Source organism: Peromyscus eremicus, chromosome 16_21 (assembly GCF_949786415.1).
Source record: "Peromyscus eremicus chromosome 16_21, PerEre_H2_v1, whole genome shotgun sequence".
Taxonomy (NCBI): domain Eukaryota; kingdom Metazoa; phylum Chordata; class Mammalia; order Rodentia; family Cricetidae; genus Peromyscus; species Peromyscus eremicus.
In genome coordinates, this window is record NC_081432.1 from 894,150 (window position 1) to 965,499 (window position 71,350).

The 71,350-nt window shown below is 42.4% G+C and overlaps 4 protein-coding genes and 1 pseudogene across 4 annotated transcripts; 4 read left to right on the plus strand and 1 right to left on the minus strand.

Annotated features, from left to right (window-relative positions):
* Positions 1-20,436: 20,436 nt before the first annotated feature.
* LOC131893753 (patr class I histocompatibility antigen, A-2 alpha chain-like) lies at positions 20,437-24,615 on the minus strand. The gene is made up of 6 exons (XM_059243849.1): positions 24,531-24,615; positions 24,059-24,328; positions 23,579-23,809; positions 21,945-22,220; positions 21,712-21,822; positions 20,437-20,480 (listed from the first exon to the last, which is right to left on the minus strand). The coding sequence occupies exons 1-6, from the start codon at positions 24,613-24,615 to the stop codon at positions 20,437-20,439; spliced, it is 1,017 nt and encodes a 338-aa protein (XP_059099832.1).
* Positions 24,616-26,311: 1,696 nt separating this feature from the next.
* Positions 26,312-26,639, plus strand: LOC131893754 (protein BEX3-like; annotated as a pseudogene).
* A 21,225-nt stretch (positions 26,640-47,864) lies between these two features.
* Positions 47,865-48,678, plus strand: Swi5 (SWI5 homologous recombination repair protein). Its single transcript, XM_059243851.1, has 2 exons — positions 47,865-47,891; positions 48,083-48,678. Exons 1-2 carry the CDS (start codon positions 47,865-47,867, stop codon positions 48,494-48,496), a joined length of 441 nt encoding a protein of 146 aa, XP_059099834.1. The 3' UTR covers positions 48,497-48,678.
* An 8,834-nt stretch (positions 48,679-57,512) lies between these two features.
* Positions 57,513-59,024, plus strand: LOC131893889 (probable ribosome biogenesis protein RLP24). Its single transcript, XM_059243998.1, has one exon. It carries the CDS (start codon positions 57,567-57,569, stop codon positions 58,056-58,058), a length of 492 nt encoding a protein of 163 aa, XP_059099981.1. The 5' UTR covers positions 57,513-57,566; the 3' UTR covers positions 58,059-59,024.
* A 4,902-nt stretch (positions 59,025-63,926) lies between these two features.
* LOC131893756 (H-2 class I histocompatibility antigen, Q10 alpha chain-like) lies at positions 63,927-66,502 on the plus strand. Its single transcript, XM_059243852.1, has 5 exons — positions 63,927-64,119; positions 64,780-65,043; positions 65,271-65,546; positions 65,974-66,249; positions 66,369-66,502. Exons 1-5 carry the CDS (start codon positions 63,927-63,929, stop codon positions 66,500-66,502), a joined length of 1,143 nt encoding a protein of 380 aa, XP_059099835.1.
* Positions 66,503-71,350: the final 4,848 nt, after the last annotated feature.

The following is a 71,350-nucleotide window of genomic DNA, read 5'->3' on the forward strand; positions in this document are numbered from 1 at the left end:
TTATTTATGTAACGTGCCACAAGTGAGGTTGATGGATCTAGGATGCCTAGGAGCTCCTTGTCGACATTCCCTGCAGCTCCATGATCTGAATAACAGCTGCCTCTGCACCACTTTGTTATAAATAGAGATTCTTTGCTCTTCACAGATTTCCCAAGTCTTTTGTTTTGTTTCTGTTTCATTTTGTTTGTTTGTTGAAACAGTCTCACTATGTAGCCTTGACTGACCTGGAACTAGCTGTACATGTAGACCATGCTGGCCTTGAACTCAGAGAGGTCCTATGAGAGGAGGCATCTGTCTCTGCCCAGAGTGCTGGGATTAAAAGCCTGTGTCATCAAGCCTGACTTTTTCTGAATCTTGCTGAGATGTCCAGGGGATTCCTGTCCACAGGAAAGTCTGGAACTCCTTGGTCTACCAGCCTTCTAGACACATGCTCAGAGCTGCACAGTCTGTGTTCTAGGTATGTTCTCTAATGAGATCACTGAGCACTGGAGGGGCCAGGATCAGTCCTGTTCTCTTTCTCGTCTACAATTAATTATTTCTTTGGTGGTTTTACTCACTTCCAAGGTTTTAAGTGCCATTTAAGACCACCTCCCAAATAAATTTCTCCAGCCCAGACAAGTCTCATCTCCAGGTTTATCTGTCCCCTGTCAATCTGGTTGCTTTATGTGCAATTCCCTATCTGCAAACAGCAAATCTATTCTGCTACTTGTACAGTCCTAAATTTTTGGTATCATCTTTACTTCGTTTTGTAGGCCAGATAACCCAGTAGAAAATATTGCAATGTCCATGTTTTAAATGAATTTAATTTCAATTCTTTGTTCTCTTTTTTCTGCTTACACCTTAAGGAAAAGCAGCCTGTGCCCCTTTCCTAAACTACTAAATGAATTTCCAATGCTTCCTCCATTGTCTTGCTTGATTTCACAAATTCATCCAGTTCTCAACCAGAGTGATTTTTTTGTTTGTTTGTTTGTTTGTTTGTTTGTTTTTGAAATACAGCCTGTGAAGCTGAACTTGTAGTCTCCTGTGTCTGCTTCCCAGTTCCTGGGCTTCCAGTTATGCACCACAACACCTGGTTCTGGTTTTGTTGTTTTTGAATTATTTATATATTGTAGACATTAATCCTCTTTCAGATTTATAGCTGGTAAAGATTTTCTCCCATTCCTTAGATTATCTTTTCACTCTCTAATTGTTTCTTTGCAGGGCAGAAGCTTTTTAATTTCATACAATAACATTTGTCAACTCTTGCTATTACTTCTTCTGCCATAAATCCTTTTCCAAACATGCTGGTCTATGCCTATATCAAAAGCGTTTTCCTATAGCAGATTTCAGAGTTTCATGTTACATGAAAGGTGTTTGATATTATTTTTCTACAGGGTGAGAGATGGGGATGTAGTTTTGTTGTTCTACATGGGGATATGAAGTTTTCCCAACAATATTTGTTGAATGGGTTTTTCTTTTTTCACCAATGTACGTTTTATGCATTGTGGTTAAAAGTAAAATAACTGTATGTAAGGGTTTTTGCAGTATTGGAAGGCCAAGGAATGCCACAAAAATCACACCATGCAACAGACCTCACACAAGGGATTTATTTGGAGGGGAGAAAAAATGACTGCCTATGAGTAGGGATGTGTGTGAAAAAGAGGCAGGGAAGGAGGAGGAGAAGGATGCTGACAGTGAGTCCTTGAAGTCTGGGTAAGGGATGAAGGAGCACCTGGTTCTGGAATGTTGATGGTTCTAACACTGTAGCTATAGATTACATCTGAGTCCTCTCTTCTATTCCGTTGGTCTGTGTCTATTTCTGTGCCAGTACCACACCTTTTTATTTCTTTTTTTAAACCATGTCTCTGTAATAGAGTTTGAGGTCAGGATTTTTATACTTCTAGTATTGTTTTTCCTGTTAGGAACTACTTTGCTTCTTAGTTTTTTCTACATTCATATAAATTTAGAATTTTTTTCTAGTTCTTTAAAGAATGTCATTGGGAATTGCACTGAATTTCTGAATTGTTTCAGGACTACAGTTCTATTTGCAATATTAATTTTGCCTATTCATGAGGATAGGGGGCTTTTTTACATCTTCTAGTGTCTTCTATTTCTTTTTTGTTTGGTTGGTTCGTTTTGGTTTTTGAGACAAAGTCTCCCTAGGTAAACCAGGCTGGCCCGAAAGTTGCAACAATACTCTTTCTGCCTATTGAGCTTTGGAATACAGATGTAATGTATGCCCAGCCCTATTTAGTGTTTTAAAGCTTTGTGGTAGATGCCTTTAATCTCCTTATCTATATTCCTAGGTATTTAGTTGTTTTATTTGTTTTTGAAGCAATTATTTGTTGTATTGTTTTCCTGATATTTCTCCCATGTTTTTTGTTGGTATATTGAAAAGCTGCTGGCTTTTGTATGGGCTTTATATCCTGCTACTTTGCTGAAATTATTTTAGATTTCAAACAAAGGATCATATCACTTACAAATAAAGATCATTTAACTTCTTGCTTTACATCTGGCTTCCCTTTTCTTTCTTTCTCTTGCTTTTTTCCTTTTAAGACATCAAGAACTACATTAAATAGGAGTGGAGAAAATAGACATCCTTTGTCTCATCAATTTTAGAGGAAATACTATTTTCTCCATTTAGTATAGTGCTGGATAGAATTTTCTTGTATAGAGCATTTATTATGTTGAAATACATGCCTTTCATCTCTAGTTACATCAGGATTTAAATTTATCATAAAAGATGTTGAACTTTGTCAAAGACCTTTTCTGCATACATTGAGGTGACCCTGTGATTCCTGTCCTTGCATCTATGTGCCATATCACATTTATTGACTGAATATGTTGAGCCATCCCTGTATCATCCCTGGAATGATGCCAATTTGGTCCTGGTATATGACATTTTAATGTGTTGTTGTATTTCACTTGCAAGTATTGTATTGAAAATGTTCACATCCCTGTTCATCATGAAAATTTGCTTATAGTTTTCTATAAATAGAAATTGAATCTTTACTCAGTTTTGATATCAGGATTATGGTGGTCTTATAAAATGCTTTTGGTAGTATTGTTTCCCTTTCTCTTTTATGAGATGATTTGAGGTACATTGATGTTAGTTCATCTTTAGATGTAGAGTTCAACATTGAGTTCATATGTTCTTGTATTTTTACATGGTTCTTATTTTTAGCATTATCAGGTATGAAATTGCCCCACATTTATACTAGACTTGGAGAATGGTGGGAAATGAACACACTAATTCTCCATTAAAAAAAATACTCTACCTCTTTTTCGAGACATAGTTTTGAAATAGCCAAAGGTTCACCAATTGAACTAAGTTGGATGGTATTGAGTCTGAGGGATCCACCTGTCTCTATTGCCACAGTCCTCCAATTCCAAAGCTATGTCACCTTAGCCAGCATTTTTACATGATCTCTTGGGATTGAACTCAGGATCTCATGCTTGCAAGATAAGCACATCACCAATTTCCAGCCCCATAGTAAACAACAGAGTCTCACTATGTAGCTCTAGCTGACCTACAACTCACTATGTAGACCAGGTTGCCCTTGAACTCACAGAGATCCTCTGCCTCTGCCTCCTGAGTGTTGGGATTAAAGGTGTGTGCCATCACAGCCATCTTATAGTAAAAAACTATTAACAGACATGTATTAGGTTGCTTTCAGGATTTCTTCAATTTGAAAGCTTTGTTACTATCTTTATTGAACTGAATTTCTACGTCCTCTGCTTCTTGAATTCTCATTATGCTCTGTGCCTTCATCTCCCCTTCCTTCCTTTCTCCCTTCCTTCTTTCCTCCTTTCCTTCCTTTTTTCTTCCCTTCCTTCTTCCTTCAATTCATTTCTGCCTTCATCCTTCCTTTTTGTGTATTGTTTTGAGCTCTGGGGATTGAAGCTAGGACTTTGCACATGCTAGGCATGAACTTTACCACTCAACTATATCACTAACTTATTATTTTCTATTTTCCTGCTTTTTGTTTTATTTATGTTTCAGACAAGTGCTCATTATGTAGACCAGGCTGAGCTAGAGCCCACTACATAGCAAAGATTAGCTTTAAGCTTGCAATTTGCCTCAGGCTCCTGGGAACTGGGTTTATAAGTATGTGCCACCACACCGACTATAATTACCACAATATTCTAATTATATTTACTTACAACTGAAAGTGACATTGTGACAGCTTAAAGGGAAAAAATTAGGAAGCCAGCCATACTGGTTCACATTGGTAATCTCATCTACTTGGGAGGCTGATGTAGGGAGATTATAAATTTGAGATCAAGTAGGCAAGTTAGTGAGACTATCTCAAAAAGTAAAGAATATTAAGGATGAGGCTCAGTGGTAGAGCACTTCCTGTCATGGACCAGGTCCTATATTTAATCCTCAATATGGAGAAACCAAAAAGGAAGAATGTTCAGCAAGATTTTTTATCAGGTAAGGGTGTTTGTTCTGAATGAAAGCCTGGTGACACCCCCCCACACACACACACACACAAACCCAGGTATGTTACCTTACATCTGTAAACCCAGCATTCCCATGATGAGAAGAGAGATACACAGAAGACTCTCCTGGCAGCTATGAGTCAACTATCCAGGAGAGACAGAATAGTACATACAAAAAGGAGAGCTTGTCTTAACAATGTGGAAGGAGAGAAGTTGTTAGAAGACCTCTGAGGGAGGATCCTCCCTTCAGAGGAAGGAGCTAGCTCGAACATCTCCCTGGCTCTTGTATCCACCAGAGAGTACTTCAACCAGACTCTGATTTTGAAACCTGTAAGAGACAGTATCTGAAGCTCTCTCTCATAAGACAGTAACAGGCAAAAGGTGAAATTATGGACCCAGAAGAAAGAAGAAAACCCAAGTCTCTTGTTGAAAGATTTATACAAGTTTTTCAGAGATCTGAAGCACAAAATATAGAAACCTCATTTCTGCTCTGGTCAGGAATTGCTTCTTGATATAAATATATTTATGCAGAACAGCGTAGCTGGTTGAGATGCTCCATGTCTAAGAATTATAAGTATCTGCACAAGTCTTTGAAAATTATTCTGGGAAACAAATAGAAAGACAAAATCCCTGAATCTTGTCTCACAGATAGAATCTTTGCAGACACGAAGGCATAACTCTTTTATTTCTTGAGTTGTGCTGTTGTTGTCCTTGTTGTTTATAACAGGGTCTGGTGTAGCCAGGTTTACTTTGAACTCATTGTATATTCAAAGATGACCCTGTGTAGTCATTTTTTTCTGTCCCAACAGCCAGCTCCCAAATAACAACACAGAAACTTATTATTAATTAAAAAACCTGGTTTAGGCTTGTTGCTACCTAGCTTTTACTACTTAAATTAACCCATTTTTATCAATCTACATTTTTGTCTTGTGGCTTTATTATCTTAACTCTATGCTGCTCATGCTGCTTCCCTACCATCTGGCTGGAAACTCCTTGAATTTCCCTTCTTCTCAGCATCCTCTTTGCTTTTTGGAAGGTATCATCCTTCCATCATGACAGAGAAAGTATGATTGAATACATGGCAGCTGGGGCATGTGGCTGGGATGCCTCAAATCTCAGAGGATAGTTAAGCAGAAAGTGGGGATGCTTGTAGCTGAAGTTATCTTATTCCTGCCCGGCTCCTGAGGCCCTGCGGTGCCTTGGACTCAAGTAAATACACACAGGCTTATATTAATTAAAACTTTTTAGCCATTACCTCAGGCTAACTATTGACTAGCTCTTATACTTAAATTAACCCATAATTCTTATTTATGTTTATCCACATGGCTTGGTACTGAAAGGGAAAAATCAGTAACCATCTTGAGAGACGCTTCCCCCTCCCCTCCTCCAAAGGTATTTGCTGACCATCAGTTTTAGAAGTGATCAGAAATTGAACTTATAAGGCTGAGACAATAAATCTATGTATCCTGGACTTGGCAAAACAAGATATGGGGAGTAATGGACTCAACTGACCAGAAGTTGACCTTAGAGGAGTGTAGGACTGCAACAACAAATCTGAATGTGTCAATAAAAGAACAACATAGGGAATAAAAATTTATGTCTCTATAGATACCCTGAATCCTGTTAGCAATTAGTAAACTTATACTTACCTCACCCCTAACCCCCTCATCCAATCTCAAGCTGCATGTAATCTTTTCCTATATAAACCCCTTAAAGTGAGTGGCAGTTCTCCACCCGCTCTGTCAGATTTAGGATTCGGACCAAGCTTGCTTGTTTTGTTAATAAAAACACCTCTGTGTGCTTGCATCGGATAATGGCTCTGTGGTGGTCTTGCTTGGGAGTCTTGCAACCTGGGTACAATAGTACCTTTTCCCAGTTCTGCCTTCACATCTTGATTTCTCTGTGTCTGGCTGGCAACTCCTGACTCAGCCTTCCTGTTCCCAGAATTCTCCTCTCTCTTTGTCCTGCCTATACTTCCTGCCTGGCTACTGGCCAATCAACATTTATTTATTAATCACTCAGCAACACATTCACAGCATACAGAGCAATATCCACAGCAGATGTGCTTCTCATCTGGCTTTCTCCTTTCCCCCACCTCAAAGGATGATGCCATCTACACTCAGGGTGGGTCTTCCCACCTCAGGTAATCCTCACAAGAAAGATCCTCACAGACACCCAGAATTGCATCTCCTAAGGGATTCTAAATCTAGTCAAGCTGACAAGAATAACCATCACAGCTACATAGTAGGTTCAAAGCCAGCATGGGGGCAGGGGGAGCTAGGCATAGTGGTGCACGCCTTTAATCCCAGCACTCAGGAGTCAGAGGCAGGTGGATCTTTGTGAGTTAGAGGCCAGCCTGATCTACACACTGAGTCCCAGGACAGTCAGAGCTACCTAGTAAGACCCTGTCTTAGAAAACAAAACAAAACAAAACAAAAAATAAAAGGGCAGGGAGTAAATCTTGGGCCGCATGATTAGTAATATAAATGATGGATCTAGAAAGAGGCCTCAGTATTTTTGAACAAGATTTGTGGCTCTGATGTTAGTAGTAAATACAGCCAATATAATAGGAAAAGGTCATCTATGGGTATATATGGTTTTTTAAAATTATTTATTTGTTTGTTTGTTTTTGTCTGAGAAAGAAAGGGAAAACAAATATCATTAGTCCTGAGTTGTGATGTTGAGGGAAACATACTGTTTTCTCTTCCATTGTGTTTAGCTTCAGACGAAAGATACTGCAAGCAATTTACACAAGGAAGTTCCCTCAACAGTTGCTATCTAAAAATTCCCTAGACTGATTTCTCCTTGATGCAAATGATGTGATGGGGAAGGGGAATCTCAGTTTACCAAGGAGGAATAAATGTATAATTGGATATAAAGTGACACAAGATGATGGGAGAATTTGTCACAGGCTTTGTTGACAGTGGCCTACTGACATACAGATGCTGCGTCTTATGGAGTTACAAGGAATCAGACAATCATGAAGAACATCAGAATGAATGTAGATTCTAGTGTAAGTAAGAGGCTTTGTCAGTTAGGGTGGTGTGGTGGTTTGAATAAAAATGGCCTCCATAGGCCCAGAGAGAGTGTGTGGCCTATTAGGAGGTGTGGCTTTGTTGGAGTAGATGTGGCCTTGCTGGAGGAAGTATGTCACTGTGGGGACAGACTTTGAGGTCTCAGACTCTCAAGAAAGGCCTAGTGGCTCAGTCTTTTCCCGCTGCCTGTGGATCAAAATATAGAACTCTCAGCTCACATCTGCCTACATGTCACCATGCTTCCTGTCATGAAGATAATGGACTAAACCTCTGGAACTGTAAGTCAGCCCTGGTAAATATTTCCTTTAGAAGAGTTGCCTTGGTCATGGTGTCTCTTCACAGCAATAGAAACCCTAACTAAGGCAGGTGGCAGCTGACACCACTGCACTGGAGCATTGGGGCATGCCTGCTCTAAGAGGGTCTAATCAGCATGAAACATGCACTGCATAGATCTGAGAGGAAAAGGGCTGCTTGACTTCTGAAGCCTAGAGCTTGGTGAAACTTCTGTGAGATGTCATTCTCCTTAGAGAGTTTGGAATCTAGATAGAAAGTAGGAAATATGGGATTGAAGAGATGGCTCCATAGTTAAGAGTGCACGCTACTTTTACAGAAGCCCAGAGTTCTGTTCTCAACCCCCACATTGGGTGCCTCATACCCACATGGAACCCATTTCCAGGGATCCAACTCCTTGGACTTCATGGGCATCTGCACTCATGTTCAAAAACCCCGCAAAGAATAACACATGATTAAGAATAAAAATAAATACAAATCTTTAAAAAAAATAAAGTAGGAAGTTTGAGGTTTGGCCTGGGGTTATTGAACAGAAGCACTTCCTTATTACATTACATAGTGACATTAAACAGATTTGCTTGTGATTCAGAAACTCAAAGGGCCTGGTGGATATTCAGTGGGCCTGATGAAGGGGTTTTTTTTTTTTTTTTTTAAACAGCCCCAGCTATCCTGGAACTCACTATGTAGACCAGGCAGACCTGCCTCTGGCTCATGAGTTCTGGGATTAAAGGCATAAGCCACCACACCGACATGTGTGAACATCACAATTAAATTAAAGAGAAAGTACACATATTTATTTTGGTAAATGCTAACTGTTCACATTCACAGTGTAATCTCTTAGCCCACTATGCAGAAAGTAGGAAAAAGCTAGAATTCCATGCAGTACTTTACAGGGACAGAGCAACCCTCCAGCATCCAGCATAGTGAAAGGAATTGATGGTTTTTATTTCCCCCACAGAGCACAGTGGAGGTGTTGATTCCACAGTCTGGGACAAGAAGGGATAAAAATGAACTTAGAACAGAAATGTGGAGATTATTTTCCCATGTTATTTTGCTCAAGATATTTAAAACAAAATAAGTTGAAAGCCATGGTCTTGAGAAAAGCAATCTCAAAAATAGCCAAGTGAACACAAGAGGGACAGGGGAGAAATGACTACAACTCACTCCCAGGGATTGGAGAAAATAATAAAATATTAAAAGAAAGAATTTTAAAAAGATTGGAATCAATTGGTGGTTTTTTGTATTTTCCACCTCCTTCATCCTCCTCTCCTCTGTCTTCATCACCTTCATCCCAATCCCCTCTTCAGTATCTTCCCATCCTCCTCTTTCTCCTCCTCCTCCTTCTTCCCATTCTCCTTCTTCATCTGTCCTCCGTTTTCTAAGCTATTGATTATGAGGGAAGGGGTCCTCCTAACATATAACTAGCTACATGTCAGTCTGGCACATAAGAAGAGAAATAGGGTCAGTAGAGACATAGTCATAATTTCTCTAACCAGAGAGTGGAAAAAGTCACACCATTAAAGTCATTAAAACTTCCAGTTCCTAATCTGCTTCAGCTGTGAGTACTCTTGGGGTGTAATTGAGATTGTTTTCCCACATGGCATATTCAACCCACATGAGGCAGGAAGACTGGGGAATTTGAGACCAGCTGCACAACACAGTGAGAAGCTGGAGCAGGAGTTATAACTCTGCAGAGTGCTTGCCTGGCACAGAGGACATTAGCTTGATCATCATCCCATAAACTTGGTGTGGTGGTGCACACTCAGCAATCAAGAAGTGGATGCAGGGGCTTTAGAAATGAATCAGTAGTTAAGAGCATTTGCAGAGGACCTGAGTTTACATACCCACCTACCCATTTTGGGTGGCTCATAACCCTCCTAGAGAATCTGAGGACCCAAGAATCTGGCCATCAAGGGCACCTGTAGGGATGTACAGAGAGAGAGAGAGAGAGAGAGAGAGAGAGAGAGAGAGAGAGAGAGAGAGAGAAAATAAATAAATTTAAAAATGTATTTTTAAAATAAATAGAAGCAGGAGGATCAGATGTTCAAGGTTGTTGTGGAATAATCGTTTTGTAAACTGTGAAGATTTGTCACTTGGATTGGTTTAATAAAAAGCTGAATGGCTAATAGCTAGGCAGGATGTTTGGGGCAGAGAGGATGCTGAGAAGAAGGGGTAGACTCAGGGAGTTTCCAGCCAGATGCAAAGGAAGCAGATGGAAAGAAAGCAGCATGGGCAGTATAAAGGTAATAAAGCTATAAGACAAAAAGTAGATTGATAAAAATGGGTAAATTTAAGTTGTAAGAGCTAGTTAGTAACAATTCTGAACTATTGACCAAGCTTTTATAATTAATAATAAGTCTCTGTGTGGTTATTTGGGAGCTGGCCAGTGGGACAGAAAAATCCATCTACACAAGGTCATCTTTGAATATACAATGAATTCAAAGTAAGCCTGGCTACACCAGACCCTGTTATAATCAACAAGGACAACAACAACACAACTCAAGAAATAAAAGATTTCTATCTATGCAAAGATTCTATCTATGAGACAAAATTCAGGGATTTTTGTCTTTCTACTTGTTTCCCAGAGTAATTTTCAAAGACTTGTGCAGCTTTATAATTCTTTATAATTCTCAGTCAACTATGCTGTTCTGGATTTACATATTTATATTAAGAAGCAATTTCTGGGGCTGGAGAGATGGCTCAGAGGTTAAGAGCACTGGCTGCTCTTCCAGAGGTCCTGAGTTCAATTCCCAGCGACCACATGGTGGCTCACAACCACCTGTAATGAGATTTGGTGCCCTCTTCTGGCCTGCAGTTATACATGCTGTATACATAATAAATAAATAAATCTTAAAAAAAAAAAAAAAAGAAGAAGAAGAAGCAATTTCTGGCGGGCAGCAGTGGCACACGCCTTTAATCCCAGCACTCAGGATGCAGAGCCAGACATATCTCTGTGAGTTTGAGGCAAGCCTGGTCTATAGAGCAAGATCCAAGACAGGCACCAAAACTACATGGAGAAACCCTGTCTCAAATTAAAAACAAAAAACAAAAACAACAACAAAAAAACCCAACCAAATAAACAAACAAAAAACAAAGGAGTAATTCCTGACCAGAGCAGAAATGAGGTTTCTATATTTTGTGCTTCAGGATCTACCGCACCAGATCTCTGAAAAACTTGTATAAATCTTTCAACAAGAGACTTGGGTTTTCTTCTTTCTTCTGGGTCCATAATTTTACCTTTTGAGAGAGAGCTTATGAGAGAGAGCTTATGATACTATCTCCTACAGGTTTCAAAATCAGAGTCTGGTTGAAGTACTCTCTGGTGGATACAAGAGCCAGGGAGATGTTCGAGCTAGCTCCTTCCTCTGAAGGGAGGATCCTCCCTCAGAGTGTGTGTGTGTGTATGTGTGTGTGTGTGTGTGTGTCATCAGGCTTTCATTCAGAACAAACACTCTTACCTGCTAAGAAGGGACTGAGGGAATAAAGAAGGGAAGGAAGAGGAATGAAAGGAGGAAAGAAGGAAGGTAGAAAGGAAGGGAGGAAGAGAGAGATGGCGGCACAGAGCATAATGAGAATTCAAGAAACAGAGGACTTAGAAATTCAGTTCAGAGCGGGCAGCAGTGGCGCACGCCTTTACTCCCAGCACTCAGGAGGCAGAGCCAGCTGGATCTCTGTGAGCTCGAGGCCAGCCTGGTCTACAGAGTGAGATCCAGGACAGGCACCAAAACTACACAGAGAAACCCTGTCTCAAAAGAAAAAGAAAGAAAGAAAGAAGAAAAGGAAGGAAGGAAGGAAGGAAGGAAGGAAGGAAGGAAGGAAGAAAGGAAGGAAGGAAGAAAGGAAGGAAGAGAAAAGAAATTCAATTCAGTAAAGGTAATGCCAAAACTTCCAGGCTGAATGAATCCTGAAAGCAACCTAATACATGTCTGTTAATAGTTTTTTACTATAAGATGGCTGTGATGGCACACACCTTTAATCCCAACACTCAGGAGGCAGAGGCAGAGGATCTCTGTGAGTTCAAGGGCAGCCTGGTCTATATAGTGAGTTGTAGGACAGCTAGAGCTACATAGTGAGACTCTGTTGTTTACTATGGGGCTGGGAATTGGTGATGTGCTTATCTTGCAAGCATGAGATCCTGAGTTCAATCCCAAGAGATCATGTAAAAATGCTGGCTAAGGTGACATAGCTTTGGAATTGGAGGACTGTGGAAATAGAGACAGGTGGATCCCTTAGACTCACTGCCAGTCAACTTAGTCTAAGTGGTGAACTTCTAACTATTTAGAGACTATTGTAGCAAGAATCTTAAAAGTTCTTATTAATAAAATCAAACCTGAAGCCAAGTATTGGGGTGAACACTGGAAGACCAGAGAGACAGAACAAGCCACAGCTAACCTCACCTGGCCAACTTCTCAGCTGGTCTTGTTTCCTCAGACTGGAGGCCTCTGTGTCCTCATCCCAACGGTTCTCAGCTGAACTGTGCTGCTAGAAGGCCTGAATGCTTAATCAGCCAAATGCTTCTAGTTTCTGGTCCTCACGCCTTATACACCTTTCTGCTTTCTACCACCACTCCCTGGGATTAAAGGCTGGCTTTCTGGGATTAAAGGCTGTGTCACCATGCCTGGCCGTTTCCAATGTGGCCTTGAACTCACAGAGATCCAGAGGGATTTCTGTCTCTGGAATGCTAGGATTAAAGGTGTGAGTGCCACCATTTTCTAGCCTCTGTATCTAGTGGCTGTTCTGTCTCTGACCTCAGATAAGTTTATTAGGGTGCACAATATTTTGGGGAACACAATACCACCACAGACTATGTCTCAAAAAAGAGGTAGAGTTTTTTGTTGTTGCTGTTATTGTTTGTTTTTTTTTAATGAAGAATTGGTGTGTTCATTTCCCACCATTCTCCAAATTTAGTATAAATGTAACTGATGGCTCTGGAGCAATTTCACACCTGATAATGCTAAAAAATAAGAACCACATAAAAATAAAAGTACATATGGACTCACTGTTGAATTCTAAAGATGAACTAACATCAATATATCTCAAATCATCTCATAAAATAGAAAGGGAAACAATACTACCGAAAGCATTTTATAAGACAACCATTATCCTGATATCAAAACTGGGTAAAGACACAAAACAGAAAATTATAGGCCAATTTCTTTGATGAACATGGATGTGAACATTTTCAATACAATACTTGCAAGTGAAATACAACAACCCATTAAAATGTCATATACCATAACCAAATTGGCATCATTCCAGGGATGATACAAGGATGGCTCAACATATTCAGCTAATGTGATATGGCACATAGATGCAAGGACAGAAATCACAAGGTCACCTCAATGTACGCAGAGAAGGTCTTTGACAAAGTTCACCATCTTTTGTGATAAACTAAAACACTGAAGAAACTAGAGATAAAAGACATGTATTTCAACATAATAAATGCTCTATACATGAAAATTCTATCCAGCATTATACTAAATGGGGTAAATAGCATTTCCTCTAAAATTAAGATGGGACAAAGTGTGTCTTTTTTTCCACTCCTATTTAATATAGTTCCTGATGTCTTAAGAGCAAAAAAGCAAGAGAAAGAAATAAAAGGTAAACCAGACATAAAGGAAGAAGTTAAATGATCTTTAGTTCTAAGTGATATGATCCTATGTTTGATATCAAACATAATTTCAGCAAAGTAGCAGGATATAAAGCCCATATAAGAGCCAGCAGCTTTTCAATATAACAACAACTAACATGGTGAGAAGTATCAGGAAAAGAATCTCATACATAATTGTTTCAAAAACAAAATAAAACAACTAAATACCTAGGAATATACATAAGGAGATTAAAAACATCTACCATTGCAGTTGCAAGTTTTCCTGTGTCCCACCCGGCCGAAGGTTGGGACAAATCTCTCCCACACAGTCCCGCAGCCTTTTATAAAGTAATCGCACAGAGGCTTAATATTATTTATAATTGCTCAGCCATTAGCTCAGGCTTATTACTGACTAGCTCTTACACTCAAATTAACCCATAATCCTTATCTATATTTAGCCAAGTGACTTGGTACCTTTTCTCAGTTCTGCCTTGCCATCTTGCTTTCTATGTGTATGGCTGTGACTCCTGAGTCTTTTCCTCTTCCCAGCCTTCTTCTCATCTGTTTGCCCCACCTATACGTCCTGTTTGGCTACTGGCCAATCAGCATTTTATTTTTTTTTTTTTTTTTTTTTTTTTTGGTTTTTCGAGACAGGGTTTCTCTGTATATCTTTGCACCTTTCCTGGGACTCACTTGGTAGTCCAGGCTGGCCTTGAACTCACAGAGATCCGCCTGGCTCTGCCTCCCGAGTGCTGGGATTAAAGGCGTGCGCCACCACCGCCCGGCCAGCATTTTATTTATCAACCAATCAGAGCAACACATATTCACAGCATACAGAAAGACATCCCATAGCACTTCCCCTTTTCTGTCTAGTCAAAAAGGAATATTTTAACTTTAATATAGTAAAATTACATATAACAAAACAGTTATCAAGCAAGAGTTATAAGTACCATATCTAGTCCATTTGTATTTGGCAAAATTAAAGAAAATATTTTATCTATCCTATATTTGTGAGTCTAAAGTTTCATATCTAATTTATCTTTTATCATAACTAAGGAAAGCTATAATTATAACTATCTAGTCCTCAACTATATCAAAGACCCCAGAAGGATATAATATTAGCTAAATAAACAGGAAGTGCATTTTAAGCAACTCCCCCAAAATCTAGAATGACAGAGATAGCTGCCTGCCTGGACAGTTATCCAAAGTTCCTCTGCAACGTTGGGGCACCTTTCTTCAGCCTATAGGCCTAGAGTCTCTTAGTCACTTCTCTTTGTGTCCTGTAGAATGTCTGGCAGTTTCTTCTGTGAAGCAGGAACCTGAAGGACCATCTCGCCTTGCAAAGTTCAGTATTCACCTTCCTATGGGTCCTGCATATCCAGTTTATGCAACATACTGTCAATCAGTCGACGCAAGGGCACTTTTTTTGCCCAGTGGCTAACTTTTGCCACAAAGAAAGCAAATTCCATAATGATTTTCTTCAATGTCCATCATCCTCCTGAAGTAATTGGTGCTGCCAAGAGTAGACGTGTCTCATTGTCCAGAAAAGTCTAAGTTTTTAAAACATTTTAAATGCCATATTCTGTATGTCTTTGAAGTGTTTGAAGATTACCCACCTAATTGAATTATATCTTTATATACCTAAAAAGCTTAACTAACATGACTATAAATTTGATTACCATAGATGACTAATAATCTGCATTTCTTAATTATACATTACAATTTTAAATGAGCTGCACAAACATAATACTTTAAACAGGAGTAGAAATATACATTCTATATTTAAATAAAATAATATACAGTATAACAAAGTTAACTTTATATTTGTATCAATAAACTAAATCCATTGCAATGTAAAATATTTTATGCAAGTTGTTGCTCTTTAAAAGTAGATTCAGGGGGCTGGAGAGATGGCTCAGAGGTTAAGAGCACTGACTGCTCTCCCAGAGGTCCTGAGTTCAATTCCCAGCAACCACATGGTGACTCACAACCATCTGTAATGAGATCTGGTGCCCTCTTCTGGCCTGCAGTCATACATGCTGTATACCTAATAAATAAATAAATAAATAAATAAATAAATAAATAAACCTTTTAAAAAGTAGATTCAGTAATCTACCCTTTTATCCTATGTATAGCCTATATGTAGCTAGAGTTTTCCTGACTGGCCCACGGTCAGGGCAAATCTCTGTCATCTGCCAGTCCCACAGCCGCTCAGACCCGACCAAGTAAACACAGAGACTTATATTGGTTACAAACTGTATGGCCGTGGCAGGCTTCTTGCTAACTGTTCTTACAGCTTAAATTAATCCATTTCTATAAATCTATACCTTGCCACATGGCTCGTGGCTTACCGGCATCTTCACATGCTGTTTCTCATCGTGACGGCTGGCAGTGTCTCCCACTCAGCCTTTCACTTCCCAGCTTTATTCTCCTCCTTGTCCCGCCTACACTTCCTGCCTAGCCAATGGCCAATCAGTGTTTTATTTATTGACTAATCAGCAACACATTTGCCATACAGAACATCCCACAGCACCTATATAGCTATATCATACCCCCCTTTCCTCCTTTAGAAAGAGATTGACCATGACCAATAACAATTTGTAACCAACAACCTACACAAAGACAAACATCCATAATTCATTTTTTTTTTTGGAATGTGGGTGTAGTTTTCTAGGCTACTTCCCACTGATTGTGGGCACTGGTAGTGTTATGGGGATCCTGAGAAAATTCGAGACAATGGTCAAGTCCTGGGAAGACCGGCTATAACCTTTGTTGATAGGTACCATCTATTAAGGTTCAGCAAGTCTGGCTTAATCAAACCTGATGTATCTTAATCTGTAACAAATCCATAGCCTCTTGCTTCCTGTGGAAACAAAAACAGAGCCTCTTTTCCAAAGAAACATATCCTGAGATCCAAATTTTGAAGTCAAGATACCTTTAAAATATATATAGGTTTAACTGAGCAGCCTTTACAATCAAATGTCTTTTTGCAGTTAAAAATCCAAAGACAATATAATCCAGACTCTCCATATGATTTCCATCTTTACGTGACTTATTTTTTATATTACTTTACTTTTATTGTCTCTTTAAAGACTTTATTTTTCAAAACTCTTTCTTTCTTTCTTTCTTTCTTTCTTTCTTTTGGTTTTTTGAGACAGGGTTTCTCTGTAGCTTTGGAGCCTGTCCTGGAACTCACTCTGTAGACCAGGCTAGCCTCCAACTCACAGAGATTCACCTGGCTCTGCCTCCTGAGTGCCGGGATTAAAGGCATGCGCCACCACCACCTGGTCAATCTATTTCTTTATATAACTTCATATATTCCCTTTTCTCTCTCTTTTAAGCCTATGTACATTTTTCACACACTGTAAATAGTTTAGAGGTTTATTCCATCTGAATCTGACTTATTGTGAATCTATTGCTTTAAACTGCAGTGGCTAGTACTGAAGCGGAAGCCTTGGCTGCTGACTTAGTCTACTTCAGCTTTCCAATATGGCAGAGGTAATTCACAGCCAGCTGTGAGAGCCATGTGCACCACTAACTCTTGGAAGCAGTGGGTCTATGCCTCCATCAAAGCAGCATGTAGCCCAGAAACCAATATTTGTTGTCTGTACTAGCAAAAGCTAAATCTACCATGCAGTGTGCTACATGGCTTGGAGGCACCACTGTGTACTGTGGTGGGAATCCTCCATGCTGAAGTCAAGCCCACACACCACTGCAAACCCGCCATACAGTAGCTCATAGCTTGCCTGAGAGACACAACTAGAAAGCTGTTTTTAGCTCTGTTTTAGAATCTTCTTTTTCAAAGCTTTCTCAGGTTTTAGGTGGAAACTCTAGCCCCATGTTGGGCAGCCAAAATGCAGTTGGAAGTTTTCCTGTGTCCTGGCCTGTCAGCGGTCAGGACAAATCTCTCCCACTCTCATCCCCCAAGTAAGCATACAAAGGCTTATATTAATTATAATTGCTTGACCATTAGTTCATGCTTATTACTGACTAGCTCTTACACTTAAATTAACCCATAATCCTATCTATGGTTAGCCAAGTGACCTGGTACTTTTTCTCAGTTCTGCCTTGTCATCTTGCTTCCTATGTGTATGGCTGGTGACTCCTGATTCCTTTCCTCTTCCCAGCCTTCTTCTCATCTGCTTGCCCCACCTATACTTCCTGTTTGGCTACTGGCCAATCAGCATTTTATTTATCAACCAATCAGAGCTACACATATTCATAGCATACAGAAAGACATCCCACAGCATACCATAAAGCTTTAAAACATTAAATAAGGCTGGGCATTGTGGCTTACATCTGTAATTCAAAAATCAGCAGGCAGAAGAAGGAGGATTGTTGTAACTTTGAGGCTAGCCTGGTTTACATAGTTAGACCTTGTCTCAAAAACCAAAACTAACCAACCAACCAAACAAACCAGAAATAGACACTAGAAGGCGTAGAAAGGCCCCCTATCCTCATGAACAGGCAAAATAAATATTGCAAATATGGCTGTAGTCCTGAAATAAATCTAGAAATTCAGTGCAATTCCCAATGATATTCTTTTAAAAAAAACTAGAAAAAATGTAAATTTATATGGATGCAGAAAAAAACTCCTAATAGCCAAAGTAGTTTATAGCAGGAAGAACAATACTAGAAGTGTTAAAATGCTGATCTCAAATTCTATTACAGAGAAGAAATAAAAAAGTGTGGTACTGGCACAGAAATAGACACAGACCAGTGGAATTTAATAGAGGACTCTGCTACATAATTTATAGCTATAGTGTTAGAACCACTGACATTCCCCAAGGGCTCCAACATCCCTGACCCAGCCTTCAAGGACTCAGCACCAGCATTCCTGTCATCACAATTCGACACATTTCCACTGTGCCATGGCTCCATATGCTCATGCTCAACACTATAAAGTCCCTATAAAGTATGAGACATTACCCCTACCTCTCTATCTATCTATCTATCTATCTATCTATCTATCTACCTATCTCTCTTTCTCTTTCCTCCTTCCCTTCCTCCTCCCTTTTCATCCCCACTCAGAAGCAGTCTTTTTTGCCCCCCTCCAAATAAATCCCTTGTGTGAGGTCTGTTGCCTGGTGTGATTTTTGTGGCATTCTTTGACCCTCCAATACTGCAAAAAAACTTTACATACAGTTATTTTATTTTTAACCACAGTGCCTAAAACACACAATGGTGAAAAAAACAAAAACCCATTCAACAAATGTTGTTGGGAAAACTTGATATCCTCATGTAGAACAACAAAACTATATCCCCATCTCTCACCCTGTAGAAAAATAATATCAAACACCTTTCATGTAACATGAAACTCTGAAATCTGCTATAGGAAAACGCTTTTGATATAGGCATAGACCAGCATGTTCGGAAAAGGATTTATAGCTCAAGAAATAATAGCAACAGTTGACAAATGGGAATGCATGAAATTAAAAAGCTTCTTCCAAGCAAAGAAAACAATTAGCAAGTGAAAAGATAATCTAAGGAAAGGGAGAAAATATTTACCCCTATAAATCTGGAAGAGAATTATTGTCTACAAAATATAAATAATTCAAAAACAACAAAACCAGAACCAGGTGTTGTGGTGCACACCTGGAAGCTCAGGAACTGGGAAGCAGACACAGGAGACTACAAGTTCAGCTTCACAGACTGTGTTTCAAAAACAAGCAAACAAAGGATCATCCTGGTTGAGAACTGGATGAATCTGTGGGAATCAAGCAAGACAATGGAGGAAGCAATTGGAAATTCATTTAGTAGTTTAGGGAAGGGACACAGGCTATTTTTCCTTAAGGTGTGAGCAGGGAAAGCAGTGCAAAGAAATTGATTTTTAAATTCATTTAAAATACACATTGCAATATTTCCACTGGATTAAATCTGGACTACAAAATGAAGTAAAGATGATACCAAAAATTTAGGACTGTACAAGAAGCAGAATTGATTTGCTGTCTGCAGATAAGAAAATGCACATAAAGCAACCAGATTGACAGGGACAAATAAACTAGGAGATGAGACTTCTCTGGGCTGGAGAAATTCATATGGGAGGTGGTCTTAAATGGCATTTAAAACCTTGGAAATGAATAAAATTACCAAAGGAATGATTAATTATAGACAAGAAAGAGAACAGGACTGATCCTGGCCCCTCCAGTGCTCAGTGATCTCATTAGAGCATACACCTAGAACACAGTCTCTGCAGTTCTGAGCATGTGTTTAGAAGGCTGGTAGACCAGGGACTTTTCTGTGCACAGGAATCCTCTGGACATCTCAACAAGATTCAGAAAAATTCAGGTTTGATGACAAATGCTTTTAATCCCAGCACTCTGGGCAGAGATAGATGCCTCCTCTCATAGAACCTCTCTGAGATCAAGGCCAGCATGGTCTACATGTACAGCAAGTTCCAGGTCAGTCAAGGCAACATAGTGAGACTGTTTCAACAAACAAACAAACAAAATGAAAGAAAATCCCAGAAATGAAAACAAAACACCTAGGAAGTCTGGTGGAAAGCCAATAATCTCTGTATTTATAACAAACTGGGTGCAGAGGCAGCTGTTATTCAGATTCTGGAGATGCAAGGAATGTAGACAAGGAGCTCCTAGGCATCCTAGATCCATCAGCCTCATTTATGTCATGTTACATAAATAATTCCTGTTGCCAGGTATGGTGGCTCATATATGTAATTCCAACAGTCCAGGATGGGGAAAGAGGATTGCAGATATTTCAAAGCCATTCAGATTTTTATTAATTACTTTTTTTAAATTGTGTGACAAAATATCCAGCAGAAGCAACTTAAAGGAAGAAAGATTTACTCTGATTCATGATTTAAGAAGGTTCAATCAATCTCAGCATAAGGTGTGATGGAGTAAATGGCAGCAGGGACATGTGGCTGGGATTCCTCAAACTTCAGTAGATCAGGAAGTAGAGTGGAGGCATCCTCTCATCTGGCTTTCTCTTGTTCTTCCTTTTATCCTTGGGCCCCAGGGTGGGTCTTCCATCCTTAATTAATCTCTGGAAACACTCTTACAGATGTGACCAGAACTGAATCTCCTAGGAGATTCTAAATCCACTCAAGATGGCAATGAAGTTTAACCATCACAGCTACATAGTGATTCCCAAGCCAGCCTGGGACACAGTGTGAGATGCTGTTAACAGAGAAACAGAAAAAGGAAGTGTGAGTCCTGTGCTACATACTGAGCAATCTAAATGAGGGATCTGGAAAGAGTCCTGAGTATTTTGGAACAGGATTTATGGCCACTGATGCTAGTGGTGAGAACAGCATCCATGAAGAGTTTTATACGGACATTCCATTTTGGGGAGAGGTTGAGAAAGAGAAGGAAGAATATACATTATCAGTCCTGAGTTGTCATGTCAACAGATTTGTATTGTTTTCTCTCCCATGAGGTGTAGCCTCAGACAGAAAATACAGTAAGAAAATAGACAGAAAATAAATAATTACATAGAGTCTCTGACTGACTGCTATCTGAAAATTCCCTAGGCTGATTTCTTACTTTTAAGTATAAATAATGGAATCCAAATCTTTATCATTTAAAAACAGAGGAATTTAATAAAGATATTGGAGGGTTGGTGATTATTTTGTTTTGGAAAAAGCCATGAACCAAATCTGAGGCTTCATAGCTAGGAACAGAACTGACAAGCCCATCAACGTCACATCCCTTAAGGATCCACCGAGCACAGGAATCACTGACACCCTGGAGCTGGTCTCTGTTGGACAGCTTTCCTGCCACTCATGGGAACTGGATGTGCCAATGTCACCCCAGCCAAATTCATTTATGCAGCTCCAGCTTTTCCTTATCACCATGTGCTGAGTCAAGGTCCAGCATGTGGTCATTCAGCTGGTGGAGCCGAGGACTACCATGTGGTGCTCAGCTGCAGGAATGTTAGGAAAGTGACAGAGGGACTTGCTCTCTGTCTCCTTTCTGTACACTTACTAGGTTTTCCCTTAATGTATAAGGAGAGTTCAAGAGCCAGGACAAGATGGTAAAAGGTGGAAATACAATGATGAAAGTAGATTCCTGGAAAAGTTACCTGAGGAACTACATCAGAGGACATAAATAGACTGACGGAGATCCAGGATAATGATGCTGTAGAGTACCCCCATAGCCCAGACTTTAAAACGTATTAGCACAGCAGAGGCAGGTGGATCTCTGATATTAAGGCTAGCCTGGTCTACATAGTGAGTTCCTTGTCTTTAAAAAGAACAAAACAAAACAAAAAACTGCTAGTACACTGAGTCCCAGGTTAGGTAAGCACTCACACAAAGGTGTGTTTCATAGTAACATAACAGCAGATGAGCACATATCCATCTAGGGCTTCAACTCATGGAAAACCCTCAGACACCAATCCCCTCCCTACCTGAACTTTTCTTCCTCATGATCACAATGGCAGCCACAGCTCCAGTGACCACAACTCCAAGAAGAACCACACCAACAGTCACTCCAATTGTGGGCCAAGGAGGTGGTGGCTCTGGGAAGAGAGAGTAGAGTTGAGAGGCCCTAAACCCCAGCTCAGCACTGATCCCACTCAGGGTCCCCAGAAGGTCATTTGTTTTGCTTGACAACAGGCTCTGTGCTCACACCCCTCCTTACCCCATCTCAGGGTGAGGGGCTCAGGCAGCCCTTCATGTTGCACATGACATGTGTATCTCTGCTCCTGTCCATAAGGTACTACCACAGCTGCCCACTTCTGGAAGGTTCCATCTCCTGCAGGCCTGGTCTCTATCACCTCCATGTCCTGGGTCTGGTCTTCCCCATTCCTCTCCCAGGTCAAGGTTATCTCAGCTGGGTAGAATCCCAGAGCCCAGCATCTTAAGGTGACACCACCTTCAGGTCTGGGTTGATAAGTTACATGTGCCTCTGGAGGGTCTGAGGAGAAGAGTTGGAAAATTTAAGCGTTTTATATTTTTTTCTGGGTACTTAAGTAGTATTCATGTGCCTATCCTGGCAATGCACAGGAGAATCAATATGTGTGTGGGTGTGTGTAGGGGGGGTTGTGTGCAAACCCCACACAAGCTGTCTACACTCAGGCACTAGTATAATCTATTCCTTGGAAAAGGAATCCTCCCAAGTTTCTCACCATGAAAAGGGGATTTCTGGTCCTGACTTGGGTGGAGGGATGAGAGATTCATCATCACTTGAGTCAGACCTCTGAACACATTGAGTGTGGGCAGAAAACAGCCTCTGGGACGCCATGGTCCACAATGGGCTGGAGACTGACCAGGGCTGCTGTTGGTTATTTCAGGGATGTTCTTTTTTTGTTTGTTTGTTTGTTTTTGTTTTGTTTTGTTTTGTTTTTGTTTTTCGAGACAGGGTTTCTCTGTGTAGCTTTGCGCCTTTCCTGGAACTCACTTGGTAGCCCAGGCTGGCCTCAAACTCACAGAGATCCGCCTGGCTCTGCCTCCTGAGTGCTGGGATTAAAGGCGTGCGCCACCACCGCCCAGCTCAGGGATGTTCTTTATGTGGTGATACATTGTGTCCCCCTATATATTGTATACCCTAATAAAACTTATCTGGGGTCAGAGATCAGAACAGCCATTAGATTAGACAAAGAGGCCAGAAAATGTTGGCACACACACCTTTAATCCTATCACTTGGGAGGCAGAGATCCATCTGTATCTCTGTGAGTTCAAGGCCACACTGGGAACAGAGCCAGGCATGGTGGCACACACCTTTAGACCCAGCACTTGAGATCTCATATCTTGCTTGGAAAAAAAACACAAGCCTTTAATCCCAGGAAGTGATGGCAGGAAGCAGAAAGGTATATAAGGCATGAGGACCAGGAACCAAAGGCTTTTAAGCTTTTAGGTTTTTTAGCAGCAGTTCAGCTGAGATCTGTTTGGGTGAGGATTCAGAGGCTTCCAGTCTGAGGAAAAGGAATCAGCTGAGGAGTTGTGAGGTGAGGTCGGCTGTGGCTTGTTCTGTCTCTTTGATCTTTCAGAATTTAACCCAATATCTGGCACCAGGTTTTTTATTTAATAAGGCCATTTAAGATTGATGTTACATCTTTCCTATCATCCCAAGAGACCCTAAACTGTCTTGAGAGAGGGGTGAGTCCCGGGAGAGTCACTCTCTGATGTTGGGTCAGGAAAACCAGGACACTCCTTTCCCTGGATACAATACTGAGAGAGCTACAGTATTTCAGCTGGTCCCATTTTCCTCTCTCCTAGGAGGCATGCGCCCTACTCCAAGTGCAGAAGGAGGAATTGTTTCTCAGGCCCTCTTACCTGAGCGCTGCAGAATCTCCTTCCCTATCTCCAGGTGTCTGAGCAGCCATGCAACACACCGGCCCTCCAAGATGAGCCTTGTTTCCTCTGCTATCTTTTTTTCCTCCCACCTTCGCTGGGCGATCTGAGCCGTCTTGTCAGCCACAGTCCAAGTTCTCATGTCCTCGTTCAGGCTAATGTAATCACGGCCATCAAAGGCATGTCTATAGTGCCCGCGGAGGAAGAGTCGGTCTGGACCCACGTCGCAACCAATGAAACACTGGAAGGTATGAGAGCCTGCCGCCGCCCCCAAAGTCAGTCCCATCCACAGGGCCCAATCCACCCAGAGAATTTCCACCTAAACTGAACAGGGAACCGGGTCTCAGTCCTATGCTTTCTTGGGCCCAGGGTCTCTGCGGAACTGCAACCTCGGACCAAACCTAGAATCTGGGACCTTGGGCGACTTGGGCCAGCCCAGGGGGACATGTAGGGGTTACTCACCGTCATTGCTCTGGTTATAGATCCGGAGTGCAAATCGCACGTTTTCTCGGGCCAACTGGGAGTAACTCTCCAGACTTATTCTCTCCCCCTCCCAATAATCCCTCCCCATCTCCTTCGCCCATGGCACGCGCGGCTCCAACTTAGTAGCCACGTCACTTTCGAAGCGCAGGATTTGCGTGTCGTCCACGTAGCTAACGGCGAAGACTTTGAGACCTTGGAGACCAGTTGGAGACGCAGTCGTGGTTACGAAATACCGCATCGAGTGTGACCCTGGGGGAGGTGCGCAGTGAGACTCCCAGGACCAAGGGCAAGTGCGCAGGCTGGGAGGGGATCAAGGCTCAAGAATCGGAATGCGGGTGGAGAGGGCTGGGAGGATCTGGGTGGGTGATGAGAAAGGGTTTTTGGGATGCTCCCCTGGCCGGGCGCCCTACTCCTCCCAGCAGAGGACCTTTCCTTCCTGACCCACACTCACCAGCGCCACTGTGGGTCTTGGTCTTAGTCAGAGGCAGAAGTATTGAGAGCAGCAGGAGAGCTGGACGCTGCACTGCAGCCCCCATCCTTGGTGTCTGGAAAACCTGGAGAGATTGAGAACTTGTTCCTCTCTCTGTGGAGTTTATAGCGTCATAGTTTGTGCGGAGATACCACAGTGACTGTGTGTGGCTTTCTCCAGAATTCGGACGTGCAGTGGGCGTGAGAACATGTGTCCAGATAGAAGGACAGGACAACTGATACAGGTTGAAGGCTACAGAAAGGAATTCCTGGGCGATGAGGGAATTCCCAACCTATGACTTCCCCACCTCAAACACCTTAAAGGCAAAACCTCAGACCAGGGACTCATGGAGACCCCTTCCTCCTGTAATTGGAGGTCTTTGAGTCCTGTTCAGGAGGTGTGTTGAGATTATGAATGTTTTGGTTTCAGGATCTCTTATTTGTGCTTATACATTATTAAGCACCTCAAAGTTTTATGTAGGTTAATTCCAAGGATATTTACCGCGTTAAAAGCTGCTCATGGTGGCCAACATCTGTAATTCCAGCACTTAGGAGACTGTGCTGAGGCAAGAGGTTTGACATGAGTTTAAGGCCAGCTCACCCTACATGACACTGACATTTTAAAAAAAGATTTATTTATGGGTGTGTGCGTGTGAATTTGTGCGAATATATACCATATGTATGAGGATGTCATGTAAGTCAGAAGAGGCAGTCAAATTCTCTAAAACTAGAATTGCAGGTGTTTGTGAGCTGGGTGCTAGAAACTGTCTGGGGTCATCTACAAGATCAGTAAGCACTCTTAACCACAGAACCATCTCTTCAGTCCCTTGATACTTTACTATAAAAAAGACTTTTAAAAAGTGAGACTGCCCTTACATTCTGCAAGTAAGTAGCAGTGGTGGTGAAGAATGCAGTAACTCCTGGTTAGTTTTTCACAGCCTTGTTCAGACTAAGGTGTCAACCGATTAACTCAGTGTCAAGCACACCACAGTAAATATGGCAAGTAAATCTGAGAGGCATAAAAGTATTTTTGATGTAATACTCCTCACAAAAGTGTCTCAGTAATTTCATGGGTTCTACCCAGCCTCAAACGCTATTGGTTTTTGTTGGTCTTGGAGGCACATGACTTATTTCTACCATTCAAGGGGCTGAGACACCGGGGCTTCCAGGATTTGAGGAATGGCCTGAATTCTATAATTTTTGTGTGTGTGAGAGGGAAAGAATGAGGAATGTTGGGGAATAGTAAATGATTTTTAGAGGAAGTCAATGTGGTTGGAGAACATGTAATTGCCTGTTGTGCCCAGAGAACAGATGAGTTTGTAAATGGTTTGAAAATTATTTTCTTTTGGAGCATTGGATGGGACTAAAGTAGATGATGATGGTATGTGGCAAAAGTCTGACCAGGATGCTGACACTCTTCTTGTCATAAGAGACTCTTGATAGAACAGAGGGGGAAGAACAGAGGTAATTATTTTCTCCTCTTGTGATTCAGGGTATTAGGCAGGTTAGGGGAGAGAAGAGTAATGTCCTGTCCAACATCAGCTCCTAACTTCCTTTATGTAAAATAACCAGCATGAGGCTGCAGAACTGCACAGCCTTGGGTACAGTCATCACTGGCATCTGGCTACCAGCTCCCTGCTGCCCTGTACATGGCAGGCTGGCATTAGGCCTGGGCGAGTGAAGCATGTCTGCTGGCACCTTGTGTTGCAGAGAGAACTGAGAAGTGGTGAACACGGCAAGGGACAGACCCAGGAAAAGGAAGAAATGGAGCAGCCACTGCAGAAGAGACAGAAGACTGACCACCCTTTGGGAAGAGATGATGGCTACCAGCCTACAGGAAACAAGAGAAGAGGATAGGCTCATAGACTTGCTCCTAACTTCCTACAGGCTGTACCCAACAGGCAGATTAATGATGAGATGAGTGGAGATAGGCTATGGATGATATGATGGAAAAGATGAGAAGAATCAGGAGGAAACCTAGGGAGCTACAGTCAAGAATCTGTATATCCATAGGGAGGAGCTCTCTAATCAACATGCTCATCATGATGAATTTTGCCTTATGCTTCTACAATTTTCCATGAGATTCATATAGTGATCAGACTTCTTCTTCTTCTTCTTCTTCTTCTTCTTCTTCTTCTTCTTCTTCTTCTTCTTCTTTTGGTTTTTTGTTTGTTTGTTTGTTTGTTTTTGGTGAGAGGACTTCTCTCTGTAGCCTTGGCTGTCCCTCAAATTACTCTGTAAAACAGGCTCTGCATCCTGAGTACTGGGATCAAAGGTATGCACCACCACCCCCACTACCACCACCACCACCACCACCACCATCATCACCATCACCACCAATACTGCTGCCAGGCTTTATTTTTCTATTCATTTATTTTATTGAGAAGGGGGTAGGTGTTGGGGTGGGGAGCATCTCTGCACATAGACCTGGAAATCATGACCTGGACCAGACCTGCCAACTTCTTCTTCCTTGTATTTTCCTGACATGCATTTACTGATCTGTTTGTGGTGAGCCTTGTGTTATTTCCATGGGTCTTTTGTTACCAGCTTCTAATTGGAGATTTCCTTCCCACTCAGTGTAAGTTTCTGTACACAATGCAGTTTTGCCAATTTGTATGGGAAAATAATGTAAGCAAATAAAGCAACTGAAAAGCAAAACAAACAAACAACAACAAAAACAGTATAAGCTAAGCATGGTAGTTCACGCCTTTGATCCCAGTACTCTGAAGACAGGGCAGGCAGATCACCATGTGTTTGAGTACACAGTGAGCTCCAGATCAGCCAGAACTACAGAGAAAAAACCCTTTCTCAAAAAGGAAGACAAACAAACAAATTGGCACGCCAGAGTTCCATATTTTGAGTGATAGTCCCTGGACTCTGTCACTCCCCATCTGAAATTTCCCTGCGAGTGTCACACAGAAGCTGGCAGCTGAGAAAAGGAAAAGCAGACCAATAACCAAATGGCAATAAATCTTCAAACAGAGAAAAGGGTAAATTAGAATAAGACTAAGTAATCAGAAAAGAATAAATCTAAACTGATTCTCCCAAAACCCGTTACAGCAACTATTCCTAAAATAATTTAGTCACAAATGGCTTAACCTCATTTGTCTGTTGAATATATATCTTGTGTTTTAAGAAATGTAGATCAAAGCTCAATATGGTGACAGAGACCTGAAATCCCAGCATTTGAAAAGTTAGACCTGTCTGGCTGGGGTGTGTGTGTGTGTGTTGGAGACTGCAAGGAAGGGAATCAATGAATTACCCACAAAGAGAAAAGCACAAGAAAAGTGTTTTAAAGTTTATCTTTCTAGGCTGTGGTGGCAGCACATGCCATTAATACCAGCAGTCAGGAGGCAGAGGAATGTGGATCTCTGAGTTGGAGGCTAGCCTGGTCTACAGAGTGAGTTTAGGACAGCTACGCTACACAGAGAAACTCTGTCTTGAAAAACTAAATAATAGTAGTAGTAGTAGTAGTAGTAGTAATAATAATAATAATAATAAGCAATAGCTTTACCTTTAGGAGGATTTTACAAAGAATACTATGAGAGGGAAGTAGATGGATCCGGATCCATGACCTTGAGAAATGACTCTCTACTTTATGGTGCTGTCTGCCTCTAGGACTTGAGAACCAGCCTGGCAATCTAAAGTCACTTGTAGGGCTGGCCATCCAATTGTCCTGATCTAATTTGCTTTGATTCTTATGAATCCAGGAGGATGTTTTTCTTTCATCTGATGTCAGTTGGGCGGTTTAGTGTTACTACATAAAGTTCTTTCGGATGTAGGAACCTTAACTTTCGGATGTTTTTAGTCCCTTAACTATAAGAAACACATACATCCTATTTTGTAGAAGATATGTGAAAGCCAAAGTGTTAAAGGTCAGAGGAAGTCCATTTGGCCAGACTTGCAGCCATTTATCCTATAATGGTATTAGTCAGAGATGAATACAGGCTTATGAATTGGGTACAAAAAAATGGGGGCATTTGAGGCTGCATATTTAGTATCTGCCAAACCTCTAATATGCTATGCATATAGTTTTAGTTCCTTCTCCTCCTCTTCTTCCTCCTCCTCCTCCTCCTCCTCCTCCTCCTCCTTCTTCTGCTTCTCCTTTTGGTTTTTCAAGATAGAGTTTCTCAAAATGAGAGAGAGAGAGAGAGAGAGAGAGAGAGATTCTCTGTAGCTCTGGCATTCCTGGAACTCATTCTCTACGCCAGGCTAGCCTCGAACTCAGAGATCCACCTGCCTCTACCTTTCAAGAGCTAGGGTTAAAGGCATGCACCACCATCACCCAGCACTTTTTGCTTCTTTACTGTAGCAATCCTAGTGGGAAAGTGAATAACCTGTAATAGAGCAGTCATGGTAACATCTGCTGGTACATGGAGTACCAGTTGAAGTTAAGAATGTGTAGTTACCAGATTTTGCCAAATTCTTGGCAAGCTCCATACTCATTATTTGGAGTAATTTTAATAGTGTCCATGTTTCCTTTTGCCAAAATAGAAGTTCTAGAAAGAGCAATATTCTCAATAGCATAAAGAGAAAGAAATAAGAGAGTGACCGCAAGTACTCACGTGTGTCTCATTCTGTTTCTAAGACCCTCAGATTGAAAAAAAAAAACTATTCCTAAGTCCTGGTACTCTGCAGAATTCTTTTTACAACCCTGTAGCAGCCCTGAAAGCTGGTCTTTGAGACTGTTATCTGGTGCTGGAATCAGGGACCAATAAAAAGATAATCAAAACACTATCCAAAAGAGGTAGTCCTCATGGAGGTTGTCCCCCACGTTGGCACCTTCTGGGAGTGTTCAAGAGAGAGGACTCACTAATCAGCAGCCTCTGATAGCTCTCAGTCAGGATTCTGCAGATCCCCTGGACATGGAAAGCCAGAAAAGACAGGTGAGTAGTCTAATTCCCCAACTTTCCTTTGTCTTTTCCTTTGTCTCTGTTTTTTTCTCAAAATGGCTCAAACAGAATCTAGAGAATAGCAATTGTTCATTGAGATTATTAAACACATGCTTAAGAAGAGAGGAATTAAATTTACTATTAGCCAGATGAATGACTTTCTTAAGTTCATACAAAAAGTCAGCCCCTGGCTTCCAGACTGGAGGACCCTAGATGTAGACAATAGGGATAGATATTAAGATAATTGGTGTACAAAAAAATGAAGGGATGGACATGGCTCTTACAGCATTTGCCATTTGGAATGTACTTAGAAAAGCACAGGCAAATGGTCAAGAGCTGATGTACAAACCAGATCCGGAACCAACTGTCCCCATAAGGAAAGACCTCCACTTTCACCTCACTCAGAATCTAGAAAGAATGCTTATCCTTTAATAACAGATCCCAGAGAAAACAGCTCAGAAGAGGATACTGACAAATCAGACATGGACAAATTAACCTATGAGGAGGAAACTGACTTGGAGAAGGAGGCAACAGAGTATCATAATCCTAAATCTCTCCCCCTGCAAGGTTTAACCATACATTCCAAACGGCCTGAGCCCCCAAGGAACGTAAAAAAGAAACAAAGGAGACCTCTGAGTTTTCTTGACTTTATAGGTCAGGCTCAGCTACAGGGGATGACAGGCAACAGAAAGCCTATGTTTACTCTGAAACTCTCCGCCCCTCCCTCCCTTCATGGGAAAACTCATTGCAATTTCACTTGGGATCTAAGAAAGAGACAGTAAAATGCTATACCCTTATTTGGCTTCCCCTGCTGTTCCTACTTGTAAATCATTCCACAGGACCCCCTGAGGGCATAAAAGACAGAAAGTAGAGGCTGCTACAACCACTGCCTGCTTCAGTCAGAGCATTCATCAGGACAAATCACTGGGAGAGGAAAGGAAAGAGTTAACTTCCAAACTGCCTGCAGCATGGATATCAGCTTGCAACAGCCATGGCTATTTGATTAGCTACAAAGCAAGCTTCCCTGACAGGCTGACAGCTTCTGCTGAGCTTGCCAACCCACTTAGGCTAACTGGAAATTGAAAGATGATTCTCCGCTCTTACTTTATTCCAGCATTAGGGACCTGTTTCTTCAGCTGTCTTCTCCTATTCCTACTCTAAATATCTTGGAGCTCCAAGTCCGAGAGAAATCAACACTTTTATGATTGTTAATCACAAAATGTTAGTTTAAAATGTTTTATACACTTAGAAATATAGAATGTAATGCACAATTTCTTTATTTTTCTAGATTCCCCAATAGTTTAACTTTATAACCCCCTTTTGTAACCCTTCATAGGCTATCTCCTTAGTAGATAACAGAACAGCTGGATGTTCTTTTACAGCTGCAACTGCCCACTAATTAGGAAGCTAATAGATTTATTACATGTGTGTTATCAGAACACGACTTTTTTGTTTTGTTTTGTTTTGGGGTTTTTTTTTTTTTTGGTTTTTTGGGTTTTTTTTGTTTTTTTTTTTTTGTTTGTTTGTTTTTTTCGAGACAGGGTTTCTCTGTGTTGCTTTGGTGCCTTTCCTGGATCTCACTCTGTAGACCAGGCTGGTCTCGAACTCACAGAGATCCACCTGGCTCTGCTTCCCGAGTGCTGGGATTAAAGGCATGCGCCACCACCGCCCGGCAACACTCTGCTTCTTATCATTTGCTTTAGAAATAAAATGTAAACTTCAAATAAAACTTTTAATGCCTGAAGAATTTCTGTTAAATATATATTAGTTGTGTATAACAAAGAGAGGGACGGATATGGAGAAATAAATAAATAAATAAATAGAAAAGAGTGACCATCAGTACACATGTGTGTGTCTCATTCCATTTCTAAGAAAAAAAAAATTATTCCTAAATTCCGCTACTCTGTGGCATTCCTTTTACAACCCTGCAGCAGCCTTGAATGCTGGTCTTTCAGGCTGCATTAACACAGGCTGACTTCCTAGTGGGCTTAGGGTGTCTGAGGGAAACTGTGGCAAAGCCAATTATAATCTGTCTTCTAAAACTGCTTTCTAAGAGGCATCACCACAGAGAAATCAATCTGGGTTATTTGAAGAGACATCCAAGAACCTCTCGTTGCTTCAAGCGATTTTGATGGCTGTGAGGTGATCATGCTGAGGGAAAGAGGATCTTGGTCTAAAAAGGCTAGATGTATACAGACAGATGTAAAGTGTTAAGTGACACAAGAGGATGAGGAATGTTGGTCACAGGACTTGTTCCTAGGTGGTCTGCTGGCCCATAGATATTTTGTCGTAAGTACTTTTAAGGGAGTAGACATAACATTAAGAGCATGGGGTGAATGAGGATCCTTGAATAAGAGGCTAGTTTCCTCAATTAGGATGACTGTTGCTGCCATGGCACACAGACACTGGGGTACATGTGTTGTATTGGGGTCCAATCATTGTGAAAAGTAGGGCACTAGATGGACCCAATAAGGAAAAGGCCACCCAGGAATGCTTTCAGCAATCCCATTATTTTTATGGGAGAATAGCTGAAAGGCTTATCAAAATTATGTAAACTGCAGTTCAGAGATATGGACTGTGCTAGATGTAGAGTTTCAAAGAAAGTAAAGTTCCTGAGGGAAATACAAGATCCTAAAAAGGGGGGTGAAGGAGGGAACAAGAGAAAGGGGCCTTAGGAATCCATTAGTGGCAGCCAGTATTTCCTAGAAATGTACGTAACTGCTTGTTGTTTGGGAGGATAGAATGGACAAAAATGATCACTGCTAAGCATTTTGAGGTAAGCTTTGGAGTTCACCAAGGCATCTCATGTTCTAAGCTAGAGCAGGTTTTTGCAGCCATTGACTTTAAGATCCTAGAAGCTTCAGGGCCTTATTCAGCGGGAGCTTTCTGAACAATGAGAGCCTGTAAAGACACTCTGCCTCACTTGTTATAAAATAAGAAAATATCAATGTTATACAAAACTGGAACCTTGGGTAAAGGCTATGCAATTTGAACCATATTTAACTATTGGTGAAAATAGTGAGGGAGAATCATAGTATAGCTGGGGTATTCAACTTTAGGTTAATTTTCTCTCTCTAAATTCAAATCTAAGAGAAATGACAAGTCAGGGTATAAAGGAATCTAAAATATGAGTAGAGGATGTTCACTGTGAACCAGGACACAGCAACATGAGAGGATAAAAAGAATTTATGACACTTAAGTATCTTTTCTAATTAATGTGATGGTGTCTGAGTCCATTTGTTCCTCTTCCTCTGTTGACAATGTTGGGGTTACAGGTGAGGAAGTGAAACTAGACATCCTGTTGAGAAGGGAAATTTTCTCTGTCTTGTGAGAAGTGACACTGAGCTTCTAGAGGGAAAGCTTTGTTCCTATCCTAGGCAGCACCCATGGTCTGTGGTCAGGACAGTCCCACCTCATGTGTGTGAATCCCACACTGGAAGAGGCTTCCTGAAAGATGTCATTCTCTTCAGAGGGTTTCTAATCCATTCAGTTTTCTATAAAGAAAAGAATGTAGGAAGCTTGAGGTTGGTCTGGGAGTACAGAAATAAAATACTTTCTTTGAAACATCTGGGATGTGGATTCGAGATGGACTCTTGGGGATAAGTAATTTATTAAAAGAGTTGTTAATGTCATGGATAGACAGAAAACAGCATGGTGGTATTGTGTTCCCCAAAATATTGTGCACGCTAATAAACATACCTGGGTTCAGAGAACAGGACAGCCACAATATTAAACATAGAGTTTAGGCAGTGGTAGCACACGCCTTTAATCCTAGCATTCCAGAGGTAGAAATCCCTCTGGATCTCTGTGAATTCAAGGCCACACTGGAAACAGCCAGGCATGGTGACTCATGCCTTTAATCCCAGAAAGTGAGCTTTTAATCCCAGGGAGTGAGGAAGAAAGCAGAAAGGTATATAAGGCGTGAGGACCAGAAACTAGAAGCTTTTGGCTGCTTAAGCTTTTAGGCTTTGAGCAGCACAGTTCAGCTAAGATCCATTCGAATATGAGGACTCAAAGGCTTACAGTCTGAGGAAACAGGATCAGCTGAGGAACTGGCAAGGTGAGGTAGCTGTGGCTTGTTCTGTCTCTCTGATCTTCCAGCGTTCACCCCAGTAACCGGCCTCAGGCTTGATTTTATCAATAAGACCTCCTAAGATTCCTGCTACAATGGTGGGGCTCCGAGAGGAGTCCAGGCCCCAGCACCAGAGACAGACAGCATGGCTGGGGCCTCTGAAGAGAGGAATAAGGGCCCATGTGGCAGAAGCAAGGGCACCATTTTTTAGCTCTCTGAGAACTGAGATGGGATAAGCAGACAAGGAGAATTCTGAGAAGAGAAAGACTGAGTCAGAAAATGCCAACCTGCTGTCCAGGGAGCAGCATGTAATGGCACAAGGTAAAGCCACAGAACACGTGTTGACATATAGATTAACAGAAATCGGCTGAGTTTAAATATAAGAGCTAGTCAGAGGCAGGCCTGAGCTAATGGTCAAGCAGTTTTGATTAGTATAAGCCTCTGAGTGATTATTTTATAAGTGGCTACTGGGTCTGTGGTCCTGGGCAGGACTGGAGAAAACTTCAGCTACATCTGACCTCCATACTCAGGCTATGGCATGTGTGTATACACATAGATACACATATACATAAAATATACTAAAAAGTAAGGGTCCAGCCCTTTAGAGGGAGAGGCAGGCTGATCTCTGTGAGTTCTAGGTCAGCTGGGCTACACAGGACCCTATAAAGGGACCATTGTGATACTATAGTATAAACAGACTGCATATTTCTATAGTCTCTAGAGAAAGCAGCTTTCCTGGGAGGACTTTTTCTTGTCAAAGTGGTTGACAGACTTGTAGTTACCATTACAGAATTGGACAATTGCATGTCTTTGTTCTTTATCAGAAACTCTCCTTTAATACATATTCATATTCATACAAGGTTGATATGACTAAGTGTTAGAGTAGGAACAACTCCTTACAAGAGAACAGAATCTCTGGGCTGGATAGAGATCTGGTATTACAGCAGGATCATTCCTTGGCCTAAGGACACCCCTAGGAAGGTGTACTCACCTTAATCCATGCTAAAGAGACAAGCAGGATAATTAGTCCTCTAATGAGATGCTATATTTTTTTCTCCCCAGAATCCCAGCCCTTAATGCAGTAGCAGATGGATCACAGCCATGTAGATTTGTTAGTCTGCCCAACTTCGGGATTAGCCCTTTTCCCTCCCTTCTGTCTCTGCTCTAAGCATGCTCTCCTTAACACCTTGGGTCTTCCCATCAATATTTTCAGCTTCCTTACTCTTCCTTTAAAGCCTCCTTCCTTGCCATGTGGCTGTTTGTCTGCCCTGTGTCTGACCTCCATGACAGTTTAAAATGGCCTTTATCCCTTCTTTCCTCCATTCTCCTGCTCCAGGAAGCTGCTGAGGCTTGGCAGCTTGCTGATCCTGAGGTTTTCCTTTTTAACTTGATATTGACCTTGAGATTCTTCTTTTGTCTACTCTTAAATTACTTTATTATTGACACTAAGAATCCCAAAAGAGAACCCCAATTCCTCATGTATCATTGTTATACACCTATAATCCTAGCACATGAGAGGTGTAGACAGAAGAACAAAGAGTTCAAGATCATCCTCAGCTACATAGCAAGAGTTTGAGGTTAGCCTGGGCTACAAGAGACCCTGACTCAACAAAAGAAAAGAAACCAAAACACAAGAGGGGGAATCCATGAAGTTCTATCAACAGGACAGCCAGCATGACAGTGGAGTAAAGGGGTGATTGGGATAACATGAAGGAGATCCAAGGTGTCTGCCTGCCGTGCACCAGGTAAGACAGAAGCTATGGGATATTTGTCCCAAATAAAGAAAGTTGGTAGAGTTCCAGATGTGTTTGAACTCATGTCCCTATGGGAGGGCCCAAAACAGCTTGACCACATAGCTGCTATGACAGGCTTAGAGGCCCAGACACAGCTTCTAGCAGCCAATACCTGGACCCAGGAAAAGCCATATAAGCTGACTCCACACAGGGAGGGCTTGCATCTAAAGGGAAATACCTGACATTCCAAACATTCCCCAATCTAAAGGGAAATACCTGACATTCCAAACATTCCCCATACCCGTAGACAAATGTCAGCCAATCAAGGTCCTGAACCCCTGTAAATCCCTGTACTACAACCTGGGTTATGATTAAAAAAAAAAAAAAAAAAAAAAAAAAAAAAACACCCTGCCTGGGCTCTGGCCTTTCTGATCTCACCACTTCATTGAAAATAAAGGCTCTTTACATTTACAAACGGGATCTGGTCTCCATGGTGGTCCTTTGGAGGTCCCCGTAATCTGGGCATAATATCCCTACACATATACAGATGTTTGGGTGCATAGGGGTACATATGTTTATTTGCTTGTTTGCTTGCTTGCTTTTAGATCAGGTCTTCTGTAACCCAGACTGACATGGAATTTTCAACCTTCCTGCCTCAACCTCCTAGGTGCCAGTATTATAGGCATTTGTCACCAGGCCTGGATTAAAGGAGATCTGGACCCTGGGAAATGTTTGAGAATGAATTTATAATAGGTACATTGTATATATTTGTTTGTAATGCTACAACTGTTGGTTTTAAATAAACAGCACTTTTACTCTGTGAGGAAAGGTCATGAGGCATGACAAAACCCAATATCAGAGCTTTCTTGGAGCCAGGGGTGGGAGTAGGGGTAGGGGGCGTAGACAAAGGAGAGTGACCAGGCCTGTGAAAGACATGTGCAGGGAGAGAGAAAGTGGGGGGAGGAGGAGAGAACAGAAGAGGAGGGAGGAGTATGTGACTGGCTTTTTAAGGATTTCCCTACATATGCACATGTGGGCTTATGGAGCTATACTATGGATGTGCAGACAGTATGACCGTGCTGCACATTTGCATGAACATGCAGCACTTGGATGATGTAAGACGTAAGACCCCTTACTTAGCTACTGAATTGTGCATGTGCAGTAATATAGCTGAAGGAGTGGCCAGGAATTCTAACAACAACAAAATACCAGGGGCTGGGTATCTCACACAGAACAAAAGTTTATTTCTCATAGTTCTGGAGGCTGGTAGACCCAAGGTCAAAGTGATGGCTAATTCAGTGTCTGCTGAGTGCTCACTTCTTGGTACAATGACGCTGTCTTTTTGCTGAGTTCTCAGCATGGCAGACATGGTAAAAGAGCTCCTGGGTTCTCAGTTGTGAGAGGACTAAACCCATTCATAAAGGCTCCCCGTCCTGATCCCATTATTTCCAAAGTCCCTACCTCAAATACCATCACATCCAGGATTAGGTTTAAATAGGAACTTTTGGATATAACTGGCCTGAGGATAGTCTAAAGACACTTGTGTCCTTCCTGTTGAATATGTGACTATGAATTAAGATACCTCAGGGAATTGTAATTGTCCCAGGAATCTCATGCTGAGAGACAAACACTCAAACCTGGTGCCAGCCAGAAGAGGAACTTGTCCCCAGAAGAGATGTTTCACACACTTCTAATAATGTGTTGGACCACTTGTGGGATGAAACTACAGACCAGACAATGGAGGGTTAATGGTGAGCTAGACACACCCTGGACTTGGACAGCCTAGTTATGCACATCTGTTACCTTCTGTTAAACATTGTCCTCATGTGAGGATTCTGAATATATACTTGGGAGCTGCTAGACCTCTCTGCCCTTATCAATGTGCCCATATTGAATAAATCTCCTTTACTCACTTGCTTTATACTATTTTGCTCTTTTTAATTACCTTGTTGAACAGACAACTGACCATGGCTTGTTAGGCCTTAACTCTGGTAACAGCCCAGGCTAGCCTAGGCTAGCCTTAATCTCCCTCTCTCTCTCCCTCTCCGTCTCCCTCTCCCTCCCCCCTCCCCCACTCTCTACAATTTTTGAGACAGGATCTCAGTATGTAGCCTTAGCTGGCCTGGCTAACCCTAACCCTCACCCTAACACTTGCTTTGTAGACTAGGCTGGCCTTGAACTTACAGAGATCTACCTCCAAGTACTGGAATTAAAGGCATGTTCACCATGCCTGACTAGCCTTAATCTCTTAATAATCCTCCTGTTCCAGTGATATCAAGTGCTGGGATTAAAGGTAGGTATAAGACACCATATATGGCCCACAAATATTAATTATTATTATGACTTTAATTTTTTTAGATTAATATGTGCTTTATATGTACGGGTGTTTTGACTAAACATATGACTGTGCACCATATGCTCACAATGCCAGAGAGGGTATCAGATCACCTGGTCCCAGATCCAGGAACCCAGCCTGTGACCTTAATTGCTGAACCATCTCTCCATTCCGTACTATTATGACTTTATAATTGAGAATTCAATAAATTAAATTGTGATTATTGTTCCTTTATTGCATTGATTCTATATACACCCATTTTAATAAACATTTCCTTCCTATTTGTTGAATGCTGTAGACAGAATTTCCCTGTTACCAGAATTAAGGGGATGACCAGTCACTTTCTTATTAGATTTGAGGCCTGGTCCGCAGGTGGGAATTTATGCTTCGTGCTGTAAACTTGGAGAAAAGCCCATAGCAAAGGGATTCATAAGCCCTAGGGAGTAGGTAGGGCTCCACATACTACTGTTGTGCTGCTAAATGGTAATTTTGTCAAATGGCCTTATAAATATTTGTGTGGATACCCACAGATTATTGCTACTCTTACCCTTGGTCAGAGAAGCTTGTTCTTACACTTAATATAGAGCCTAACTGATCAAAATGCTGCATGTAAGTGTCTGTTGAACATTAGGTCCTAACAGGACATCTGCATCACTCCCTCTGAGGTTTAGTTAACAACATGCCAAAGATTGTTAGGGCTGGAGGATAGGGAGCTCTGTGAAATGCCATCTTGTGGACATGGCCATTGCATTCCAGAGCTCACAGCTCATGACAGTAGGTGAGGTACTTATTGGGAAGGATGGGTACAGTGGGCATTGGAAGGGGATGAGAGGGGTTAATGGTATACATGAAAATGACCAAAATGCATTAAAAATGTGTGTTATTGTCATACAGAATAAGTAAATAAATAAATAAGGTATCCTAGAAAAGAAATATATGTTTTTTAGAAAAAAATGCCTAGAAGTATACAAAATAAATGTTTTTTAAAATAGCAACATCAACACCTCAAGGCCAAGCCCCAGCAAATTCTCTCCCCCACCTCTCTCCCCTCCTACCCCACCTCTCTCTGCTCTCATTATGTAGCCCTGGCTGTCCTGGAACTCACTGACGTCAATTCATAGAGATCTGCCTACCTCTGCCTCCAAAGTTCTGGCCACCAGGCACAACTACCAACAACCATTTTCTAGAGCCACACTCTACCTCCTAAATGTTCCAAACATTTGTAATCAGCACCACAGTTGGTACAAAAGTGTTCAAGCACATGAGCCTATGGGGATATTTTATAGTTAGATCACAATCCTGAAACAATATCCAGTTTTAGGGATGAGCTTAGGAAATATACAGAAATTTCCCCCTCTAGGGAGATCCATGCAACCCCTTAGAGCCCTCCTTGCTACTTAGTCTCTCTGGATCTGTGGGTTGTAGTGTGATTATGCTTTACTTAACAGCTATCATCCACTTAGAAATGAGCTTGTGGGTGTGGCCATCCAATGACTGATCTAAGTTGAGGCCCAAGCCATGAGAGGGAACATGTGCCTGACACTGCTGGATGGCTAGGAACTGGAAGCAAGATGGTCAGAGACCTAGGGTAGAATCAAACATGAATGACAAAAAAAAAAAAAAAAAAAAAAAAAAGGAAATGTAATGATTCCCAATAATGTTCTTGTATACTCATAGATTGACCCCTAGCCCAGTCAGCATTAGAGAAGCTTCCTCCAGCAGCTGATGGAAGCATATGCAGAGACAAACAGTCAAACATTAGGGAACCTCAAAGAAGAAGGGGAGGGATTAGAAGGATTATAGGAGCCAGAGGAGTCAAAAACACCAGGAGAACAGGCCCACAAGATCAACTAAGCAGGGCTCATAGGAGCTCACAGAGACTTCAAGTGGCAATTATGGAGCCTGTGTGGATCTTCACTAGGTCCTCTGCATACGTTATGTGGTTGTTTAGCTTGGGGTGTTTGTGGGACTCCTAACAGTGGGAGTGGGGGTGTCTCTGACTCTTTCACCTGCTGGAGGGACTCTTCCTTCTACTGGGTTGCCTTGTCTAGCCTTCATATGAGGGTTTATGCCTAGTCTTATTGCATCTTGTTATGATGTTTGGTTGGTATTATTGGGAGGCCAGCTTTTGTCTAAAGGGAACTGGAGGAGTGCATCTAACTGAGAAGGGAGGTTGTGGGGAATTGGGAGGAAGGGAGGGAGGTAAGGCCTCAGTTGAGATAAATTGTACGAGAAAAGAAAAAAGAAAAAGAAATGAAAAGGCACAGAAAATCTCAACTTCCCTGTATACTGCAGTCCCCTGAACATCTTAAGATTCAGAGTGTCTGTGTTAAGAGTCTGTATAATAAACTTGGACTGAGCCTGCTGATGTTAGGACTACAAGCTGCAAGGATGTAAACCAGGATCCCCAGTCAATGCACAGTGTTTCTGAGATTGGAGGGATGTTAATCTGAGTATTCCATTGTTGCAACAAATCTCAATTTGTTGCAACAGCACAGTCTCACTCATAGTTGATAACATGAGTCATTATTGAAGAAGACTGTATTCTCCTATACTCAGCAATCAGGCTGAGGCAGGGAGTAGAAGTTGTAACACTCACTTTTCTCATTAATGTAAAAAGCAAAACAAAACGAAACAAAATAACCAAAAATAAATAAATAAATAAAATAAAACCTGAAAGAAGTAACTTAAGGCAAGAAGGATTTATTTTGGTTTTTGATTTAAGAAGGTACAACCCATCCTGGCAGGAAAGGCATAGTGGGGTTCATGGAAGCTGGAGCACATGGCTGAGATTACTCACATCTCCATGCATCAGGAAGCAGAGTGTGAGGATGCTGGCTCTTATCTGGCTTTCATATTTTCTTCAGTCTGGGACCCCAAATCACGGGCTGGTGTTACCCACATTCAGTGCAGTCCCCTCTCCTCAGTTAATCTTCTCTGGAAACACCTTCACAGACATTTCCAGAATTGCAAGTCCTGTGAGATTCTATACCCTGTCAAGTTGACAATGGAGATTTGCCATCACAGCTACATAGTGAGTTCCAGGCCAGCCTGAGGTACAGTGTGAGACCCTGCAAAAGAGAGAGAAAGAAGAAGTAATATCTGGTCTCCCTGGTTTACAGTCTAAGATAGTGGATCTGGAAAGAGGCCTGAGCATTCTAGAACAAGGTTTGAGGTCACTGATGTCAATCATTGGAGCAGCACCTACAATGAAGAACAGTCCCAAATGTCATCACCCTTGAGTTGTCATGTTGGGTACATATTGTTTTCTCCTTTTTATTTTCAGAGTATTCTTTTAGTCCTGTTTTGTAGCTAGAGTTTTTCTGGTCCTGCCTGGCCTACGGTCAGGACAAATCTCTCTCACCCACCAGTCCTGCAGCTGCTCAGACCCAACCAAGTAAACACACAGAGACTTATATTTCTTATAAACTGTATGGCCATGGCAGGCTTCTTGCTAACTGTTCTTATATCTTAAATTAACCCATTTCTATTAATCTATAAGTTGCCACGTGACTCGTGGCTTACCGGTATCTTAACATCTGCTTCTCATGGAGGCAGCTGGCAGCATCTCTCTGCCTCAGCCTTCTGCTTCCCATAATTCTCCTCTCTCCTTGACCCACCTATACTTCCTGTCTGGCTACTGGTCAATCAGTGTTTTATTTATTAACCAACCAGAGCAACACATTTAACATACAGAACATCCCACAGCACTTCCTCTTTTCTTTTTTTCAAAAAGGAAGGTTTTAACTTTCACATAGTAAAATTACATATAACAAAACAGTTATCAAGCAAGAATTAGTTACAATATCTAGTCTATTTATAATAACTAGTCTATTTGTATTTGGCAAAATTAAAGAAAATATTCTAGCTATCCTATATTTGTGAGTCTGAGGTTTCATATCTAACTTATCTCTTATCATAACCAAGGAAAATTATAACTATCTAGTCTTCAACTACATCCAAGACCTCAGAAGGATATAATATTACCTGAGAAACAGGAGAAGGATGTAAGCAACTTTCAGGAGTATTGCAAGAGTAGACAGAGACAGCTGGCAGCCTGGACAGTCACGTAATGCTCCTTTGTAAAGTTGGGGCATCTGTCTTCAGCCCACAGGCCTAGAGTCTCTCAGTCATTTCTCTCTGTGTCCTGTAGAATGTCTGGCAGTTCCCTCTGTGAAGCAGGAACCTGAAGAACCGTTTTGCCAAGCAAAGTTCAATGGTCACCTTCCTTTGGGTCCTGCATGTCCAGTTGATCAATCAGTCCAGGCAAGAACAGTTTCTTGCCCAACTGGCTATTTTTGCCAAGGTGAAAATAAACTGCATATGGAGTGTCTTCAATGCCCATCCTCCTCTCTGAAGTAAATCAGTGCTGCCAGGAGCAGACATGCCTCATTGTCCAGAAAGTCTAAATTTTTAAAACATTTTAAATGCCATATTCTGTAGGTCTTTGGAGTGTTTGAAGATTACCTATCTATCTGAAATATATCTATGTATACCTAGAAAACTTAACTAACATGCTACAAGTTTGATTATCATAGATGACTAATTATTAATCTGTATTTTTTAATTATCCATTACAATTTAAATGAGTTACATAAACATAATTCCTTAAACGAGAGTAGAAATACACACACAGTATAACAAAATTAACTTTAAATTTGTATCAATAAACTAAAATCTATACCAATGTAAAACATTTCAAACAAGTTGTTGTTCTTTAAAAGTAGGTTCAATAATCTATCCTTTTATTTTATCATATCTATTTGTCCTGACCATGGGCCAGGCAGGATTGGAGAAAACTCCAGCTACAAATGGCACCCAAGGTGGCAAGAATTCATTAAAAATCACTCGGCTTGGCTTGGCTCAGCTGGGCTTGGCGGCCCGGCAGGCAGCCCAGCTCCCCAGCTCGGGCCAGCTTGGCCTAGGCCCTAGGCCTGACCAACTGTAGCTACAAGCGGTTACCCACAACTGGAGCTACTTGAAGCCAGACTGACAACTCAAGCAGCTCAGGATATATATATATATATATATATATATATATATATATATATATATGTGTGTGTGTGTGTGTGTGTGTGTGTGTGTGTGTGTGTGTGTGTGTACAGTCATATTAAAAAATAGATAGTTTTTAAAAATAAAGTCTTTAATTAATATAAAAAATAAGTCACATAAAGATAGATATCACACAAAAAAATCTAGATTATGTTGTCTTTGGGATTTTTAACTACAAAGAGACATTTAATTATAAAGATTACTCAGTTAAACCAATATATATATTTTAAAGGTACCTTAACTTCAAAATTTGGATCTAAAGATATGTTACTTTAAAAAAGAGGCTCTACTTTTGTTTCTACAAAAAGCCAGAGACTTGCTGTGGGATGTTCTGTATGGCAAATGTGTTGCTAATTAGTCAATAAATAAAACACTGATTGGCCATTGGCTAGGCAGGAAGTGTAGGCGGGACAAGGAGGAGAATAAAGCTGGGAAGTGGAAGGCTGAGTCAGAGAGACACTGCCAGCCACCACAATGAGAAACAGCATGTGAAGATGCCGGTAAGCCACGAGCCATGTGGCAAGGTATAGATTAATGGAAATGGATTAATTTAAGCTATAAGAACAGTTAGCAAGAAGCCTGCCACGGCCATACAGTATGAAAGCAATATAAGTCTCTGTGTGTGTTTACTTGGTCGGGTCTGAGAGGCTGTGGGACTGGCAGGTGAGAGAGATTTGTCCTGACTGTGGGCCAGGCAGGAAAACTCAAGCTACAGAGACTATGGATTTGTTCCAGATTAAGATACATCAGGTTTAACCAGCCAAGACCCCCTAAAAGGTCTCTGATAACACCATGGCCCAGATGATCCAACATCCAGAATGGTTTCAAGACAACTGGCTCAGACAATACAGCCTCACGGACTACCCCATAAGCCTAAAAATTTCTTTATGTCCCCATAAGATACAGCACCCCAATCCAACAAAATAATAATAATAATAAAAAGCTACGCCCAAATTTCCAAATATACCAAGCTGGCTTTAGAGATAAAATTGACTCACTCCTTCTCTAAACCCAAACATATTACTAAAAAAAAGGTTAAGAGATTCTTTTGACCCATACCAGTACAGGACTTCAAGGTTTTAAATGCAAGGTTAGAGACTTGCTGAAAATAGGCATGCAGGGCAATTTGGCCTTGGGTGGTGAAACTAACATATTGGTCCCCTGCCTGTCAGCATGTCTAGGGATATAGCAATGTTTTATTGAATATTTAGGCATGCTTGTGTTTCAGCTTCTTCATAAGCAGCTGCAGGGTCCAGTACAGCTTTCATTAAATGCAACCAGTCATAGTAGGTTTGTAAATGCATTGTCCATGGTCATAGTACCTGTTCAAAATATGGCTGTTCAAAATCAGTCAGGACCTGATTCATTAGCAGCTTTATGAATCAAAGACAGATCTGTAAGAGGGGTGGGTACCCAGGGCTGGTTGGCAGCATTAGGTCCTACACTAACTGGAAGGGCAAAAGGATTAGTAGAGTGATACTTTATCGTTGGAGCTTGCATAAGGGGCTCAGGTACCGGGGCGGGGCAGGCTTTAGTTACTGAGGGTAGTATTGCCTGAAGAGAATCACTGTGATGTTCTTCATGGCATGAGGATGAAGGTAGGTCTGCCCAAGGATAGAGACTTGCCTCTTTGGGAGGTGAGGCGGGAGGGGATTGTTTAGGAGGTTTCTTTGATAGGTTGTTCTCATCCTCTAAATCTGGATCTACATATGGAGGTGGGAAGTCAAGTGAGAGGGTATCCATCTTTTGTGTTTAACAGGGGTCATTAAAAGCTTTAAGAACATCATCCGTGGTACCTTCTTTTATACAAGCTATAGTGCCAAATAAAATAGGAATAAATGGTGCATGTGGAGATTTACCTTCCCGAACTTCTCTTTTTCTGGTTAGGAATAAGAAACGCATCCAAAGGGCCGGGTCCCAGATATTATAAGGAGATATCCAGGGTGCTTGGCAGAGGTTTCAGCCCAAAAGCTAGCCAGGTTTGCACACTTGACGTGAATATCCCTAGTCTGTAAGAGAGCTTTAAGAGCTTCTTTCGCGGTAGCAGAGAAATTACCCATTGTTAGTTAAAGGGAGGGTAAAATTACACTCTCCTGGGGGTACTTGAGAAAGCTGTCAGTAGGTGTTAAAAGCTGCAGCCCTCTCCTGATCAGAACTGCAGCTGCTGAATGGGGCTGGGTGCTTCTGAGGCACCGGCGTGAAAGGCTGCAGAAGCTTGGGGCCGAAAATCCCCTTAGTGATTGAAGGCGATTGCAGCTGCAACTGCAGCAGCTTGATGCTTGGAGACCTGGAGGGAGGGACGCGCTTTCTCTCCTGCTTGTAGACAGAAGAGAGTGTTAGAATTTTAGGAGGGAGCGTCGTCTCTCTGCCGCTGCAGCCTAGCGGGGGAGAAAGTGCCCCGGGTACAGGCAGACCCTCCTTCTCTCTGCCCCCAGGACCAGCGAGTGGGAGAAAGCCTTTGAGGATCAGGCTGACATTCCCTCTCCGTAGCAGTGGGGGAAACAGCTCACGGGCTTGTCTAGGGGGTGGGGGAGAAAGGGCAGGGTAGCCTATGTTTGGTTTTGCCTTAGAGGAGAGCTTATCTCAAAATGGGTGGGGGCAGGACAGCGCTCGTGAGCTGCTGCCTGATGGGCGGGGCTTGGATCGTTTCTCTGGCTCCTTGTTGGAGGTGCTGCAGCGCTGCTGCAGCACCGCCTTGCAAATTCCCAAACAGCCGCTGCGGCTCCCTGCGGCAGCTGAGTTGGGCCCCGCAGCAAGGCTTACAACCTCTGTGGCTCCTAGCCGCTCTTTGCGCACGGGCGCAGGGAGTGTGCGCGGCTGCATCTGCTGTGGATTCCCACAGCTTGGGCGCACACAGGGCAGCAGCGCAGCCCTGGGGCAAGCCTCTGAGTGCAGGCCGGCAGGCGGGCAGGGCAGCCTACAGACGCACGGGGTTCCCCGCAGCTCGGGGCAGAGACTGGCTGGCGAGAATAGCCACGGCTGGGCAGGACAGCCTGCAGCTGGCTGCAAAAGCTCACTGAGGGCAGCTGGGACAGACGGGGGTGCAGTTGTTGGGCGGAACCTTCGGCAGCCAGCGGGACAGCTAAAGCCTCTCCCTGGGCTCACTGAGGGCACCAGGGACAAGGAGGGATGCTGCTGCTGGGTGGGCCTGCAAACTGCCAGTCGCAACAGCTAAAGCGGCTGCCTGTGCTCAGAGGCTACGGAGCCGGGACAGACTAGCGTGGGGACAAACCCAGGCAGAACTAAGGCGGGATGAGGGTGGGTGGGAAAGGTGGGAGGTGACAGACAGGCGAACAATAGAACTAAAGGAACTGGCGTACCACGAGAGGAACGTTCCCACTCCTCCCAGGGGTAGGGAGCAGGGGATTCCTGCAGGGAGTAGTCAGGAAGCCTTCCAGTGAATTTCAGATACAGGTCACTGCCCTTAAGGCTTTTAACTGGTGAACACGTAACCTGATTCCAGGATAGGACAATAGAGGCTAATAACCTTCGACCACACCCCAAAGAGGCTGTTGGGGTCCCTCCAGCAGGCAGAGAGCCCTTCAGTTTCTCCTGGAGAGTAGCCCCAGGCAAGAAACTTCAGTTGGTTCAGAGCCCAGAAGTCTTGGGCCGGAAATGAAAGAAAAGGCTTGTCTTTGTGGTACCTAGTGTGAGTGCTTTTTGGGAGACTTCCCCACACCGTGTCTCCGGAGAGAAAAGACCGTTCCGGAGGTCAGTTCTTGATTCCATTTCCTGGGTGGCCAGCCCTTATGTGGAAACACCTGGAGGAATCGAAAATAAACAGTATGTGGGAGCGAGGAAAAGGGAATGGAGAGAGGGGGGGAGGGAGAGAGACAGAGAGAGAGAGAGAGATCCCAACACGCACCAGTTCGAGAGGAAGAACAAAGAACTGAGAAAGAGGGGTCTACTCACTGAGAATCAGCCATATGGGGTGTATCACAACACTGAGTCACAATTGCAATCAGGACAGCAAGCTGGCCAGCAGAAAATAAAGAATATCCAAAACAGAAAGTTAAGGAGGAACCAGAGACCAAGCCCTAGGAATGGGTCCATATAGTCCACATTGGTGCCAGAATGTTGCTTGCTCTGCAAATGGGTTCCCACTGTCTCTGATCCCTGGGGCAAGGGTGTGAATAGATGCAGAACCAAACGACACAGGCTCTGGGAGGTTGTAAGCAATCTCATTTATTAACCAAAGGACTAAGGTATTTATATGTGTACTTTTTGGCAGGCTCTGCTTCCAGCTGCCATGGTGTTTCCTGATTGGCTCTGGGTCATATGTCAACAGGGGTCATCTTGAGGATCCAGTTTCAGGGTCCTCTGGGTCAGGATACTACTGCGCATGTCAGAGCTCTTGGTTAGCTTAAAGCATGGCCCAGTGCTTTAGGCCTATTCTCTCAGGTATGTACATATTTCTGCAAGTGCCTTGATTCTTGGATCCTCAGATCCCCTAGAGATAGTTATGAGCCACCCAACATGGGTGTGGGAACTAAACTCAGGTCCTCTGCAAATGCTCTTAACTACTGATTCATTTCTAAAGCCCCTGCATCCACTTCTTGATTGCTGAGTGTGCACCACCACACCAAGTTTATGGGATGATGATCAAGCCAATGTCCTCTGTGCCAGGCAAGCACTCTGCAGAGTTACAACTCCTGCTCTAGCTTCTCACTGCGTTGTGCAGCTGGTCTCAAACTGCCCACAGTCTTCCTGCCTCAGGCTCCTCAGTACTGACATTAGAGGTGTGAGACACTATGCCTGGTACAAAAGCAAAACTCTAACAAAGAGTCTAGTTCTCGTTGTGTGAACCACAAAGTTTGCTTTCTAACATTTGCAGGTGTCATAAAAAGTAGGTCAGTGGAAGAGTGACTGACTTGCCTTTAAATGAGAGGACATATCTTCTAAACATCAGTAAATCCATGTGGGTTGAATATGCTGTGTGGGAAAACAAGCTCAATTACACCCCAAGGGTACTCACAGCTAAAGCAGATTAGGAACTGGAAGTTTTAATGACAGTGGTATGACTTTTTCTTCTCTCTGGTTAGAGAAATTATGACTATCTGTCTCTACTGACCCTATTTCTCTTCTTATGTGCCACACTGACATATAGCTAGTTATATGTTAGGAGGACCCCTTCCCTGATAATCAGTAGCTTAGAAAACAGAGGACAGATGAAGAAAGAGAATGGGAAGGAGGAGGAGGAGAAAGAGGAGGATGGGAAGATACTGAAGAGGGGATGAGGATGAAGGTGAAGAAGATGAAGGTAATGAAGACAAGAGAGGAGGATGGAGGTGGAAAATACAAAAAAGCACTAATAGATTCTAATCTTTTAAAAAATTTTCTTTAAAAAAAATTTTTTTAAAGATTAGAATGGGGTCTCCATCGCCATTTTCTGGTTACATAAGGAGCTGAGGCTGCCATTTCACCCCAACCCTGGACTCTCCTACGCACCAGACGACCCCACTCCGGGTATCTCGGACTTCAGGGTTTAGGAGGACTGACTCAGGACTCTACCGAAGTTGCCATGGGCCCTTCCAATCACCGCGTCAATCTCCCAAGCCTGAACAGACTGATGACAGCAGCAGCATGGAGTCTTTGAACTCTGACATTCAGAAACTGAAGGAGAGACGGAACATGCTGGACAAGGAGATTTCCCAGTTAGTAAAAGACTTACCTGATGGTGCCTGCTCTCCGTTGCTCTTCCCCAGAGGCTACCGTGTGGGTGAACTGGAGAACCATATCTCCCTCCTCCACAAGTACAATGATGTCAAGGATGTGGCACAGATGCTGCTGGGAAAGCTGGCTCTGACCCGAGATGTCACCACCAAGGAGTTATATCCAGATTTTGGTCTAGGCCTGAGTGACTGAGCAGAGTCTTGCAGATTTTTATCTATAGCTCACAGGGACAGGTGGATGGGGACATAAAAAGCAGAGAGCCCAAACAGTACATTCATATGGTTTCCAGATAAAAAATACTAGAAGCCCAAAATTTCCTAAAGGGTCCAAATTAAGTTTAGGATGGGTCCTAGAGAAAGGGGTGGGTGGGAGGGGTGGGTATTATCAGTTCTGAGGTTCCTAAATGTATTTGTGAATGGATGTGTGTGGTTGTCCCTTTTGTTAATAAACATGAGCAGTCTCTTAAAAAAAATTCTTTTAATTTTTTTTTATTCTCTCCAATCCCTGGGAGTGAGTTGTAGTTATTTCTCTCCTGTCCCTCTTGTGTTCACTTGCCAATTTTTGAGATTCCTTTTCTCAAGACCACGGTTTTCAACTTTTTTTTTTTTTTTTTTTTTTTTTTTTTTAAAGATTTGTTTATGTATACGGAGTTCTGCCTGCATACATGCCTGCAGGCCAGAAGAGGGCACCAGACCTCATTACAGATGGTTGTGAGCCACCATGTGGTTGAACTCAAGAACTTTGGAAGGGTAGCCAGTGCTCTTAACCTCTGAGCCATCTCTCCAGCCCATCAACTTATTTATTTTCTTAAAATACCTTGAGCAAAATAAAATGGGAAAAGAATCTCCACCTTTCTGTTCTAAGTTCATTTTTTAAAAAAGATTTATTTATTTATATATTTATTATGTATACAGTGTCCTGCCTACAGGCCAGAAGAGGGCACCAGATCTCATTACAGATGGTTGTGAGCCACCATGTGGTTGCTGGGAATTGAACTCAGGACCTCTGGAAGAACAGCCAATGCTCTTAACCACTGAGCCATCTCTCCAGCCCCTAAATTCATTTTTATCCCTTCTTGTCCCAGACTGTGGAATCAACACTTCCACTGTGCTCTGTGGGGGAAATAAAACCCATCAATTCCTTTCACTATGCTGGATGCTAGAGGGTTGCTCTGCCCCTGTAAAGTACTGCATGGAATTCTAGCTTTTTTCCTACTTTCTGCATAGTGGGCTCAGAAATTACACGTCTCAATGTGAATATTAACAGTTAACGTTTACCAAAATGAATCTGTGTACTTTCTCTTGTTTAATAAAAAAAAAAAAATTAAAGGAGGGCATAGAAAGTCAGCAAAGGGTGGACTTGGGATGTCTGGATGACTTAAACTGACATTTTGTGACAACATGGCTTCTCCTTCAGCATGCTTAATTGTGATGTTCAACAGCTATCCTTTCAGTTTAAGATGACACTTTTCAAATAAAATTCTCTCCTAATGATGACTTTAGCCCTGTCCCTCTATTGGTGAAATTATTAAGGCCACTCCATGTAGTTAAAAGGGAGGTTTACTTTGTGGGGTAACTTACATGTGAAGGGATAGTTTACAGGATCTGGGAAAGTTGTAGTGCAGTACGGTGGTGTTCTCTGGAGAACTCTGCTTAGTCTACCTCCAGCATCCAGGGTCCAGGAACCAAGAGAGCCAGCGCATCCGGATCTCAGATCTTCAGGGTCCTCTCTTTGCCCCGCCTTGTAGGCGTAACAGTTACTGAAACCTCAGTGGGGGTTGGAACTTCCAGATCAAAGCTGGAATGGCTACCCACTACATCCCTCAGTGGGAGACTCAGCAGAACTCACAGGGTTTTATTTGGAATTGCCGTTCTCCACTGTAATTTTTTTCTTTTCACTGGAAAGGAAAGAAAAGATGCTCAGTGTTAAACATTAAAGTGCACAGGTGGGCTGGAGAGATGGCTCAGAGGTTAAGAACAATTCTGTGTCATGCCAGGCGTGGTGGCCTATGCCTTTAATCCCAAAACCCAGGAGTCAGAGGCAGATCTGCCTGTCTACATAGTGAGTTCCAGAGTAGCTGGGGCTATTTCAAAAAACAACCCCCTCATCAGGCCCACTGAATATCCACCAGGCCTTTTTAGTTTCTGAATCACAAGCAAATCTCTTTAATGTCACTATGTAATGTAATAAGGAAGTGCTTCTGTTCAATAACCCCAGACCAAACCTCAAACTTCCTACTTCATTCTTTAAAAAAAAGATTAATATTCATTTTTATTCTTAGTCATGTGTTATTCTTTGTGGGGGTATATGAACATGAGTCAGGTGCCCTTGGAGACCAAGGAGTTAGATCCCTGAAATGGGTTCCATGTGGGTATGAGGCACCCAATGTGGGGGTTGAGAACAGAACTCTGGGCTTCTGTAAAAGTAGCGTGCACTCTTAACTATGGAGCCATCTCTTCAATCCCATATTTCCTACTTTCTATCTAGATTCCAAACTCTCTAAGGAGAATGACATCTCACAGAAGTTTCACCAAGCTCTAGGCTTCAGAAGTCAAGCAGCCCTTTTCCTCTCAGATCTATGCAGTGCATGTTTCATGCTGATTAGACCCTCTAATGGCAGGCATGCCCCAATGCTCCAGTGCAGTGGTGTCAGCTGCCACCTGCCTTAGTTAGGGTTTCTATTGCTGTGAAGAGACACCATGACCAAGGCAACTCTTCTAAAGGAAAACATTTAACCAGGGCTGACTTACAGTTCCAGAGGTTTAGTCCATTATCTTCATGACAGGAAGCATGGTGACATGTAGGCAGATGTGAGCTGAGAGTTCTATATTTTGATCCACAGGCAGCGGGAAAAGACTGAGCCACTAGGCCTTTCTTGAGAGTCTGAGACCTCAAAGTCTGTCCCCACAGTGACATACTTCCTCCAGCAAGGCCACATCTACTCCAACAAAGCCACACCTCCTAATAGGCCACACACTCTCTCTGGGCCTATGAAGGCCATTTTTATTCAAACCACCACACCACCCTAACTGACAAAGCCTCTTACTTACACTAGAATCTACATTCATTCTGATGTTCTTCATGATTGTCTGATTCCTTGTAACTCCATAAGACGCAGCATCTGTATGTCAGTAGGCCACTGTCAACAAAGCCTGTGACAAATTCTCCCATCATCTTGTGTCACTTTATATCCAATTATACATTTATTCCTCCTTGGTAAACTGAGATTCCCCTTCCCCATCACATCATTTGCATCAAGGAGAAATCAGTCTAGGGAATTTTTAGATAGCAACTGTTGAGGGAACTTCCTTGTGTAAATTGCTTGCAGTATCTTTCGTCTGAAGCTAAACACAATGGAAGAGAAAACAGTATGTTTCCCTCAACATCACAACTTAGCACTAATAATATTTGCCCTCCCTTTCTTTCTCAGGCAAAAACAAACACACCAACAAATAAATAAATATTTTTTAAAAGGTTGTGTGTGCCAGTTACCTTGTGTGGTTTTTTTTTTTTTTTTTTTTTTTTTTGGTCTTTTTTGTTATTTTGTCTTTTTTTTTTTTTTTTTTCCAGAGCTGAGGACCGAACCCAGGGCCTTGTGCTTGCTAGGCAAGCACTCTACCACTGAGCTAAATCCCCAACCCCTAAATAAATAATTTTAAAAAACCATATATACCCATAAAGGACGCTTCCCCATTATATTGGCTGTATTTACTACTAACATCAGTGGCTCCCAATCTTGTTCAAAAATACTCAGGCCTCTTTCTAGATCCATCATTTAGATTGCGAATCATGGAGCCCAAGACTTACTCCCTGCCCTTTTATTTATTTATTTATTTCCAAGATAGGGTCTTACTATGTACCTCTGACTGTCCTAGGATTCACTCTGTAGCCCAGGCTGGCCTCTAACTCACAGAGATCCACCTGTCTCTGACTCCTGAGTCCTGGGATAAAAGGCGTGCACCATTATGCCCAGCTCTCCCTTCCCCCGTAGTGACTTAGAACACACTATTTAGCTGTGGTGGTTATTCTTGTCAGCTTGACTGGATTTAGAATCCCCTAGGAGATGCAATTCTGGGTGTCTGTGAGGGTCTTTCTTGTGAGGATTACCTGAAGTAGGAAGACCCACCCTGAGTGTAGATGGCGCCATCCTTTGAGCTGGGGGAAGGAGAAAGCCAGATGAGGAGCATCATCCCCACTCTCTGCTTCATTATCCTCTGAGATACGACATGTCCCAGCCACAAGCTCCAGCTGTCCTGAACTCAACCATGCTTTCTCTGTCATGGTGGATGGTACCCTCTCAAATCATGAAAAAAAAATCCTTCTTTTAAGTTGCATTTTGTCGTAATAATGAGAAAAGTAAGTAATACAGAAATCTAGATGGACCTTTTGTCCCATTTCTATGAGTGTGGAGGCATGAGCTATCACACCTGGCCTCAGGAATGAGGCCGTAAGTGAGGATGATGCATTTCCTTGGGACTCTGTGTCTACATACTGACCGCTGTGTGACACCATCAGCTTCTGTACCAACTTTGTTATAAACCCAGAGAACTTAGGCTCTGCACCATAGTTCCTGAATCTTGTTGAGATGTCCAGGCGACTCCTATGCATAGCCAGGTCTCGGGTCTGTGGGCCTTCTAGACACAGCCCCACAGCTGTGCATTCTACTTCAGGTATATGCTCTGATGAGCGGATTGAACACTGGGCCAGCATTCAGTCCTTGCTCCCTTTCTTTTCAACAGCTAATCACTTCTTTTATGATTTCACTCATCTCCAAGGTTTCAAATGTCATTTAATACCATCTCCCAAACCTACTTCTCCAGTTCAGACAACTCTCTCAATTACCGACATGACTGCTTTTCCTTTCAGTGTTATGTTTAGCTCAGTTGTCCTGGAGTTACAAACACCCACTGCCATGCCTGGATTTTATGTAGATACTGTGGTCCTAAATTCAAGTCCTCATAATTGTACAGCACTCACTGTGCCCACTGAGTCATCTCCCCAGTCTTTCTTTCCTATAATGAAAATCTTTCTAGATTTAGTTTTACTCTGAAGAGAATGATGTCTTACAGGAAGGCTGGGCTTTACACTCATGTGAGGCTGGATTGCCACAGAACCCACAGATATGGCCCTGGAAAAGACCAGACCTTTTCCTTTAGAGGAAAGATGCAGAAGAGACCTGTGATTAATTCCCCCTTTCAACAGGATCTCTGTTTCCACTTCCTCTCCTATAAGCCCAATCTCATCAATAAAGGAAGAAGAAGATTGGATCCAGAAATAAAATTTGACTTACATAAAATTTAAGTGCCATGTTCTTTGTATATACTCACAACAATGTGCCCTGGTTTACAGCACAGCCTCTTCACATCTTTCTTTTACATTCTGTCACTTGCTATTTCTCTCTGATTTATGTTTACAGAGAGAAAATCTAGATTGACATATCTCAAGGCAAACTAAATCAGGACAATTGTTAGGCCATCCCTATAGGTGACTTTAAAGATTGCCAGGGCCAGTTCCCAAACACCAGAGACAGCACACCTGAAGTAGACAGACATTTCCCAGGATCATGGATCAGGAACCTACTTCTATCTACTTCCTTCACATATTGTTTTATTTTAAGCCTCTCTCATAAGAAAGAGATGAAACTTTTAAGTACTCACCTTAAGTTCTTCCTGCATGGGTCACTCATTGATTTTTTTCCTCCCTCTCTACACAGACCAAACTGGTCTTGAATTGAGCTAATACACATACCTCTGCCTCCTGAGGACTGAGAATACAATCGTGGGCCACCATGCCTGCTCTTCATACAAACACAAACACAAACACAAACACAATCACACACACACACATACACACACACACACACACACACACACACACACACACACACGAGAAAGAGAGAGAGATTTAGATGCACAGCCTAGGCCTGGAAGCATATAGTTGAGGCTGACTTTCACCCTCTTGCCTCCAACTCTCGAGTGCTGGAGTTTCAGGAGTGCACACCCATGCCTAGAAAAATAGATATTCTTCATACATTTCACATATATTCTTTGTCAAATAAGTGAGGCTGGGCTATTTCTATCTTTTTCTGGGGAATGCAGACTGGTTTAACAGAGACTCACTACTAGGACAATGGGTAAAGGGTGAGAAACTTTGGAGTGCTCAGTCCTAAAAGGGATGTCTTCATCTAACCCTCCCCTCAAGGCTCAGGGAACTATGCAGAAGAGGAAAGGGAAATATTAAATGAACCAGAAGTGGTGGGTGACTCCAAGGAAACAGTGTCTTCTAGACACAACACATTGATTGATGCACATATGAATTCACAGAGACTGTGACAATACACACAAGACCTGCACAGGCTCAAACCAGGCAAAAATTCCATCACTGAAGGTAGATACGAAGTTCCACCCCTAATGAAGAAGTTATTTGCAATTAACACCTGGGAAAGGGAAAATCAGTTTTCTTCTGCAGAGTGCCACTGGCTATATCAACCACATTCCAAGGCAGGCCCCTTGCCCAGGAATAATTGGCCCATATAAAACAAACTCCATGTTTTGTGTGTATGTGGGCTTTTTGATTTGTTTAACATTTTTTGACTTATTGTTTGTTTTGATTTTCTTCTGTTTTAGAAAGAGAACATGATGTTGAGTGTTTAGTGAAGTGGGGAGAATCTGAAAGGCGTTGGGAAGGGGAACACATGATCAAAATATATTGTATGAAAAGCCAGGTCTGGTGGCTTATGCCTTCAATCCCAGCACTAGTGAGATGGACACAGAAGGATCTCTATGACTTGGAGGCCAGCCTGTCTACACAGTGAGTTCCAGAACAGCCAGGACTACATAGAGAGACCCTCTCTCAACTCCCTGCTCCAAAAATACATACATGCATATGTACGTACATACATATATATATAATGAAAAAATTAATAAAAATGGAAATAAATAACAAAACCAAAGACTGGTTTAGTGGGATATGGGGAAACATGTTACACTTGTCACTTACTGCTGATTCATTCTTACTGTAATTTATGTTCTTCGTCTCTTTGAAGATCTCTTGTCATATGATTCCTTGTCTGAGTTTTCTGTCTTCACCCACCAACTTGACTTTTAGTGTGTGAGACTTCTTTAAAAAATTATATTTATTTAGCCGGGCGGTGGTGGCGCACGCCTTTAATCCCAGCACTCGGGAGGCAGAGCCAGGCGGATCTCTGTGAGTTCGAGGCCAGCCTGGGCTACCAAGTGAGTTCCAGGAGAGGCGCAAAGCTACACAGAGAAACCCTGTCTCGAAAAACCAACCCCCCCCAAAAAAAATTGTATTTATTTAATTTGTATGTGTATGTGTGCCCATGTGTGTGTGTGTGTGTGTGTGTGCGTGTATCCCTGTGCACATGATATGATACCTGTATGGCAGTCAGAGGACAGTTTGGAGGATCAATTCTCTCCTTTCACTATTTGGAAACTTGAGATTGAATTGATTTTTTTCAGACTTGGTGAGAAGACTTTATCTGATGAACCATCTTGAAGGGCCTAGTGCGTGGAATTTCTAGGGAAGTTTCAGACATAGGAAATTAAAGAGACCAAGAACTGCTACCTTCAAATATGGCACTCTGGAATGCTGATTATTATTATTTTGTTTTTGTTTTGTTTTTGTTTTTTTGAGCTGAAGATCGAACCCAGGGCTTTGCACTTGCTAGGCAAGCGCTCTACCACTGAGCTAAATCCCAAGCCCTGTAATGCTGTTTATTTTAAAGTAAAAAAAAAAAAAAAAAAAAAAAAAAAAAAAAGGTAGTAACAGATGCTGGGTAAGGGCTTTATCCCCAAACTGCCTAATGTCTGCAAGCACGAAAAACAAAGTCAATTACCTTTGGTCCTCTCCCTCTGTTTCCTTAACTGTCTTAGATGGCAGAAAGCCTGTCAGCATCATAGACAGACTTTTGTCATCTACTTAAATCTTATTCAGTGTTCCAAAGAAAATAATTTTCAAACCATTTACAAACAGATCCATCCTGTGGGTCCATGACTTTGTCCCATGTCGATTATATGTTCTCTAAGCTCATGGAGTTCCTCTAAAAATAGTTTACTGTCCCCAAACATTCTGTGTTTTTCCCACCCCCATCCCCTAGAAAGGGGCATAGAAGCTTGTGTACATGCTGCGTTGTTCTCAACTCATAGCAATCCCCCAGCTCCAGGCTGCTGAATACTGGAAATAGTGACTAGGGCCATACCTGACTCAAAACAGCAGTTGTTGAAGCATGTTCCATGGACCTCTTGAAGTCACTAAGGCTTTATTCATGGGATATATTATATCAAACTATCTTTATATTTCTAGAATTTACTTGCCATGTTATTGTGCTGGGCTTCAGAGTGAATCTGTTGGTATCTTGACATGAGTTAAGCTGTGGAACTGAATTATAATAGCAGTTACTAGTCACACACACCCTCCACTAATTAGTAGCAAGATAAAAAGCAGTTTAAAATTAAAAATGTATTTTCTGTGTGTGCTTCTTCATCTGAGATAGTCTCATGTAGCTAGGCTGGACTCAAACTTCATATGTAGTTGAAACTGGACTTGAACTCCTGATCTTCCTGCCTCCACCTCCCAAGAGCTGAAATTACAAGTGTGTGCCTCTTTGAGCAATAAAAGTTGACTTTATTAAATCAACCCCTGTAGTGGTGGTTGTCTGTGCTTTACCCTGAAGCACCAACCCTAGTGAGGCAGCAGGTAACTGCTAGGTACCTGCCCCGCCTCCCGGGGGCGTGGCCCAGAGGGGACCCCTTAAGACCTGGGAGGAGTACATACGTGCTAGCCCTTCGCTACCTTGTGGTCTTGGATGCTAGTGCTGAGAATCAAGGCAGAGCTCTCCCGAGAACCATTCCGCAACCAACTCAATTATTCTTGTTGAGAGTTAAACCCTGAATACATTTCTTTGACCGTCAAATAGACCCTGTGGAATTTCCCCATTAAACCCCTTGAGCTCACATCTTTTCAGTATCTTTGGTGGTGTAGGAAACATATGCAGTGAATTCTGCTACATTCTGCTACATTCTAAGATGTTGGTCTCAAGGAAAATGACTGTTGGACAGAACTAGCTGTCTTATACTGGTCAGATGGCTCAGTGGGTAAAGGTAAGTAAGTATCTTTATCAATCAAACCTGGAGACAAGAGTTCAACCCACAGAACTCACGTAAAGGTGAAAGGAGAGGTAGTATCGTATCCCTTCCTCTTCAGCTCGGCGCCTAGGAGGTGGGTCCCACGCGGAGTCCCCATGAGGATCGAGAAATGTTACTTCTGTTCCGGGCCGATCTACCCGGGCCACGGCATGATGTTCGTCCGCAACGACTGCAAGGTGTTCCGATTCTGCAAATCCAAGTGTCATAAAAACTTCAAGAAGAAGCGGAACCCACGCAAGGTCAGATGGACTAAAGCCTTCCGGAAAGCGGCTGGCAAGGAGCTCACCGTGGACAACTCATTTGAATTTGAAAAACGTAGAAATGAACCCGTGAAATACCAGCGAGAGCTCTGGAGTAAAACCATCGATGCAATGAAGAGGGTTGAAGAGATCAAGCAGAAACGCCAGGCTAAGTTTATAATGAACAGGTTGAAGAAAAACAAAGAGCTTCAGAAGGTTCAGGACATCAAAGAAGTCAAGCAGAGCATCCATCTTATCCGGGCTCCTCTTGCAGGCAAAGGAAAGCAGCTGGAAGAAAAAATGGTCCAGCAGTTGCAGGAGGATGTGGACATGGAGGATGCTTCCTAATGGTGCCTCCTACAACCAGCCCTGGACACACTGGGAACCAGTGGAGACTGTCGATCCCTAAGTTATTGATTGGTTATGTAAGGTCCCTCAGACAAAGGTGATTCACGAGCTTCCCTCTTATATTGCAGCCTGTAAAAGCATCCATTGTGGGTGTTAGATCTCAGCTCAATGTTCTGCGTCACCGTGCTATGCTCACATAAACACAAAGGTTTGTGTGTCGATGAAGGCACGAACTCTGGGCATACCATGGTTTGAGTTATTGCTTAATGGCACCAGGCAACATTTCTGTGCTGACTGTCTTGCTAGTGTGAAATCTGTCATGATGTAGTATTTTCCTTGCACTAGGATAGTCTGTTTAAGGTCACAACAAGGAACTAACCGTTCTCAGGACAACCTCAGTCTCTTGCTTTGCTTTAGTCTCCTTAGTAGCTTCTTAGAGTTGCATGCTGGCCACATACAGTGCTACAAGGCAGCTGAATTAGGCTGGGCTGTCCGCCCCGCTTCAGCCGTTCCAATAGGCGGCCTGTGAGGGTGGGGGTGGGACGTGGTTGAATAAACTTTGCCAGAATGGTACCTTCTTACTGCTTTGGAGAATGCTCAATTCCAAGTTGTGATTTCTGGCCCAACACCCCTCCCCTCCAATTCTCTCCAGCCCAGCAATAGTCTAGAAGCAGAAGAATATTGGTACCTTTTAAAATTTATTATGTGGTTTTCTTTTTCGGTTTTTTGAGACAGGGTCTCTCATATTATGTAGCTCTGGCGTCCTGGAACTCACTATGTAGACCAGGCTGCCTTGAACTCACAGAGATCCACCTGTTTCTGCCTCCTGAGTGCTGGGATTAAAGGTGTACACCATTACACCCAGCATTTTTGATTTTCTTAAACAAACAATTGTTTTTGGAAAATAGAATTTATGGATAGAATGTTGCTTATTATTTGTACATAAATAAAACCATTTCTAAATTAAAAAAAAAAAAAAAAAAAAAGGTGAAAGGAGAAAAGTGGCTCCATGAAGTTATCCTCTGACTTTCACAACTGCACCATGTGCATCTACATGCATCACGTATATACATCATCATCATCATCATCATCATCATCAACAACAACAACAACAATTAAACCTACACTGCTACAGTCAGTTGCTTTTGGACAAAGATGCCAAAAACCTATCCTGGAGAAAAGACAGGCTCTTCAACAGATAGTGCCAAGAAAACTGAATATCTACATGTAGAAGGATGAAACTAGATCGTTGTCTCTTAGTATAAAAAGCAACTGTAAATGAATCAAATAGATCAAATACTTTAATGTAAGATCCCAAACTGAAACTGTTAGAGGGAAAATATTTCAAGATACAGATATGCAAGGACAAAGAAAGAAGGAAGGAAGGAAGGAAGGAAGGAAGGAAAGAAAGAAAGAAAGAAAGAAAGAAAGAAAGAAAGAAAGAAAGAAAGAAAGAAAGAAAGAAAGAATTTTTTTTTTTTTGAGACAGAGTTTCTCTATGTAGTCCTGGCTGTCCTGAAACTCACTGTGTAGACCAGGTTGGCTGAGAACTCAGAGATCTACCTGCCTCTGCCTCCTGAGTGCTGAAATTAAAGGTGTGTACCACCAGGCCTGGCTCAGGAATTTCTGAACAGAACTCCAGTTGCCTAGGAAATACTGCCTAAAATTGAGAAATTGGACCTCATGTAACTGCTGCTGTAAGGGCCAGCCCTCAGCAGCTCAGAAATTGAAAGGGAGCCATGGAGTAGGTGGACTAATCACACAATTGACTTTTCTATCTGAGGGAGTGAAACTTAATTCTCTGGGGCCAGCCAAAAAGGGAAACACACACACACACACACACACACACACACACACACACACACACACACACACACACCCCTCTTCAGGGTCTCTCTATCTTCTTTCTATCATCTCCTTCTTTATTTTTCAAACATCCTTTTATATTTCCCCACACCAAGTTCATTACCAAGAGGATTTTCCCTATAACCAAAAGTTACACAGTTACTGTGTAATCACCATAAAAACATATTTTTCTGGATCAAGTCAACCCCAATACATACAGGGTTTCTCTGTGTAGCTTTGCACCTTTCCTGGATCTTGCTCTGTAGACCAGGCTGGCCTCGAACTCACAAAGATCCACCTGCCTCTGCCCCCAAGTGCTGGGATTAAAGGTGTGCACCATCACCGCCCGGCCCCAGTACATTTCTTAACCACATCTTTACAGATTTTCTGAGAAACCCACACTCAGTTAAACATTTATCTTTTAGACTTCTCACGAATCAGGAGCCTTTCAGCCGTAACTGTTTACATAGGCAGTAGTTTTTATAATTGCTAGAAAAACAGGTTATTAGTTTCACTTTTCATATTTTAAAGTCCTGTCCAATTATCTTAACTAACCACTCAATTCTTTGTTTTCTAGTTACATGAAGTCATTATTTAAAGCTCTGTTTTACCTACAATGCACACCGAAACCTGTGAACACATCTCCCAACATTAAAGATTAAAAGAACTCAAGCTTAGTTCCTGGGACTCAACTGTTTTTCTTAATCATTAACCTAAACCACAGTCTATAAGGCTTCTCAAGAAAAACTCATAAGTCCTAGCTGTTGACACTTCCTTGTTCCGATTTTCCATCCTCTGAGGCCCCTGCTTTACCTATATTAATTTTCCCACTAAACTAACTTCTATCACAATCCCTTACTACATTTGTTAAAAAGCCTCTAGAATCTAGAGCACCCACAATGCCAGCACTCATACAGGGAGATGGGAGGTGGAGGCAGGAAAATTGCCTGAAAGTTAAATGCCCAGCTAGCCTATGCATCTAAGAACAACAAAAAGAGACCCTGTCTATTACAAGGTGAAAGGTAAGGACTGATACCTAAGGTTTTCTCTCTCTCTCTCTCTCTCTCTCTCTCTCTCTCTCTCTCTCTCTCTCTCTCATACACATAAATAAATAAATAAATAAATAAATAAATAAATAAATAAATAAATAAAGGAAATATAAGAGATACTGGCTAGTATGTGGATAAAGAGAGCATATATAGTTCTGGTAGACATGTAAACTAGGCTGAGGATGTAGTTTGTTTGGAGGAGTCTTGCCTAGCATTCGGAAAGCCACGGGATCTATACCCAGCACAGCATAAAACAGTAATTCAGTCAGGTATAATCTCAGCACTTGGGGACATAGTGACAGAAGGATCAGAAGCTCAAGGTCGTCCTATGTTTGAGGCCAGCCTGGCTACATGAGACTGTCTCAAAAAAGGAAACAAAAATAAACTAAACTAAAGATGCATATACCATAGAACCCAGTTACACCACTCTTGGATATTTATCTGAAAGACCCCAAGTCAACATATCACAGTGATACTTTCACACTAATATTTATTGCAGCATTATTCACAATAACTAAGTTATGAAACCAACACAAGTGTCCAAATTAGAAGATATAAGAAAATGTGATACATAAATATACACAATTTTTTTTTCAGACATAGAGAATAACAAAGTTATATAGCTTGCAAGAAAATAATCAAATGAAGACAATTATGTTAAGTGAATTTAGCTAGTTTCAGAAAGATAAATGACCACCTTTTCTATCATTTGTGATTTCTGGATTCTATATAGGTAGATAAAATCATAATGCATATTTGAAATGAAAATAAAAGGGAACAAAGGAGAATTACGAAAAGGTGGAGGAAGGGGAAGGTAGTGGCGATGTGTTCAACCTACACTATCCACTGGAATGAAAGTGTCCTCAGGTAACACCTTATATACAATGAATACACACAATGAAAAACATCTTAAAAAGTGAAAACTACTTTAGCTTTTTGTTGTTTTGAGTTTTGTAAATTTGGAGTTTGTTTTGTTTTGTTTGACACAGATTCCCTGTATCCCAGGCTAGTCTCCAATTTTCTGTGGGACCAATGATATTCCTTTGTTTGTTTGTTTGTTTGTTTGTTTGTTTTTTCAAGACAGGGTCTTTCTGTGTAGCCCTGGCTGTCCTGGAACTCACTCTGTAGACCAGTCTGGCCTTAAACTCAGAGATCTGCTGGCCTTTGCTTCCTGGATGCTGGGATTAAAGGTGTGTACCAACATCTCCCAGCTTGGAACAGATGATATTCTTAAACATCCAATACTTTGGGAATCACATCCTGTGAGAGAATTACTGATATGTGTCATCATATTTGGCTTTGTGTGGTGCTGGGGATTGAACCCAGGGCTTAGGACAAGGTAGGTAGGCACTCTACCAACTGAACTATATCCCTAGCACTGTTTGCTCTGTTCACTTTTCCTTTTTGTGTTTTTTTTTCTTCTTCTTTTTTTTACATTGTGTGTGTGTGTGTGTGTGTGTGTGTGAGAGAGAGAGAGAGAGAGAGAGAGAGAGAGAGAGAGAGAGAGAGAGAGAGAGAACCTGTCCAAGTATGCCACAGCATAAGCCAGTATAAGTGTCCTTGATTACTTACTGGGCCAAGATTACCTGATATGCCTGGTCCAGGAATTAAACAGGCTTGGGTTGGAGGAGTCAAAGCAAGACTGAGGCTGTGATAGTTTTTGAGAGCGATTAGACTTTTAACACCGTTATCGGGAACAGAATATAGTGCCAATTGCTAGGATCAGTACAGTTGTGGTTGCCAGGATACAATGAAGTTTGCAAGCTGTATACAAGATTAATGTCTAAGACCAATTGTCCTGTCAACCTTCCATGCTTTCTTGACTTCTAAGGGAACATACAGAGGAACAGAGCTCGGCCTGAATGCTTCACTGCCTGAGGGAGTGCCTTGGGAATGGAAAGGCACACAGTGCCTCAGGAGCCATGGACTCTAACCTGAAAAACCTATGATGCATGCCTCTCGAGGCAGCTAGACCAGGCCAACTTCATTATCCCCTGCACCAGAGTGTACATGTGAGGTCAGAGGACAACTTTGCAGGAATACATTCTCTACTTCTTTTATGTGGGTTCTTAGGATCCAACTCAGGTATTACTATTTGGCAACAACTGCCTTTAACTGCTGAGTCATCTCCCTGACCCTCCCCCCCCCCCCCAGCTTTTTTTTTTTTTTTTGAGACAGGGTGTACCACTGGCTGGCTTGGAACTGTGACAAGCTTCTTGTCTCTAACTCCCAAGAATTGTGGTTACAGTCCTGGACCACCACACCCAGCCTGTCTTAGTGTGTGCTCTGTTGCCATGAAGGACACCATGACCATAGCAACTCTTATAAAGGAAAGCATTTAATTGGGGCTGGTTAACAGTTTCAGAGATTTAGTCCATTATCTTCATAGCAGAAAGCATGGCTGCATGCAGGCAGATGTGGTGGAGAGGTAGCTGAGAATCCTACATCTTGATACACAGGCAACAGGAAGAGAGAACCTTTTGAAACCCCAAAGCTCATCATCAGTGACACATCCTTCAACAAGGCCACATCTACTCCAACAAGGCCATGCCCTCTAATCCTTCTCAAGTAGTGCTACTTCTTGATGATTAAGCAAATATATGAGCCTATGGAGGCCATTCTTATTCAAACCATCACATGGCCTATATTTTACTTTTTTTTACAATGGTAAACGCTGATCGATGTAACCTACATAAAATCTCACTGAGGATCTATTTTGTAAAGCCACATAGAGATCCTAAAACTAAAACACTGAGAATTTCTGACTGGCACAGCTCCTAAATGGGACCCAAGGAGACACTGATAAAAAGCACAAGGTACAGGAAGAAGGGGGTGGTGATACGGTCCCTGGTCTCAGGTTTTGTCTTTCAGGGTTGGGGATTTCCATCATCCCTGGATTTCATTTCTCCAGCTCACTTCCTGTGTCAGCTGCCAGGTTCTTCTGCCTTAAACAAGTATTCTTTCTCCCAATTGTATGCCCAAATTCTGGAGAAAGCCAATCAGAGTCACCGTGGTCTCATCCCTCATCCAGTGCTATAAAATCCAGATAAAGGAACAAGGACCCAATTTCTCCAGGCCTTTGAAACACCAAGGATGGGAAACCCCAGCTCCCCGAGGCTCCCTCCTGCTTCTCTTGGTTGCCCTGGCTCCAACTCTGACCCAAACCCGTGAGTACTAGGTCCTGAAGGAAATGACCTCTGCTGGGAGGAATGTGAGGATCCCCTGGGTGGGCAGAGGAGGTGCCGCACTTGGGAAGTACTGTTGTGTGATATTTTGTTTGTGTTCTGACAAATAAAGCTTGCCTGGAGATCAGAGAGCAGAGCTAGCCACTAATTAACTATAGAGGCCGGGCAGAGGTGGCACACACTTTTAATCCCAGCACTTGGAAGGAGGAAGCAGGAAAATCAGGAGTTCAAGGCCGCCCTGGGCTACACAAGATTGAACCAGTCAGAAAAACAAACAACAACAACAAAAACAGAACTGGGGTGGTGGTCATGCCTTTAATCCCAGCACTAGGAGGTGGAGACAGGAATATAAGGTGGGTGCAGACAGAATATCCAACCCACCAATCAATCTGAGGATTGGTAGAGGTAAGAAGTTTCCAGTGGCAGCTGCTCTGATTCTCTGATCTTTCAACTTTCACCCTAATATCTGACTTGACTCCAGGTTTTTAATTAATAAGACTGATTAGGATCGTGCTTCAACGTTCTTATGGCTGGGCAGCCTCTGCCCCTAGGGTCTTCACCCCCATACCTTGCTCCCCTCTCTGCACAGGGTCCCTGGAGAAGGGAGGAAGCTTGGGTTCTTATCATGCACACTGTCCCCAGGCTCACACTCACTACAGTATTTGGACATTGTTGTGTCCCGGCCTGGCCTCCGGGAGCCCCGGTACATCTTTGTTGGCTACGTGGACGGCATGCAGTTTGTGCACTTCGATGGTGATGCTCAAAGTCAGAGAATGGAGCCACGGGTGCCATGGATGGAGCAGATATCGCCAAAGCGTTGGGAACAAGAGACACTGGGAGTCCACAAACACAAAGCTGGAGAGCTCCTACAGGTGGCCATCCACGAACACAATCAGAGCCAGGATGGTGAGTGACCCTAAGTCGGAGATCACAGCTCATCCAGGTCCCAGTACCCACTCTAGTTTCTCGGGGTTCCTGGGACCTAGATTTAGCCTTGAGGTTGTAGGACACAAGGAGATCCTCAACTCGGGATTTGAGGACTGTGACTACGTTTCTGTGGTTCAGATTAGGTCCAAATCCCATCCCATGGGTCCAGGCAAGGTGGAAAGAGCTAACTGCGGGGGCGGGGCCAGTTTCTCATACTTTACAGTGCTTGACTGGCTGCACCATCGGGCCGAACCTGCACTTCCTCCGAGGGTACAGTCGGCATGCCTATGATGGCCAGGATTATGTTGCCCTGAACGATGACCTGAAAATGTGGAGGGTAGCTGACTCAGAGCCTCAGATAACCCTGCAAAAGTGGAAGAATTCTATTCCGGCAGAGTTCCTCGGGGCTTACCTTGAGGTGGAGTGCGTGCAGACCCTCCTCAGACACCTGAAGATGGGCAAGGATATACTGTTGCAAACAGGTACAATGGGGCCAAAGGGGCCATGGGGCACTGCCCTTGGACTGGGGCTCGAGTCTCTCGAGGAAAGAGGAAAATGGGATCAGCTGGAATATTGCCTCTCTCTTTGTCATTGGGAAGGGGAAGTGCTTCTGGGTGTCCAATGTTTTGGAGTCTGACTCTGGTGATGCTAAGTCTCTCAGCCCCCACCCAGTGGGGATCCCAAGTCCATTTTTGCCAGCAGAAGACCTGGAGTCTCCTGGGCTGGTATAACCTCATTCTAGAATTTGCCAAGGAATAAATTTCCAGATGCCTGAAGCTGGGCTGCTGTCCCAGTTTGTACTCCTCCTCCACCCGAGTTCTCCTACGCACCACCAGGATGGTCACATGAGTAAAACTGCATTATCTTAGTAAGAACACAAAATGTGTGAACTTTCCAATTCTTCCTCAGATCCCCCAAAGGCACATGTGACCCATCACACCAGACCTGAAGGGGATGTCACCCTGAGGTGCTGGGCTCTGGGCTTCTATCCTTCGGAGATCACCCTGACCTGGCAGACAGATGGGGAGGACCTGAATCAGGACATGGAGCTGGTGGAGACCAGGCCTGCAGGGGACGGAACCTTCCAGAAGTGGGCAGCTGTGGTGGTGCCTTCTGGGGAGGAGCAGAGATACACATGTCATGTGGTCCATGAGGGACTGCCCAAGCCTCTCGCTCTGAAATGGGGTAAGGAGGAGAATAGGCATAGAATCTATTGCTAGAGAAACTAGGATCCAGTCTGAAGACCTGAACAGGGTCAGGGCTGAAAGCTGACATCAGGCCTTCACTCTTCCTTCCTTTCCTAGAGACACCTCAGCCCACCATCCCCATCATGGGAATCACTGCAGGTCTGATGCTCCTTGGGGTTGTGGTTACTGGAGCCGTGGCTGTCATTGTGATGAGGAAGAGGAGCAGAGGTAGGGAAGGGGTTGTTTTCTGAGGGTTTTTTGGTCTTGCTGGGAAATTCCAATCCCTAGCTAAAATGTGCCTGTTTCATGTTTTGTTACTACAAGGCACACATGTGCATGCTTACGCAATCTGGGACCATGTGTATTCACACTAGTTTTTTGTAAAGCACTTGTGAGGAGAAAGGACAGAAATTTCATATTGATGATTCTGGAGACTCTTATCAGTGAAGAATCAGAGAAATGTCAGCTAAAGGGGGCATTTTGGTCCTCTTCCTGCCCACAAGTCTCTTATTTCCTGACCCTGCTGTACATCTGTAGCCAGACTTAGAAACTTGCCTAATCATCAGAGGATTCCTAGGATCCCATAATACTGTTTACTCTTGGCCATTTTTCTTCCCATAGATGGGAATGATATGTTTATGTGCAGATAATGTCTCCAGGAATTGACTTTCCTCATTCTACTTTCAGCCTTTGGCTACATGTCCCAGCACTTAACTCTGCACATTAGGGAATACCCCACTCACAGTTTAGCAAGGAGGCAAAGCCTAAGTCTCTCCATCACTTTCCCAAACATTCCTGCAGTTGGGAACAACATGAGCCTTCAGTTCCACAAGCTGAAGGACCACATGCTGGACCTTAACTCTGCAAAAGGTGGTAAGGAAAAACTGGAACTGTAGAGAATACATTTGGGGAAGGATGACATTGTCACATACAGTTTCCAGGAGAAGCAGGGAAAGCTTTCCAGGATACAGAGACCAGCGCTCGGGCATCAGTGGTGTCATCAGTGTGCCCCATGGATCTTGTGTGGAACCTGGTGTTGATAGGACTGTGGGCTCTGTTTCTAGCATGATGTCTCAAACTTGATTCTTTTGCTTGTCCCAAAACCAAGTAAGCCCCAGTATCATATATAAAAATGTCTGTGTTTAAGTAAGAATATGGATTCCATTATTTCTGCCAAGAAGTAAGAAACAGGTTTAGAGAATTTTCTGATAACCATCCAGAGATTTTTGTTGTATAAATTGCTTCCTAAATCTTCCATCTGAGGCTATACCCCCTGGGAGAAAAAATCTGCCAGCATAAGAACTCAGGATTGACAGCATGTTATACCTGTATTTTCTCTTAAAAATTCTTTAAATGTCCACCCTTCTCCACAAATATTGTTCCAAAATACCCAGGCCTCTTCCCAGACTCATAATTTCGATGGTGGATCATGGAGCCCAGAACTCACTTTTTTTTTTCCTGACACAGGTTCTCACACTTTACCCCAGGCTGGCTTTGAACTCACTATGTAACTGTGATGGTTAACCTTCATCATCAACTTGACTGGATTTAGAATCTCATAGGAAATGCATCTGAAATGTACTGTAGGGGGTTTCCACACAGGATGAACTGAAGAGGAAAACCCCACCCTGAGTTTGGTCAGTTTCATCCATGGCCAAGGATCCCAGACTGAATAAAACAGGAACATTGAGAGAGCCAGTATTCGACCTGATTCCCGATCAGTGGAGATGTGAGAAGTCTCAGCCACATATCCCTAGATGCCATGAGCTCTATCGTACTTCTATGCCAAGATGATCTGTACTTTCTAAAGTTTTGAACTAAAATAAATTCTTAAGTTGCTTCTGTCAGGCTTCTGCCACAACAGTGAGAAAAGTAACTAATACAGAAACCCAGGTTGGCCTTGAAGTCCCAGCAATCTTTCTGCCTCAGTTTCTAGAGTGTGGGGATTATATTATATCTGGCTCCAGAAATCATTAATGTAACAAGATATAATGGATACATAGCCTAGTAGTTCCTTGTCTACATCAGTCTTTCTATGTGATCTGAAGACCAGCAGCCTCTGTCTCAAGCCTATTATAAATACAGAATTTCAGCTCTGCATCAGACTTCCTGAATCTTGTTGAGATATCCAGAGGACTCCTGTGCATAGCAAAGTCTGGGGCTTTCTGGTCTATAGACCTTCTAGATATATGGCTTATTCATATATCTGGAAGTGTTTTTCCCAGTGTTTTCTTCTAGCAGTTTCAGAATCTTGTGTTATATTAAATTCTTGATCTATTTTAAATTGATTTATTTAAACAGGGTAATAGCGATGCAGTGTTATTTTTCTACACCAATTGTCGAACAAGTTTGTTTTTCCAATGTATTTTTTGGCACCATTGTTGAAAATCAAGTGGCTACAAGCAGGGATTATTTCTGCATCCTCTATCTCTTTCATTGGCCTATATGCCTGCTTCTGTGGTGTACCATGCTGGTTTTGTTAATTTGAGATAGGTACTGTAATAATTCCAGCATTGCTCTTTCTGTCAAGAATTACTTTGGCCATTCAAGGTCTTTTGTTCTTCCATATAGATTTTAGCATTACTTTTTCTAGTTCTTTGAAGAATGCCATTGGAATTTTTGTGGAAATTACACTGAATTTCTAGATTATTTTCAGTATCACAGCCATATTCAGAATATTAATTCCATATATTCATGAACATCTTCTAGTATGTATCTGTGTGCTCACAAAGGATCTTCCGGTGTCTTCCTCCATTTCTTTAACTGTTTTTGTTTGTTTGTTTGGTTGGTTGGTTGGTTGATTATGTACACCAGACTGGCCCCAAAGCTTTGGCCTTCTGAGTACTGGATTACAGATAAGCCACCATGTCCAGGGCTCTTTGGTGCTTTACAGCTTTACTTATAGATGTCTTTAACCTCTTTAGGCTTATTCCTGGGTATTTAGTACTGTTTCATATCAACTATGAATGTGATTGTTTTCCTGATCTTCCTCACTCTGTTCCCTGTTACTTTGCTGAAATTATTTTTATGTATTTTCAAATATAAGATCATGTCATCTGCAAGTAAAGATAATTTGATTTCTTCCTTTACTGATGTCCTGTTCCCCTGTCTTACTACTCTGGCTAAGATTTCAGGAACTACCTTGAATAAAAGCAGAGAGAATAAGCCAGGTGTGGTGGTGCATGCCCTTAATCCAGCACTTGGAAGGCAGAAGCAAGTAGATCTCTGTGAGTTCAAGACCAGCCTGGTCTACAGTGTGAGTTCTAGGCCAACCAGGGCTACATAGAGAAACCCTATCTAAAAAAAAGGCGGGGGTGGGGTGGGGTGGGGGTGTTACTGTAGCACAAATCCTAATTGGTTAGGATGTAATTCAGTGTAGATGTAGCCAATGCTTTTATCAGACAAAAAACACAGAGCCGATTCAGAGAAGAAAGCCAAGAGGTCAGAGCCAAGAGCCTCACCCTTTCTGATTCAGGGATCCTCCTCAGCCAAGAGAGCTCTCCGAAAGAGGGGCCCTCCTTCCTGTGTGTCTGTCTCTATAGTCTCTCTGTTCTGGCTTCTGATTGGTTGTAAACCCAATCATGTGACTGCCTCGTCACTGCCTGTATGTACCGCCCTCCAGGTCCTTAAAGGCATACACCACCACTGCCACGCACTTGCTATGGCTCTAATAGCTCTGACCCCAGGCAACTTTATTTATTAACATAAAATACCACCACATTTCCCCTTTTCTAATTTAATAAAAAGAAAAAAAAGAAAAAGGTTATAACTAACAAAAGAAAAATTACATACAAAAGTACAATAACTATATACAATGTCTAAATAATTTCTAGTCCATTTGTATTTGACAAATTCAGAGAAAATAATTTCATTAGGGGTGGGGTGGGATGGGGGTGTTACTGTAGCACAAATCCTAATTGGTCTTATAATAAAAACCCGGAGCCAGATATTAGGGTAAATGCTGAAAAATCAGAGAGACAAAGGAACAAGCCACTAGAGAAACTTCTTACCACTACGGAATCCTCAGGCCGAAAGGGAGGTAAGATCCTGTCTCCACGAATCCTCTGGAGTCCTCAGCCAAAAGGACGCCGAACTCCTGTCTCCTCCTGCCTTATAAGCCTTTCTCTGCCCAGCCATATCATTTTCTGTCTCAAACTTGCTAGTGCTGGGATTAAAGGCATGTGACTCCCAAGTACTGGCATTAAAGGTGTGTGCCACCACTGCCTGGGCCTCTATGTTTAATCTAGTGGCTGGCTTTGCCCTTTGATCTTCAGGCAAACTTTATTTGTTAAGAGTACAAACAAAATATCACCACAGGGTACAGAGAATAAACGTTCTTTATCTCATCCTAATTTTTAGAGGAAATGTTTTCAGTCCCTACTCCCACTTAGTATAATGTTATGTTTGTTTTATATAGCATTTGTTATGTGGAGATACATTCCTTCCATCTCTAGTTTCTTCAGGGCTTAAATTTATCTGAAGGATGTTGAATTTTCTCAAAGGCCTTTACTGCACCCATTGAGATGATCCTGTAACTTCTGTCCTTACATCTACTTATGTGCCATTTTACATTTACTGACTGGCCTGCGTTGGGTCATTCCTGTATCCCTGGAAAAAAGCCACATTTGGTCATGGTATATGGCATATTAAAGTGTTGTTTTGATTTGTAAGTATTGTATTGAAAATGTCAACATCCATGTTCACTATGGAAATTAGTCTATACTTTTGTTTTGTTGTGTCTTTATCCAGTTTTGGTAGCGAGATAATATCAGTTTCATAAAATGGATTTGGTAGTATTGTTTCCTTTTCTACTTTATAGGATAATTTTAAAACACTGATGTTAGTTCATTTTGCAATATAGAACTCAACAGTAGGTCTGTCTGTTCCTGTGTTTGTCTTTAAATTTGGAAGACTATATTACTGCTTCAATGCCATTACCTGTTGGGGACCGATTCCGGACAGCAGTGTCCTTACTTTATCAAACCTTACAAAGGCAGGAAGTTCCTGGCCTAACCGCGGGCTGTACAACTTCCTGGAATACCTGCTAATCAGCCAGCTGCAGGGGCCTGGGACCAAAACGACCTCACCCTCCTTTAGGA

Bases quoted from the DNA above. Each gene is read 5' to 3' on its own strand.
- Swi5 (XM_059243851.1), top strand. From the start codon at position 47,865: ATGAGGATGAAGGTGAAGAAGATGAAG. The intron at 47,892-48,082 runs GTAATGAAGACA...CCTACGCACCAG, and splicing joins TGAAGGTGAAGAAGATGAAG to ACGACCCCACTCCGGGTATC.
- LOC131893756 (XM_059243852.1), top strand. From the start codon at position 63,927: ATGCCCAAATTCTGGAGAAAGCCAATCAGAGTCACCGTGGTCTCATCC. The intron at 64,120-64,779 runs GTGAGTACTAGG...CACTGTCCCCAG, and splicing joins TCCAACTCTGACCCAAACCC to GCTCACACTCACTACAGTAT. The intron at 65,547-65,973 runs GTACAATGGGGC...ATTCTTCCTCAG, and splicing joins GGATATACTGTTGCAAACAG to ATCCCCCAAAGGCACATGTG.
- LOC131893889 (XM_059243998.1), top strand. From the start codon at position 57,567: ATGAGGATCGAGAAATGTTACTTCTGTTCCGGGCCGATCTACCCGGGC.
- LOC131893753 (XM_059243849.1), bottom strand. From the start codon at position 24,615: ATGGGGGCTGCAGTGCAGCGTCCAGCTCTCCTGCTGCTCTCAATACTT. The intron at 23,810-24,058 runs GTGAGTAACCCC...ACGTGGGTCCAG, and splicing joins CTATAACCAGAGCAATGACG to ACCGACTCTTCCTCCGCGGG. The intron at 21,823-21,944 runs GTAAGGAGGGGT...CTCTCTTCCCAG, and splicing joins GCCCCTCACCCTGAGATGGG to AGCCACCACCTCCTTGGCCC.